The sequence below is a fragment of the Cajanus cajan genome, chromosome 10 (assembly GCF_000230855.2).
Source record: "Cajanus cajan strain Asha chromosome 10, NIPB_CcT2T_4, whole genome shotgun sequence".
NCBI classification, from domain to species: domain Eukaryota; kingdom Viridiplantae; phylum Streptophyta; class Magnoliopsida; order Fabales; family Fabaceae; genus Cajanus; species Cajanus cajan.
Genome location: NC_138526.1, coordinates 45,778,024 through 45,849,962, shown reverse-complemented (window position 1 = coordinate 45,849,962; position 71,939 = coordinate 45,778,024). Strand labels below are relative to the sequence as shown.

At 29.9% G+C, this 71,939-nt stretch overlaps 8 protein-coding genes and 1 long non-coding RNA gene across 9 annotated transcripts; 8 read left to right on the top strand and 1 right to left on the bottom strand.

Annotated features, from left to right (window-relative positions):
* Positions 1-159: 159 nt before the first annotated feature.
* On the top strand, positions 160-3,029 carry LOC109817332 (protein S40-7). The gene is made up of 2 exons (XM_020382562.3): positions 160-973; positions 2,721-3,029. Exons 1-2 carry the CDS (start codon positions 308-310, stop codon positions 2,730-2,732), a joined length of 678 nt encoding a protein of 225 aa, XP_020238151.2. The 5' UTR covers positions 160-307; the 3' UTR covers positions 2,733-3,029.
* A 5,780-nt stretch (positions 3,030-8,809) lies between these two features.
* On the top strand, positions 8,810-12,084 carry LOC109817335 (uncharacterized). The gene is made up of 2 exons (XM_020382566.3): positions 8,810-9,027; positions 11,473-12,084. The coding sequence occupies exons 1-2, from the start codon at positions 8,895-8,897 to the stop codon at positions 11,859-11,861; spliced, it is 522 nt and encodes a 173-aa protein (XP_020238155.1). The 5' UTR covers positions 8,810-8,894; the 3' UTR covers positions 11,862-12,084.
* A 13,675-nt stretch (positions 12,085-25,759) lies between these two features.
* LOC145952711 (uncharacterized) lies at positions 25,760-28,227 on the bottom strand. Its single transcript, XR_014430230.1, has 2 exons — positions 26,994-28,227; positions 25,760-25,961 (listed from the first exon to the last, which is right to left on the bottom strand). It is a non-coding gene; the product is annotated as an uncharacterized LOC145952711 (long non-coding RNA).
* Positions 28,228-28,358: 131 nt separating this feature from the next.
* On the top strand, positions 28,359-29,897 carry LOC109817336 (NAC domain-containing protein 90). The gene is made up of 3 exons (XM_020382567.3): positions 28,359-28,580; positions 28,677-28,969; positions 29,162-29,897. The coding sequence occupies exons 1-3, from the start codon at positions 28,415-28,417 to the stop codon at positions 29,465-29,467; spliced, it is 765 nt and encodes a 254-aa protein (XP_020238156.1). The 5' UTR covers positions 28,359-28,414; the 3' UTR covers positions 29,468-29,897.
* Positions 29,898-34,340: 4,443 nt separating this feature from the next.
* LOC109817329 (capsanthin/capsorubin synthase, chromoplastic) lies at positions 34,341-36,123 on the top strand. The gene has a single exon (XM_020382560.3). It carries the CDS (start codon positions 34,480-34,482, stop codon positions 35,971-35,973), a length of 1,494 nt encoding a protein of 497 aa, XP_020238149.1. The 5' UTR covers positions 34,341-34,479; the 3' UTR covers positions 35,974-36,123.
* Positions 36,124-38,808: 2,685 nt separating this feature from the next.
* Positions 38,809-42,872, top strand: LOC109817318 (mitochondrial fission protein ELM1). The gene is made up of 10 exons (XM_020382539.3): positions 38,809-39,146; positions 39,221-39,432; positions 39,519-39,615; positions 40,369-40,518; positions 40,643-40,769; positions 41,574-41,686; positions 41,782-41,845; positions 41,952-42,045; positions 42,240-42,348; positions 42,485-42,872. Exons 1-10 carry the CDS (start codon positions 38,952-38,954, stop codon positions 42,584-42,586), a joined length of 1,263 nt encoding a protein of 420 aa, XP_020238128.1. The 5' UTR covers positions 38,809-38,951; the 3' UTR covers positions 42,587-42,872.
* Positions 42,873-48,313: 5,441 nt separating this feature from the next.
* LOC109817352 (casparian strip membrane protein 5) lies at positions 48,314-49,862 on the top strand. Its single transcript, XM_020382582.3, has 3 exons — positions 48,314-48,763; positions 49,272-49,395; positions 49,490-49,862. Exons 1-3 carry the CDS (start codon positions 48,354-48,356, stop codon positions 49,703-49,705), a joined length of 750 nt encoding a protein of 249 aa, XP_020238171.1. The 5' UTR covers positions 48,314-48,353; the 3' UTR covers positions 49,706-49,862.
* Positions 49,863-50,327: 465 nt separating this feature from the next.
* On the top strand, positions 50,328-55,255 carry DCP1 (decapping 1). Its single transcript, XM_020382573.3, has 8 exons — positions 50,328-50,635; positions 50,703-50,743; positions 50,856-50,905; positions 51,375-51,519; positions 52,217-52,273; positions 53,286-53,412; positions 54,107-54,565; positions 54,739-55,255. The coding sequence occupies exons 1-8, from the start codon at positions 50,477-50,479 to the stop codon at positions 54,793-54,795; spliced, it is 1,095 nt and encodes a 364-aa protein (XP_020238162.1). The 5' UTR covers positions 50,328-50,476; the 3' UTR covers positions 54,796-55,255.
* Positions 55,256-59,261: 4,006 nt separating this feature from the next.
* Positions 59,262-63,272, top strand: LOC109817350 (Leucine-rich repeat (LRR) family protein). The gene is made up of 10 exons (XM_020382580.3): positions 59,262-59,423; positions 59,516-59,587; positions 59,692-59,784; positions 60,550-60,631; positions 60,781-60,837; positions 61,522-61,586; positions 61,679-61,774; positions 61,938-62,024; positions 62,116-62,196; positions 62,282-63,272. The coding sequence occupies exons 1-10, from the start codon at positions 59,325-59,327 to the stop codon at positions 63,026-63,028; spliced, it is 1,479 nt and encodes a 492-aa protein (XP_020238169.1). The 5' UTR covers positions 59,262-59,324; the 3' UTR covers positions 63,029-63,272.
* The last annotated feature ends 8,667 nt before the right edge of the window (positions 63,273-71,939 follow it).

The following is a 71,939-nucleotide window of genomic DNA, read 5'->3' as shown; positions in this document are numbered from 1 at the left end:
AAAAAATAGTTAATATTTTACATTAATTAATATCATAATGAAAATAAAATAATATGGCAAATAGGCATAGTTTGTTGCATTCGAGTGCTGTGGTTTTTCCACGTTGATCGATTATTTAGCATCCACGCCCAACAATACCCAATAACAATTAACAAGATTCCATTCAACTCAATAATACACACAAGAAAAAAAGAAAAAAGAAAAAAAGAAAAAAAAAAACACAGCCATTATTATTTTTCTGTGTCGAATATCTATCTCCTTCAAAATTCACCTCACACCTTTCTCTAGCTCCGAACCCGAACCTCTAATGGATCTAAACGGCCCGACCCGATTCCGCAAACCCGCCCTCTCCTCCACGGAGCGCTTCCTCGGCGTCCCAACCCACGCGCCGCGCAACCAAAACCCTCCCTACCCCGCCCCCGCCACCGAAGACGACGACGACGACCTAATCGAAGACGACGTCGTTTTCTCCCACAACGACCACGACTCCACCGAACCCTCCTCCTCCTCCTCCTCCTCCTTTTCCATCCCCAACCACCACAACCACCACCACAAGGCCTTCGCGTTCGGTCCTCCCGACGCCTTCGGCATCCTCGCCGCGCTGCCGGAGAACGACCACCTCTCCCCCAACGGCTCGCACCTCTTCCACCACAAACCCTCCGTCTCCGTTTCCCTCTCTTCCTCTTCCTCCTCCTCCTCCTCGCGCCCCATCCCGGCCATCCCCAAGCCTCCGCCGGACCGGACTCCCTCCTCCTCCGTCAAGTTCCACCAGTCCGCGCCGGTGAACGTGCCGGTCATGCCGCAGCGGAGGCGCCGCGACTTCGACGACGACGACGGTGGCGACGCGGTGGAGGATGAGGAGATGCTGCCGCCGCACGAGATTGTGGCGCGGAACGCGGCGCAGAGTCCGATGATGGCGTACTCGGTTCTCGAAGGAGTAGGAAGGACGCTGAAGGGAAGAGACTTGCGTCAGGTTCGCAATGCCGTTTGGCGTCAAATAGGTTTTATTGATTGATTTGATTGATTCAACAATCGCTTTTGGATTTTCGGTTTTTTCATTTTCATTCTTTAGATGTGTTTGTTTACCTTTTAGGATATTTGAAAACCCTAAAACCTCTATTGATTGTAAAGTTGAAGTCCTTATCAATAATGGAATTGCTGAGTACTTGATTATTGGTGTTATACAATAATGAATGTGTTTCCAGTTTTAAATCACCGATCCCTTAAATCATCGGAAGATGTTTTGCTGTTTGCTGATAGTTTTTGGAGTCAATATGAATCAACTGTATCGGATTTTTGGGATGTGTCTTTGTTTGAACCACATTGTTTGCAGACTCCTGTTGAAGCTATGTAGTGTTTGGTAATAAAGGAAAAAGAATAATTGCAGTTAGAACGCTTCTAAACGTCCGGTCAAATAAAAGCAACAACTATTTGCTTCTTATTTTTATGCTTTGGAAAGTGAGAATTCCCTTTTGCATTATACCAGATGATTTTAGTCCTAAAATAATGTATGATTAGTGAAAGTCACAAATACAAATTAGTCCGTAATTATCAATTTTTGATATAGTGTGAATATGTCTATGGACCAAACAAATATACCAGACTGTTTTTCAAACACACACTTGAGCTGGACTGTGCAAGGAATTAGGTAGCTCAGTTTTGGAATGTTGGTCATTCAAACACACAGATTTGTCATCACCTGATTATCTGCTGTGATTGTTTCAAAATAAACTTTGAAAGTTTCTTTGTGGTAAAAGTAGGATGCAGTTATGGTCTTGTTCTAGTGGATTGAGGAGTTATGATAATTACGTTGTTAGTGGTATTTGTTTTTTGGATCTATAGTCTGACAGACTAGAAAGAAACCGGTGGACATGGAGTTAGTGTTGATCTGGTTGTGGAAACTTTAGGGTAAGGAGTGGCGATGAACTGGGGTATTCATTTTGTGCATATTGGGAAATGACAGAGGATGGAAAGGAAGATGATGAGTTGGTTTCTTACCTCAGCAATGCATTGCATGAGGCTTGCCACCTTACTCCTTTAGATGTCTTCTATGATTTTTTTTAAATATCTTGGATGATGCTCCCGTTAATTGGCATAAACCGACAATTCATCCTTTGGGACTGGATGTGATGGATTCTTTGAACCCTCAAATATGTGAGGTCTTGTACTTCTTTTATCTAAATCACTAAAATAAGTTTGACTAACACGTCTTTATTTGTGAAAGTTATGACACATACCCAATGTATGTAACTTATCTACAGTATCTTCTGGTTCTTCTCCTTCCAATCCACTTATTTTAGTTTTTATTGAGTAATGGCTATTTCCATATATGTATTTCATTCATGCATATCCACTACCCTGTGTTTTGATCGATTAAAATAAAAGCATAGTATAAACATCACAATCTTTTGTTATATGGTGGTCAACGCACAAAAGAATTAGTTGTGGAAATAGAGCAGGGCGTTATGCTAGGCAGTATGTATAATCCTAATTGTCTTGCTAGTTGTTAACAGTTGCGGTGTCTGATCAAATTGCTAGGTATTTTGACTTTTGGAGTTGCAGGTGGGACTAGTCGTCTCTTGTTTTTCTAAAGAACAAATATTTAGACTTCTGTCCTTTACTTTATCTTTTTTTTTCAGTACTTGTTCATATTTTACCAAGTCAAATGCATCACAAGGATCTTTGGCTTTCCTTTGTTAATTTTTGATGTTCATATACAGATGATATTTTAGCCAAGTCATATGTTTGTGTGATGAAAAGTACTTGATTAGCCACCATACTATCTTGGAATAAATGAAGTAATATACACAGCAGAGCAATTCGATGGTAGATGATACGTGGGTAGCTTAGCGAAAGATTCAGATTTTATTTAGACTCTGCAAGATGTAATATGGTTGTTGGATTATTTTGTACACGGGTCATTCCCACAAATGAACGAATATATCACTTAATTGTCTTATCTAGAATAGGCAAGACCTTTGTAACTTGTAAGGATATTCATTCCATTTATTTCAAGCAATTTTGGGTTCTATCAGGGTGTTTGGGCAAACGGAACTAAATTAAATACTACCTTCTGTTGGAGCAGAATGGAGTTTCTTGCACTTTGGTCGTCTTTTTCCTCATTTGTCTTTGAGTACGATATTTAAAATTTTCTTTTTACAATTTATGGTTTTGGTAATTTTTCGAGTTTATGTTTATGAAATAACTTTTGCATTTCATTTTTTAAATTTTAACACTTAAATTTTTAGAATATATTGTAAATTTGGTTTTTATCATATAAAAGCTATTGCTATTATGAATTTAATTTTGATGTACTGTTTGTATTCTTAACACATATTTATATTAAAATTAGATTACGTGATTTAAAAAGAAAGTCTCACTTTCTTCAGACATTTTTAATAATATTTTTCTTTTCTTGGGGGATGTACGTCTAAGACCAATGTTTTAAAAACTGGATTCACAATGAAATTGGTGAAAGCACTGATTCACAATTTATTAATTCATAGTTAAACTGGTCAAATTGGTAGTAATTAAATTTGTATTTTAATATTATATAATATCTTGAATGATAAAATAATATAAAATCATGAGAAATTAAGATTTAGAAAAATTTTAAATCAATAAAAATGAGTAAATTCTATGTTTTATTAGATTAAAAATTAATATTACAATTTAATTTAAAACGAAATTATATTTTTATTATAATATAATAGATTCAAATATTTGTTTACATAATTTTAATTATACGAAAAATATTTATCTTAAACAACATATATACAGGTTACTACTTATGTATTTTTCTATTATGAGTTCTGGTGTGTCTTTGAATCAGAAATTTTTATGATGAATGTATTAAATCCTAAATCTTTTGACTCTTGTAGCATCCAAAATCTTTCTCGGCTATGGCTTGCATTCAGCTAAAATTACTTAGCATGAGTCACCCTCTTAAGTCTTAACATTAGCATAAGGTTATGCTTAAGCTTAATGCAACCTTCTTACCTCGTTTTCTGATAGAGAAGAAATCAGTCGGTTTGCATGTGAAGCTCATTGTGTGCCAACTGCCAAATAAAAAGATACAATGTGATGTTTGCATACATTAGAGGTTCCATAAAAAACCAGTGCCTTTACGAGTTAAAAAAGTATACCCCTTTTAAACAATCCACGATGTTATTATATAGATAAAAATGTTCCTAGGGCGCAAAACAATCCATGATGCTAATTCCCTCACTCAAGCCACAACAATGGCGCAACTCAATCGTGCAAATTAATGAGCCTCTTTCCCAATGCTTCATGACTAATATCAACTATTATTTCTTCCGTATCACAATGACCATAATTTAAAAGTTTTTAAACATAAATTAAGAAAATTAATAGTTTAAGATATTTATCAATATTCAAATCCTAATTTTAACATGATATTATATGTACTCATGGTCTCTGATAAAAATTAATAACTAATTTTATGGTCAATTATTTTATAACACAGAAACTATGTTGGACTTTTAAATTAATTATAAAATAATTAATTTTAAAAGTCAAGATTTACAAAATCAACTCTTTTAAAATTTATCAAACAATCAATTTTAAAAATCTTTTTCTCGATAGTATTATGACACGAAAGAAACTAAGAAAATATGATTAAAAGATAAACCAACATTAGAAACATTAATTTAAGAGACTGTATCTCAGTTTGCTAGATGATAAGCATGGCTTCTATACATCCATGCAAGATTGAGCATCTAGTGGTATGGGGCAGGCATTCATTCTGTCACAATCACAACTCCATCTATAGTTAAGTTGCAGGAATTTAATACTTTTTTTTTAATCCAAGTATCTCTTATTCAAGAGGTGAAGACTAATTTATTCAAGTATTAATAAAACTCATTTAAGGCACTGGGTTCTTCTCATAAATATTATTCCATAGACACAATTTAGAAATTGAATTTTCGATCAGGTTACTTAAGATATATAAACAACTTATTATTAGTTTGCCGAACACTTTTAATGACTAAAACCGGGTGATTTTCGTTTTTTCTTTACGGTGCTAAATCTTCTCATCATGCCATGCATATTATAACATTTTGTGTCCCCACTTTACACATTGACATTGCCATATTGAGTGATCCTTTCTTCTCTTAATGCCTCATTCCAATAATTCCTTGATTTGATTACAACAATTCCGTTTGCTTCATTTACTACTTCTGCGGTGGAGTAGCTACCTGCTTCCGTAATACATTTCTAAATAAACACTTTATTCTCTATCTCACGTTCTGCACTTCAAATGCCCTATCATCATCAATGTGCCAACAAACCCTCTTTCTTAGCTTGTTTATATGAAATCCAAAAGTTGCTCCATTCATGAGTTACACAACCCTTCTTAACCATTACAATGAGTTCGCTTCTCTTGAAGCATTGCATGTTTAAGCTAAATATATGTCTTTAATTAAAATGTTTGTTAGAAAATTAATTATCATTATACAAAGTAAGAGGTGCATGCCCACATAAATTTGGATCGTTCCACAAGCAAAATTATTTCTTACAAATAATATATATACATACAAAATGAAAATTTTGATTTATAATCAAATATTGTATTACAAATTAGAAACACTAATGGTTAATGTAACTTTAATTTCCATGAATTGTTCATGCTAAAAAAACTATATTGTAATCTTTTAGAAATAATAGTAGATATATAATTTTCAAGATGGTTATTAATAAATTTAAAAAAGTTATCATGTATGACAAAGTGTGCTTGGATGTCAATATAAAAACATTTCATATAGTGAGGGCGTATACTATTTTCTCTTAATGTACGTAATTGAATATAAAAAAATTATAACACTTATAGAGAAAGTTTAAAGTTAGGAGATCGTAGCTTCCGAATGTTTGATTAAGAAACTGAGGCGTAAAACATTTAATTCTAAAAAAACCTTTTATTTCGTTACACCTTGATTGGTCACGAGTTTATCTTTGGCAATGAACTATATTTTACCAAAAAAAATTACCACTTTTTCGTGCCAAATAGCAACTTTCTCCTTTTCAATAATTGGATCCACAAGAAGTTGTGAGTATAATTGTTGGAGTTTCATATATGCAGTTGAGAGAAACAGCGGAAAAGTGAAAATAACTACTTGTGTAAATGTTGGTGGTGGTAAAGGTGCCCTATAGCCGGCACTCATTTGGTAAATGGAAACAAAATTTTCCACGTGAAAGCATTCAATTAAAATCTCCCAACAAAATTTTAGTTGAATTTCAATGATCAATATCACAAGCGGATAACCAATGAGCTGTAGTTCACTTGGTTGATAGCTAAATTCCTAGACTTGTTAACAAAATTTTGATTTTTTTTATCATACGTACGTATGTAAAAGAGTTTCTTAAAAGAGACAAAACTTGCTTTTATGATCTCTACGATTTGAACAAAATTAGTCTCTAATCATATGTCAGATGATTATTAACATGTTGAATACATACTACATAGAGGCACAAGTGAGAATAATAAAGTGTATAATTGTTAGTATTGTGAGAAATAGGAGAAAGAAACCAATAAGAACCATGGAGGAGGTTGTGAATGAGCATCCTTGGTATGCAGTTATCACACTTCCCCACTCTTGCTGGGAATCACAATGTTTTTTTTTTTTTAATTTCCAGTTGTGTAACGAGAAAAGAAAAACTATTTTTTTTTTTAAATATGGTACTTATAATTTAAATAATCTTTATGATTTATTTATAGGTCTCAATTATTTTTTGTTCAAAATATTTTCCGGTCAAAAATTAAACCCTAAACCCTAAAATCTTGATATTTAAGACTCGTTTAAGAAATTAACTTCTCTTGATAAATAGTAGTAGTATTATCTTATATGAGATCAAACTTCTCAATTTAAAGAGTATAATTATATATACTATGTTAATCTTATTTGGGTGTACATGAAAGAGACGATGATGACCCATAACCAACCAATTATGGTTCATTAATATTTAGGGCAAGATAGTGCACCTGCCATTCTAGAGAACATAAGAACGTTGAAATGAATGCTCTCATGTTGAAGTTCTAAGTTAATTAGTGGCTGTTACTAATTCCTTCTATCAGGAGATTTGTTACAACAAAACCTACTTTATCCTACTTAATAATAGAGCGAGATCGGTGCACTTGAACTAGGCATTAATTATACATATCCTAATTACTTTTTTGTCCCCATTTTTTTTTTATTTAATTAGTTGCAAATATAGTTATTAAAATTGGATTAATTGATCAGTTCAACTGATTGAATTGAGAATCAATCAAATTTGGTACAGACAACCCAAAAAACTGATGGAATAGAAAATCAATCAATTAAATTTGAGAAAAAATAAAAAAAGATAATTAAGAACCTGTATATATAACCCTGCAGTTAAAATTTAATCTTTTCAATTAAAAATGTTAAACCGTAAATATATATAAAATGAATATTTTTATAACATGTTTTATTCTAAAAGAATGTTGATAAATAATAGAAGTTCATTTTATATACTAATCACGGTGTTACCAATAATATATATATATATATATATATATATATATATATATATATATATATATATATGGGAATGCTAATATACTCTTACCTATTTTTTAGTGAGAGTATGTTAGTAATCTACACCAAAATTTTAGGATAAAAAAATCACTCATTTTTTTTATTTGATTAATTCGTACAAATGATATTATAATAATTTAATTTTAAATAAAAATAAAATATTTTCTCTCTTATTAATTTTATTCTCTAGGTCATTTTTCTCTCCTATTAAATTTCTATTTAATAAAAAAAATAAATGAAAGCATTCCCTATATATATATATATAATCTTGAACTACCATCTTTTAATATTAAAAAGTTAATTACTCATTTAACAATATGACACTCATTCAAGAATTGGTCTCGAGATATATTAGTTTTAATATTCAGCATATAGAGGTTTTAAAATATGCTCAGCATAGCCAATATGTTGGTATCGGATAAACCTATATATGCCGACTGTAATTAGAAGCTGAATTAGTCACGGAAAAGCATTATCTGTTTTAAAAATAGTCACCTTTTCCAAAGAGAAAAGTATAATAATTCGTTGCAAAGTTAGACCTAACTCATCAATTTGTATAACACGTGTTCAGCCACTTAAAAATCTAATTTAATTTATTTTTCAAGCAGGTTACTTTATCACGTAGTATCTAGAGAATTATTAGAACCTACAAAAAAACGTGTCTAGATAGGTATCTATTGCTGATCTTATTATATATATACATACACTCATTTAAGAAAGAAAAAAACGATGAATGAACACTTATTTACTGTTAAACGATATGGAAAAAAAAATAGAAATAGAATAAAGATAAAGATAAAAATAAAAAACATGTGATCAAGTTTGGTAATATTCACTAGATAGGCATATTAGGCAAGACTACAAATTAACCTTCAAGTTTGAAAATCTAGATCTCGTTAGAAATAGCAGTTGTAATTAACCATAATCAAAGTTTGTACATAAGCTTTACTACTGAACTAAGAGAATTATATTATTGTTGGTGATTAAATGACAGCATAAAGAGTTTTTAAACTGTATACTCTATTTTCTCTTCTTATGTAGCTATAATCTTGTGTTGTTAAAATAATTATTTGGATATTTTGAAGTAATGCAGACTAAGCAGGACTTCACTCGATAAACCATAAATAACTACACAGTTGGTGATACCAACTACTTTAACAGCTCTAGAACCCCACATTTAATATGTTTGTCTGAAGCTGCCATGCCACTATATATAAGCTTCAAATTATCTTCATCTCTTACAAGTTCTCTAGCTTTTCATATCTGATATTAATATTGCTTGCTTGAATGCTTGTTGCTTCCATATATATATAGGTGATGGCGTTTGGTCAAGTTACGATGTCAGCACTTGTTTTGGCATTAGCTGTAGCCAGAATTAGCCCCTCAGCATGCCAAACGGTAGAGGGCAAAGTCTCTTGCACTGACTGCACTCACCACTACGATTTATCTGGTTTGTACCCATTCTCAACTCTTGTATCCATTATCGAACTTTAGATAAGGATCCTGAAAGTAATGAACACGTATGAAATACTACGAAAAGATATTATTATAAAAAAAGGTTATTATAAATATAATATATGTAAACATAATTTTATTAATATATACTCGAACATAATTTTAATATATTTATTTTAAATAAAATTTAACAACATATATTATATATTATTATAATTTATACTATATTTTTTAACAATTATGAAAATATCACTATTGAAATTACTTTTAGTAACAATTGTTACTATAAAGTGGGGTGTGTATAATTGCAAGACAATTTTTTTTATAGTGATGCTAACTAATTACTTTTTTCAAATTCACCTTTATTAGTTTCCTTGTATTTGTTCAATTCAGACTGTTTGTTTGTTTGCTGTTTCTTTCGCAAAAGAGCACTGTACAATTCATGCAAGAGAACTTTTGTAGGGGTGAGTAGCAGTGTTTGTGTGTCATGTGTGACCTCAAAGTGTTTGAAGAATAAATATTAACTGACAATTCAAATAAACGAGTGAATCACCAAATTTGTCTCTAAAAGTGTGAGTGAATGACAAATTAGTCTATGGAAGAAGGAAAATTACAAAAAGTCTTGGAATTTGCATTTCATTAAACGAGTTAGGGTGTGTTTGTTTCTCCTTTTGAACGCCGTTATGAACTTTTCTCATCCTACAAGGAAAAAAACGTAAAAGGAAGGTGGATGTTGAATTAGTGTTCAGTTGGAAGTAACTGAAAAATAAACATACACTTAATCTACAATTGTTAAAAGGCTCTAGTGACATACCAGATAATGGGTGACACGTTAAGTGCCATGATGTCTACGTCAATAGGATTAAAATCAAATTTTTAGAGGCTTTTTAGGCATTAAAATGATTTTATTTTTATTTTGCGTCAACATCGGTAGAGTCTAACATGAATAATCATTTGTTATTAAATTTAGTGAGAGAGTTTTTTTAGAGCAAATCGAATAATGGTTGATTATTAAATTTTATCATAAATGATCAAGATTAAAACAATCAAGTCATATAAGATTTTTAAAATGTTACTTGACTTTTTAAGTGATCATTTAATATTAAATCTAGATTATTTATATATGGTTGTAGAATTTAAATCTAGTTTTTCAATATATATATATATATATATATATATATATATATATATTTTATATGGAGAGATGCATATATTTTGTATCTATTAATTTTTTTAATACATAAAAAATAATAAAGTGGGTAATTTTTGAAAAGTGGAAGAAATTTTTTGATCGCTTTAGAGTTTTTAAAAAATTATAAGAAATGAGATGATAGTGTTATTAGAATAGTGTGAAAAAATTATTAATCATATGAGAGAATACATTATTTATTAATTGGAAAAAAAAAAACCTCTTAATTACTACTTTTCCTAAGTATTTGAAGGATATAATATTTCAATTGAAAGTAAAAATTAAAAATAGTTATAAAGAGGGATATCACATTTATATAATTAATGGTATATATATAGAGAGAGAAAAAGAAAGAAAGAAAAAGAGAGAAAATCAAATGACATTAATATAATTTTTATTAATTATTACACCACTTAATAATTTTAATTAAATAATTATTTTAAAAAATTTGTTAGATTAAAAAATTTTCACTCCTAAATCATATATATCAAAGTATATTAAAATATAAATAATTTAATTATTTTTAAATTATTGTTTAATTTTAACAAAAATTGATATAAATATATAAGATAATATAAAATTATAATTCAACAATTAAATCAACAAAATTCATATCTAATATAAAATTATTAAATAATATAATAATTGATAAAAAAATTATATCGGTATCATTTAAATAATATATATATATATATATATATATATATATATATATAATAAATTACTCTTCTTAATGTGATAAAATGACAAAGAACAAAACCTTTACATTCGTAATAAGGATTGTTTTGTAGTCCTCGAATTTGAATCAATTTATTTTTTCACAAATTTAAAATTAGTCTTTATATATAATTTTTTAAATAAATATTTTAGTTCCTAAAAATTACATACAGCAAACTAATTAGCACATATTAAGTCAAATTGTGTAACATTGTCTAATTAATTGTTATCACTAATAAAGATATTACGTGAATTTATGTTATAAGAATAAGCATGTTTTATTAAGTGAGATTCACGTACTAATAACGTTTGAATAGAAAAATATTAAAGTATTTTTTTTTTCACATTATAGAAAGAAAAAAAATTAAAATTTGAGGATTAAAACAAATTTATCTTCATACTATATATAATTTTATTTATAAAAAAAAGCCAGAAAATTATAAATTTAAATTTTTATTAATAGCTCTAATAATTATTCTGAAACATGGGAATAAGATACATACGCTTGATTGTGCAAGTGTTTGATGTTTTCAGGCATGAAGGTCTCAGTGAAGTGTGAAGGTGTGAAAAAGGTGGCTGTGGCGACCACAGAAGATAACGGCTTCTTCAAAGTGAAACTTCCCTCAGACCAAACAAACCCTCCCTCTTCGAACTGCTTTGCTAAACTTGTTGGAGGGCCAGATCAGGTTTATGCCTCTAACAAAGACCAACTCTCCCAAATTGTAAAGGGAAATGACAAGAACACTTACACCATCTCCACTCCTCTTACTTTCTTCACATCCTGTCCTCAAAACACAGAATGCAATAAGGATGCCAACGTCTTCGCTTCATCCAAAACCTTTGATCTTCCTCTGCCTCCGGAATGGGGTTTGCCACCAAGTAGCTACTATGTTCCTTTCTTCCCCATCATCGGAATACCTTAGTTTCTTCTACAGTAACATAATCCCTAGGAATGAACAAAAATATATACTGTTGTATGGTTTGGTATTTTAGGTGTCCATATGCGTCATGTCATGTGTGTAATAAATAACATGAAAGTTGCATATGCAGTTGTGGTAGCACTATGTTATGATATTCATATGAAAGCACTATATTCTCGGTATATGTAATCACTTTAATGAAAAACCGCATTGCTTGCTCTTGTTAGTTTCTGGTCCAAACAAACATAATCTTTCCGTGTGGGCCTTTATGGGCTCACATCCTCCTCTGTCTTTTGGGTGATGATATATACACCTCCTATTTTTTATAAATATATTTCTAATCTCTTTTTTTAAAATAAAATTTTTAAAATATTCTTCTAACTAAATATGATTATGTTGATAGAAACGTTAATTTTAGCATTTCGGAAAGTATTTTTCGGAATAGTAAAATTATTGTTCCGGAAAGCATTTTCCAGAAATGTATTTCTTATATAATTCCGGAAAGTTCTTTCTGGAACATTAAATTTAGTATTCTGGAAAATATTTTTCAGAATTATGTAACAAGCACACTTTCGGAAAATACTTTCCAGAATAAAAAATTTACTATTTCTAAATATACTTTCCGGAACAAAAGCTTTATTATTTTGGAAAACACTTTTCAGAACAAATAATGAGAAGAATTACTTGAAAGAAAAAATGCATATGGTTTGACACATTTCCCTTCGATACTGAACCCGCTTACAACTTATAACAAAACTAAAAAGGGAAGAGAATAATGCAGAAATTGAAAAGGGAAGAAGGGGAGGTATGGAGGTGCGAAGAAAAAAGTAAAGAAGAAGAAACGGGATGCACAAAGAAGAAAGAAGAACAGTGAGAAGAGAGGTGTGAATCTGAAAAATTATAAATTAGAAAAATAATAAATCCGGAAGTGTGCTTGTTACATAATTCCGGAAAATATTTTTCGGAATACTTAATTTAATGTTCCGGAAAGAACTTTCCGGAATTATATAAGAACCACACATCCGGAAAACGCTTTCCGGAATAATAATTTTACTATTCCGGAAAATACTTTCCAGAATGCTAAAATTAACGTTTCCATCAACATAAATCATATTTAGTTAGAAGGATATTTTAGAAATTTTATTTTAAAAAAAGAGATTGGAGGTGTATTTATAAAAAATAGGAGGTGTATATATCATCACCCGTGTCTTTTTCTACTCATGATATATACGTCTCCTTTTTTTTATAAATACACATCTTTTTTTTTTTTTTAAAAAAGTTAACTAAAATTTTAAAATATCATTAATTTTTATAATTTTTAATTTTTTAAGTTTACATTTACAACATTTAATTTAAATTTTTTTTCACACATCTCCTTCCCTTGTATTTGCACACATCTCCATACCTTTCCTCCTAGGTCTTCCACCTATTTCGATAGATAATTTTAATTCTTTTAGTTTTACATTATTCTCTTCTTTTTTTCTCTTTCAATTTTCTCACTATTATCTTTTACCACTTTTAATTTTCATACACACCTAAAACATAGAACTAGTTTTTAACAACATTAAAGGCACATATATATGGCTTTCTCGACAGTGTCAAAAGTATCGAGTCAAATGTGCATTTTTTCTTCAAGCACTTCTCTGATTTACACGTCTAAAACACAACATCAAATAATTTTAGTATTTCAGAAAGTGGTTTTTAGAATAATAATTTTATCGAAAGCATGTTTCAAAATTAAGTTTTTAACATACTTCCAGAAAGTAATATTTGGAATACTAAATTATTGTTCTAGAAAGTAATTTCTAGAATAATGTAAAACAACATACTTCCAAAAAGTACTTTTTGAAATATTAAAATTAATGTTTTAGAAAGTTAATGTTTCAAAAAATACATTTCAAAAGTATGTTATTTCACATTATTCCAAAATAATAAAATTCAATATTTCGAAAAGTACTTTCCAGAATTATGTAAAATAACACACTTTTAAAAAGTACTTTTCGAAACATTAACTTTACTATTTCAAAAAATACTTTTTGAAAGTATAATTTTACTTACTTCCGAAAAATACTTTTTGAAACACGAAAATTTTTTGTTCTGAAAAGTACTTTTAGGAAGTATGCAAAATAACACATTTCCAATGGTTATTTCCGAAACATTAATTTCCCTATCCCGCACAGTACTTCGAAATAATGAAAATGTCTTTTTCATAACACTAAACTAAATGTTAAGGTTTTTGGAGGGGGTGAAAGGAAATAAAGTGTTGGAAGAAAAAAATATATGTTTAGTTCAGTAGAAATTGTCGAGGAAGTTGTACGTACTCACGATGTTGTCGCGTACCAGTTCTACGATTTGGGTGGATGTGAAAAAGTGAAAGAGGTGAGAAAATAAGAAAGTAATGTAAAAATCGAGAGAACTAAAACTACACATTAAAATAGGTAGAAAATTGAAGAAGACAAAAGGATGCATGTGAAAACTGAAAGAGAGAAGAAAAGAGATGCGTGAAAAAAAAGTAGTAATTAAATTGAAAATTGGAGGTATAAAAATAAAAAATTAAAAAATATATATGAATATTTTTGGATTTTTAAAAATAAAATAAAAGATGTGTAATTATTATAAAAAAAAATGTATATATCATGAGCCATCCTTTTTTACCGCATGTAGCTTGTACCCATAATTAGGAATATGAATTTTATGGTAAAAATGAAAAGGTATTATTAGTAAACGACCAAACAAAACTTTTTTGTTTTCTCAAAAAAATATGGAATATAAATCTAAATCACGTCACTTTAAAAATCATTTTTTTTAAGAGAAATTCTACCTTTCAATTTCTAAATTAATAATTGTTCCAGTAAAAGGATAGTAGTCAAAGAACCCCTAATGACATGAACTCTAAGAGAACTTAGTCGTTGTTTTGACCTAGAATATTCGATGAGTGTAACCTTTTTTTAGTAAAAACTCTTTTTCCTTTATATATATGTGTGTCATATTAAGGATATAAATATTTTTCTTTGATCCTAATCCCTTGAAATAAGCCTTGATTTTATTTCTCATAATGAGCCTATAAATTAAATTTATAATCATAATCAAATATGTGCAAGATCATGAAAATTACTGTCTTAATTAATCTTAAAAAATTTATGAGTGACCCTGAATTCTGCTTACTCAGTCGGATATTAACAGTGCAAAGAGTTTATACTCAATCCATTCAGTCAATTAGAAATCTAGAGGGTATAATAATAATTAATTTTTTATTTATTTTTTTGTCAGTTATAATTTTGTACTTGTGTTAGGTAGTTGATTAGAAATATTGTGGACATTTGAAACTGGTGAATAAACAAAATAGAAATTAGATCTCTCACCTTTTGTTAGATCAAATTAATATTATAAATATTTTTTCACTCCACATTTTATAGGTCTTAAAATTGTATTTTTACACTTCTATTAAATAATTAATATGATACAAGAAAGTAGTTAAAATATGAAGAGAAAATTATATTACCAAATTATTTAATACTTTGTTTCATTAATTTAAATTAACAGATAATTATAAAATCATTTTATATGTTGGTTTTAATTAATGAAACAAAGTATTAATTGATTTTTATTTTCATTTTTAAATTTGCTAACTTGATCTATAGAATAAAAATTTTAAATTCAACGGTTAAATTATCAAAATTTGATGTAAAACATAAATTATTAAATGAAATAAGTTTAGATTGATTTATTTCTAGAATAAAAAAATCTTTCTCTTTATATATATATAGTTTTATTTTATTGCAGGAGGAGATAGTGAAATGGGAACATAGTAAAGTTGTCCCTAAATAAACCAACATGTTTACGATGTGGGTAGTAAAAAAGCAGCAGACACGAGGGCTACACGGGTCGTAGAATATGCATCTTACTCATCAAACTTCAACCTTGACTTCTAGTCAATCTTCTCATTCTCTTCTACCCACCATTCCCTCAATCAACTTACTCGTTAATCTCACACCACCAAAAGACAAATTCAAAAGCAAACCACCCTATCTAACATAATTACCTGTTCATTTTTTACGTGAATTTAAATGCTTACGTGTGTTTCACAGTTGTTTCAAACATACACTTCTACGTTCAAATCAAGTTGGACATAAATTTGGAACACCTTAACGCAGGTCCAAATATGCATTAAGATTTATCATTTATGCCAAAATCAATCCTAAATACAATATTGTCCACTCATGATATGCATTCTTTGCAAGCTTTTTTTATTATTAAATACCACTGTTCAATATTTTTTTCAGAGAACTATTAAATATTATAATATTAAAAATAAATTTACTTATTTGTTATTCAGTTAATAAATATTCTTCTATTTCGCACACATATATATTACCTTCGTTCCTCCATAAAAGATCTAATTACCCGATTCACCAAAATTTAGAAAAATAATTAATTTAATTGATAATAATAAATTTTTCTTATTTATATATATTTTTAAAATTATCTTTATACTATTTATCTTTCTTTATTATTATTCATATATATATATATATATGACCAATTAAAGTGCATGTTTTATATCATTTATTTTTCTTAATTAATATTTATCTTTTTCCTAATTTAACTTGAGTGCATACTCTTTACAGAATTTATAACTAATGGCTTTTACCAAATTAAGAGAACCTACTTTAATTAGAAATATTTTAGTCTAAAATAATTAATATGAGACAATATAAAATGAATTTTATTACACATACAGATATGTAGGAGTAGGAAAATCATTATCATCAAGCCAAAAATTAAAAATAATAATATTTTTCATATACTTAGTGGACTTTCAAACCCAAAATTTGTTTTCTTAGATCACTATTTATTATATAATTTTTCTAAAATAAATATTGGTAAACTCTCTTAATTTATTTTTGTTGTTGTGTGGCAGGACTTAGATTGGTACAGTGACCACTCAAGCAATACACAACCCCACTTTTGGAATGCGGGAGCGCAAAGAATCTAGTGGTGATGATTCTCAATAATTGTTGACCCACTCCTAACTTGATGCTCTGATGACTTTAATGGTACATTCTGTTACGTATGTATGACATCATTATTTTATACATTATTCATTTTTTTCACTCGTTTTTTCGTCGTACCTCATAGCACTCCAAAACGGGACGTGCCTTTGTCATTTTCCAAATTAAGAGGAATGGAAGTCCACAATCATGATTTTTGCAGTGATATCCAATTTGATCGCGTATCTCTTCCTCTAATCTGTTGTAGTTGATAATGCAATTGCTTGGAAGAGGATATAATAGTTTGGATTAATAGAGGGGTCAAGAAAAGTTCGAACATATATATATATATATATAATATTATTAAACCTTAATCTGATGCCGTGGTTAGAGGGGGCTCCGACGCGGAAAGAATCCAGTGACAGTGAATGATTTTACGTAACAAAAATCCGCACTTATTATGGTTGTCCCATGCCAACACACAAGAAGCCAAAAACACACTTCAAAATTCAAATACACTCACGCATGTCTCTCTGTACCACAGCCTTTCACTTTCCTTCTTCACAATTTAGATCCGGTCGTCACCACGTTACATTCTTTTTTGGTTTTAACTATAATTTCTGAGTTTTCATAAGAGTAAAGTAATTTTTCTAGTCTCATTTCGTACATCCAAAATGAAGATTAAACATCAATTTTCAATTGAGAGAAATACAAGTATATAATTTAGCTAAAGACGTTTTGGTACCACGTTATATAATGAGCAAGTGATGAAAAATATGATGTTTACTTCTTTACTCTACTATAGACTTATATATAACGTCACTTTTGGATTTTATATAGGACTCGTGCGTTTACTAAGTTCTATATGTGGAGAAAATTAACCATGGCTACTCATTCTTGACGTTTTCTTTACTTATTAACAACATCAAAGATGGTGTCCATAAAACAACATCAAAGATGTGTTTAAATTGATGGTATGAAGTAGAATATGAAATGGGATGAATGGAATTGGATAAATTGTTCCCTTAAACCTAAAAGGATAAATTGTTTCGAGAGTAAGAATGGAACAAAAATAAAAAGGATGGATAGTGAGACATTACTTAAACCTAATTTTCTATCCCCATAAATAAAATGTTTTTAGACTATAAAATCAATATTTTATCTTATTAATCAAGAGTATTTTAAGGATGTTATATTTAAAATAAGGAGAATAATATATTATAATTAAAAGTTACAATTAATTTTGTTTATCTTTTTCAAACAATGAAATAACTTTTTTGTTCTATTTTATTAAATATTCAAAACAATAAAATGGCATTTTTATTTTATTTCGTTCTAATTCATTTTATTTTATTATATTCTAATTCATTCTATTATATTCTCTACCAAGATGTTGATTACGCCAATATTGCTATATACTTTACGTAATGAACTAATAAGTTACTAATTTATAGCTAGTACATAATAAATAAATATCAAGTTTAACTTTAATTCGTAAAATATTACTAATGAATGGGTGTATCAATAGAATGTTTTGGCTTTGTAAAGAGAAATTACACCAAGAGAAAGGAAGAATAAAAGACTGAAATTGATTTATTATTATTAAGTCAATGAAATATAAGAAGATGAGAGTATTTAAAGGGTTATAATATTATAACCATAGTTTTAAAAAACCGGACTGGTCATCGAACCGGTTAAGGTATTGGGTCAGTGGGTCAAAGGTTAAACCGGTGGGTCACTGGTTGAACCGCATGACTCGATTTTTATTTATTTTTATTAAAAAATATTCATATTAAATATATTTATACTTATAAGTTTTAATAAATTCATATCTTATTTTGAATTTAAATTTTTCTATCTTATTTAAAATTATTTTTATTTTTATTTTGTAAAAAAATACATAAAAAAATTACATGTTAAAAGGTATATTAATACAAATTAAAAATATAAATAATATGTACATATATAATATGCTTGCAATTAATATCACAAAATAATATATGTAATATTTACATAGATATTGAATTATTAAATATATAATTTAAAATTAATAATATACTATAAAAGTTATTTAAGTTGTATATATTGCAAACAAATATATTAGAACAAGTAGTCATTGTTATATTTAATAAGACTCCTTACTTTTTCATTAAGAGATTCAATTTTCATTATTATTTTTGTGATTTATTGTCCCTTAAAATTTAAAAAAAAAAAAAAAAAAAAGTGGTTGAACCGGTTTGACCCACCGGTTCACCGGTTGAACCGGAAAATTGACCGGTTCAGTCCGGTTTGAAACGGGTCGACTGTATAACCGATCCAACTTCAGATTCGGACTGGCTGGACCACCGGTTACTGGTCCAACCGGTCCGACCGGCCGGGTCGGTCCGGGTTTTAAAATACTGATTATAACTAATTGAAACATATATCTCCTAAAATATATCGGTGAGAGAATCCTGCTTTTGTACTACTTCGGGATGTCACCTTTTGTTTCTTAGCTTGCCATGAAATAATGTTGATTCAAGACTGGCTTGGAATAGTGGATTTAAGCCTAACTCAACCATTTAAAATCGGTTTATAAAGTGAGGATTATTTTTCACCTATATACTATTTAATTACCTAATCTTTAGTCGGTGTGGGACTTAATTTTTTTTTCAATATACCCCCTCAGGTCCAGCATTATTGGAGCTTGGTACATAGATAAATGGTGGGCGACCCTTTTTAATAATTTAGGATTGACGGGACTTAAATTTTTCTCAATACACTATCTCATGCTCATGATGCATGTATCAATAGTGGATGATTCATTTTGAGTAGATCTTGATAACTTTGCTACCATGTAAAGAGAAATTATAGCAAGAGAAAAGAAGAATAAGACTGAAATCATATCATTATTATTAAATCAATGAAATACAAGAGGATGAGAGTATTTAAAGGACTATAATATTACAACTAACTGAAACACATATATCTCCTAAAATATATGGGTAAAAAAATTAACTCTTAATTCATATTTGATTTCCTTATAGACTTTGTTAATAGTTTTAAATTCAAGTTCTTGTATTAAATATTTATAAGAAAAAAATTATTATCTATAATAATTTTACTCAATTCAAAGAATTATTTCCTATAAAAGATATAAGATATAAGATGTTTAACATTATAAGATACAATAAATATATATATATATATATATATATATATATATATATATATATAAAAGATATTTAATATGAAATAACATTAAAAAAAATTGTATTCCACCAACTTTAATCATTTAATGATTAGTGTATTCAAAAATTATATATTAAAGTATATTTTTTACCCAATTATATTTTTTTACTATAATATAAATGACAAGTTACTAATTGTTCTACTCACATTTTTAATTTTTTACAATAGTAAAAATAAAAACCTTATAATATTACAAATACCAGTAGAGATCAAAGTTATCAGAGGTGATGGGGGAAAAAATCAAGAGGACGTAAATACGTAATGAGAAAAAGAAGGAAAGGGGAGTCTATCTCAAAAAAGAACAAAATAAAAGAGGGGGAAGTGAAAGAAAATGACGTAATCTATACTAATATATAAATAAAAGGATACTTCTTTTATTATAATTATTCTCCATGTACGATACATTATTATATTTTTTATTATTAAAAATAATATTTTTAAAAAATTTAAAATTCAAACTCAATATTGTATAAGAACGAATCACAATATCAATTATACCAATAAACATTAATTATTTAATTAATTGTTTTTATTATTTAATAGAAGTATAAAATGTCTCGAGAGTAATCTATAATAACAAGATTACATGATACAAACGATGACCTGAATACTTGAATTACTAGTCAACTATACATTAGGCGAGACTTTAAGAGAATCAAGTCTCAAATTATATAAATTTATATTTAGAAATTAAAAACATAACTTTCAGATTTAAAAACATTTATTTAATAACGTAACGATAAATAGGATAAGTACATAATTATATTTAAAGCATTGACTATATTTGCCTTGACAGCATTAATTTTTGAAAACCATGTAATTTAGTGGTAGTGCTAAATGTAATTTAGAATTGTTGTCTTCATCGATCTGGCATCACCGTACGTTGTTATATTTTGTTGATTTAGTCGCCAAAAATCTAAAATGAATGTGTACGAGGGTTCCATGTTATGTTCACTAGTCTTACTTTCACATGGCACGTGCGCGCATCACTTTGAATTTTCAGTCCTAACCAATATGATTATGTTGTACTCAATGAATTTAATTCAAATACAACAATATTGTAAATGTCTTACATTAACATTTAATTATTAATTATTAAAAATTATTAACTTTTATTTTTTAAATCATATAAAAATTATTTCTATTTTAATTTATTATATAAAAAATACATTATCAAATGTATTAAAATTAAACTATTACTATTTTTTGGGTCATTGAATTAAACTCATACTAAATAATATTACGAAACGTAATGTAGAATTAATTGATTATTATTTTTTATAACTATTTTTTTTTATCTTTCTACATCATACTATCAATTTCGTATTACTTGCTTTTGTTCTTATGTTTTTTTCTTTAACATTTTTTATACAAATACAATTTCTCGATTTTTTTACAATAGCTTGTGATTAAGTAGTTCATTTTTCAAATAAAATAATATGAAAATAAAAATAAAAAACTAAAATCTATATTTAACAACATAAAATCTCTGTAAGAAAAATAGCGTATAAACTCATTCTTTCTTAATTATTCGTTTGCTTTAATGTTTAATAGAAATAATTTTAAATCGTTTAATATAAAATAGATGAATTCCTAAATTAGTTTCCATCATTAATTAACACTTGTATATTAAATACAAAAAAAAATATATTGTGGAAGAGTATTTTAGGGACAATTATTTGGTGGGAGTGTTTTTTTATAATTTTTTTTTTACTTTTTATAAAATTCAAATTTTTACTCAATATATTTATTTGAATTAAAATATAATATTTTAAAAAATAATTAATAATTAAAAGTATGATGACTTCTCATGGTCCATATGTTTAATGATTCACCTATTTACATGAAAGTTAGAGATATTTCTCTCTCCTCACATTTAGCATCACTAAGTTAGAGACATTTTTCTTTTCTCACGCTAAATGACAATGTGATCAAGTTAGAAGTGTTTCTATTTCCTCAGGCTTGACGTTATCGGCCCCACGTCCTACGTGATTAAAGTGGAGAATTCTTGATTCAAGTCATGTGCAACACTATTAAGGTGTGTCCAACATGATAGTAAAATATGCACTTGGTAAAATCATAAAATCTGTCGATCTACTTGAAACTCAAAAGATTTCAAGCATGCATAACAACAATTCACATTTGCTCTTCACCAACAACTGATTTCACACCTAAATAACGACATGCAACATTAATTAAGATAAAATCACCAACATTCACCTTTACAACCTCAAAGACCCCAAAACTCAACATGCACTAAGTCCCATCATAGATTCATCAATATAGCCATGAATTTAAAGAAATCTAGGAACATACAACTCAATAATTCAACTAATATTCAAGTTTTAGCTTTCCTTACCTCAAAATTGAAGAGAAACAAGAATGAGGAAAGAAAAATAAATCTACCAAGGCAACTCCACACCATGATCCTCAAAACTCGATTTTAGGTTCTCCAACACATTGATTCCAAACACAGTCAATCAGCCACACTCCAAGGAATAATTTATTGGTCAAAGAGGTCAATAGGATAAAGAGAAATCAGACTATCTCTATACTATTTCTCTCTAGTTTATTTTTCTAAGATTTTTGATAAATGAACTTGTGAAGAAATCTTAAAAGAAACTTTATATACCTTTTTCCTCTATGTTAATATGAATTTCTACTTAAATAAATCCCAAAACATATAAAATTTACGAGAATTCCTAAAATATAAGAGTTTCAATAACAAGTCACAAATCACTACAACATACAATTATTGATAAAATTAATAATAATTAATGAAAACGTACAACATTATAAAAAGGATTTTTTTTTCCACGATATAAGTTATTTATATTAAATAAAAAATATAATTTATATCTTTAAAATATCTATTTATTCAAATTTTAAATATAATTTATATATTAAAATATAATATTTATTTAAATATATAATCAACTCTTCCATCTAAAACACAAATGACTATTTTGCACAAGAGCATTTTTAAGAGTTTTTTTTTTAATTTTTTTTACAATAGAATTTTTAAGAATTCTTTTAGCTTTATGTCCAATTCAACTTTTATTTATTATAATTATTTATATTAAATTTTAATATTTTTAAATAAATTATCAATAAATATAATATTAAAAAATATAAAATATAATCATACTATAATATAAATTTTTTATCATAAATCTGAAATATAAATTATATGTTTAAAAAACTCATTAATTTAAATTTTAGATATAATTTATAAGCTCAAACATAATATTTATTTATATATAAATTATTTTAAATTTTAGTAATATAATAAATATTTAAATTATATATTATACTTAATAAAATATTAATTTATTATAAAATTTATTTATAGATAATAAAATTTTGACCTGTAAAATATGCATACTAAAATACTACTAAATATTAAAACGTGGATGTTTTATTAGAAGTATAACTGTATAAGCATCATATTCTAATACTGAAAAGAATCAATTTCTAATATTAAACTAAAAACATATTTTTTTAGTTAAGTAAAAAGAAATAACAGATAAATGTTTCATGAGTGAAAAACAAAAAGGACACATTTAATTAATATGTAAGGTCAATGTAAAGATTTGTTTACGTGGTTTAATCATAAATTATTATATATGACATATTTTTATTAATTTTATAAAAATAATAATTTTAAAATTATATATGAAATAATTTTAATACTATTTATTGATTAATAGTATAAAAATTATACATGAAAATGTAACTAAAAAAACAATAATTGCTTGCTTCACAACAACAAAAATGGTAACATATTATTTTCTTTTGTTGGTCACGTCAGTACAGCTGTATCCGAGTACAAGACTTTTAGCCACTTTTAGTTTATTTTTGACAATGGTTTGGTGAGCCAAAACCCTTTTGCAACTTTGTTCAATAGAATTTGACATAAGAGAGAAAGAGAAAAAAATTGTTGTGGTGGAAAAAAAAAACATATCTTTACGATAATTGAGAAGAAAATGGAGAAAAGAGAGATAAAAAATGTGTAATTTACTTGAAATTATAATTTTAATATATTTTTTTTCTTTGTCTAGCAAAATTTATAAACATTAACGTTAAATATATTTTTTTTCTTAAAAAAATTATCATCCCAACACTTCTTTTCCCATACTTATTGAGATGACATTTTTTTTTTCCAACAACATATACGTATACTTAATTCTATTAACTAATTATATAATTTTGGTGATCACTTTTTTCCTAGTTACATGACCATAATAATGTATATGAAGTTAGTTTTAAAAAATTGAATTAGATTTATAGTTTATTTTTAAGATAAAAATAAAATTATATTTAATTTAAATTATTTATTATAATTTTAAAAATAATTTAAATATTTAAAAATATTTATTTATTATAAATTTTAATTATGATGTCAGCACAAATTAGAAAGCGAAAACTTCACTCTCTTAATTAAATATCTACTCTTATCTTATAAATTAGAAACGGCAACTTAGAGATGGAGACTTTCACTCTTTTCAAATAGATTTTCAATATCTTCACTTGTCTTCTTTTGAACTGCATTTCACCCATTAATCTTGTAAATTAGTCAATTTTTTTCTTACATCGTCTCAAACTACTTTCATTTTATTACAGTTTGTATAATTGATCTTCTTAATCGTCTTAAACTACTTTCATTTTATCATTGTTTGTATAATTGATCTTCTTAATCATTTATCCTTTTTATTTTATACTCTTTTATCTCTATTTCTAAATTGAATTTCAAAGTTTTTCTTTATATTTTTCGATAATTAAAAATAATTTATATAACAACTTGAATTATTCATTATACATATAAAATATAATTTACATATTCAAAGATTTTATATTATATTTTAATTTTCATATAATTTACTTATTAAAAATATTTATTTAATTTAAATTTAAAATGTATAAAAATAAAAATTTTCTTATAAAAATAAAATAAAATATTTTAAAATTAATATTTATTCTCCTCTATTTTTCTTAATTTAAACTTATTTAGTATTAATTGATTTTCTTAAGTGTCTATCTCTTTCATTTTACACATTTTTAATACCCACCTTTAAATTAAATTTAAAATATTTTTAAAATTAATTATCAATAGTTTAAAAAAATTATATCAGAATTTAAATTATTCATTATATATTTAAATTTTTATTTATTATAACTTTTAACTGGAACATAATTTATATATTATAAATGTTTTTCAATATAAATTTTAATTAGGCTCAGGTTCATTTCGTATCCCTAGTTTTCAATCATACAAATTAGGTTTTTCAAATTTTACAAGTTTGCGATTTTGGTTTCTTCACCGGTATTAAATTTATTAAATATATTTAATTAATTTTATTGACATGACTTTGGATGATGATGTTTCATTGATCTGGCAATTGACACATTTCTTATATAACTTATTGACATGATTTAATTAAGTTAACAAATGTGTTATAACACATTAATTTTCACATCATTAAAATGAGTTGAGTATTTATCCAAAGATTAATGCAAACATCAAAATTATATAATTATATAATATCTGAAACACTCAATTTGTGCAATTAAAACTCAAGATCAAACTTACTTAATGTGATGCATGTGACACCCTTACTACCCCAACACATATATTGTAATAAATCTATCAATTACAGTAAAAGGGTTCACATGAGAAACTTCGAACAACCACGTTAGCAGAAATATAACACATAACACACAAGAGTTTTTACAAATTGTTTTCAAAATAATATTACAGTACCAAATTCACACGAATATTTCGCTCCTAAAAATCCTTTGCCCCGATGTCACAATATCAGAGCATTTCCCAAAATAAAACTGTTGGCATCCTATATGCCACTTGCAGCCGGATCTTCTCCACCTAAAATATCCACAATTTATACGGTGAGAAAAGAAGATATCTATATGCAAAGTACATCCAAACACACCATGTTAAAATCTCATCATATTTTCTTTATTTAATAAAATATTTACGAGCATGTATCATAATTTATCAATCCATCACAATCCATTTAAATTTTATAATTAACACTATCATTTTTACCTTTCCTCATTCACATCAATATAACAATTATCTCAACATCTATAATTCATGCCAATTTCACAATTAACACTATGCCAAGACCTCACCATATCTGACACAAGTGATACAGGTTAATTGCCTCACTCAACCCACACCAGACCAGGGTCATGCCCTCCCTGTAGCATCACTTACCCAGGGGCCATGCCATCCCTAGTCTTTTGGTGTGAGGAAACACAATCACATTACAATCAATACAATCTCTTGCAATTAACCCCATGTCAGGGCTGCCATAAACGACATAAGTGGTGTGTGTTAATTGTCTTACTCATCCCACACCATGCTAGGGTCACGCCCTCCCTGTAGCACCACATACCCAGGGGTCGTGCCATCCCTAGTCATCGACGTGAGGCACCACAATCACAATCAAAATCACATTCATACATCATCTCATCTTATAACTCAAATTCATATCACGTACGCAATTCCATATCACATACATAACAAATAAGTTCAATAGAATAGGGTTTACATACCCCTCAAGCAATTCACATCAATATCATTAATTCTTAACAAGTAATATAGCAATAACTTTCATTAATATAATAATCAATAGAATAATTAATATAAACAGTAAAACCCCTCATTATTCCAAAATCTAGCTCACCGCATTTTCCTTACAATTCATTCTTCTTCACAGATCATCATTCCTACACTTAGGCATATTTATAAACCTCAACACAGATAATTTTAATAGAACCAATAATTCTCCAAATCAAATAATTGTAAAATCAATCATAATCCTAAGGAATTCTTCCTCTACCCAATTCCCTCATGTACTATACATATAAATAATCCCCTTTTCCCCCGTACCTGAATAGATAGGAACTTGGGCAGAACCTCCTCCTCTCTTTCCTTAGATAGTAACTGGAACTAGGGCAGAACCTCCACTTCTCTCCTTAAACAATAACCGGAACTAGGGCAGAACCTCCACTTCTCTCCTTAAACAATAACTGGAACTATGACAGAATCTCCTCCTCAAGATTCCTCTTTCTCTCCCTCCTCTTTCTCTCTCTCTCTCTCTCTCTCTAAATTTTTTCACCCTTCACAGTTATAATTTTTCACCCCCCCATGCCTCCTATTTATAGGCAATCTGGGTTACCCGGAACGGCCCGTACCGATTTCGGAACGGCCCGTTCTGGAACCTTCGAATCTGTGCAAAATTTTCAACTGGAACGGCCCGTTCTAAAATTGGAACGGCCCGTTTCCAAAAAGTAGAACGGCCCGTTCTAAAACCAGAACGGCCCGTTCTCACTCTCAGCAGAACGGCCCGTTCTCCCTCCGGAACGGCCCGTTCTCCTTCCGGAACGGCCCGTTCTGGGCCCGTTCCCAACTTAAAATTTCAGTATCCTTTTATTGCTTGGAACGGCCCGTTCCAACTTTGGAACAGCCCGTTCCAAGTTACCCATTTACCCCTCAAACTTTAATAAAACTGCAAAAATGCAATTAATATTTACAAAAATACCCCTAAAACTTAATAAATTTACGAAAAGACTCAATAATAATATTAAAATAATAGGGTGTTACAATGCATGAGGGAACTAAAATTGTAATTATATATTTTATTTTTATATAAAAAAAGTAAAAAAAAAACATTTATCCTACATAATACATAAGATAAAATAATTGTTAATTTAATATAAAGGATTACAATAAACAAAGTATCTGGCAATACAGAAGAACCAAGAACCTAAAGTATTGATTGGATTTGGTGATATGAATTTTTAGGAGAGTGCATATCTCCGATGACATCATCAAAATATGCCCCAAAAGAAATAAACAAGTAAAACTAAAACAAGACACGAAAATTAAGACTTGTTCCACTGACACACAAGAGCCTGGCCCAGCTGATAAGCAAAAGGGATTTAAGACGTAGGCATGGAGAAATTACAAATTACAAAAAATTACAACTGGGTTGGGCTAACAACTAACAAGAAGAGAGAGATGACCAATTCAAAGGGACAAAACCATAATGATCATAAGTTCATAACATATACCAAAAGTTGAGAACACATTGGAAGGGCACAAAGACGTTTTCTTGGCCTTGCAACCGCGTGGAAGTTTCCAACCAATCCCTACTCAATAACTTTTCCCCTTTCACTCGGCGAATCACCCTACCCCACTCATCTCTACACATGTCACCTTCATCTTCTCTTATATATATTATCCCACCTTATTATTCGAAAATATGCAAACGGTAACTTACCTCAAAAATAACAAAACCAAGTACTAGGATGTCACACAACATGGAGGATCTCCCACCTGGTTTTCGCTTCTACCCAACAGAAGAAGAGTTACTTGCCTTCTATCTTCACAACCAGCTCCAAGGACAAAGACATGACATGAGTAGAGTTATTCCGGTCGTTGACATCCACGGCGTAGAGCCATGGACCCTCCCAAGTAATTCTATTAATTCACTCATCATTCTATACTATGTTTCTAATTCAAACACAAATGAGTTTGCTAAAATGGTTTTGCCTGACTGCCTGTGATCAGGCCTTGCAGGGGAGCTTTGTCGTGGAGACACTGAGCAATGGTTTTTCTTTTCCCCAAGACAAGAGAGAGAGGCCAGAGGAGGCAGACCCAACAGAACCACCGCCAGTGGCTATTGGAAGGCCACGGGCACTCCTGCCCATGTTTACTCTTCTCATAACAAAGTCATTGGCATGAAGAAAACCATGGTGTTTTACAAAGGGAAAGCTCCCACGGGGAGAAAAACCAAATGGAAGATGCATGAGTATAAAGCCATTGAACACCCCCCTGACCAATCCAACACTACCCCTCCAAAGGTATACATATACATATATATCATTATTATTACTAGCAAAAACAAGAGAGCTAGTTTTAACAATCATGCACTATCACCACTCACCAGCATAAAACACTTTTATACTTTCAATCAAATTGATGCTGCTTTCACATTTCGTATACATTCTGATGCTACTATAGTGTTTTTTGTTGTTGTTGTGTCATGTGTATAGTTGAGGCACGAATTCAGCTTGTGTAGAGTTTATGTGATATCGGGAAGCTTTCGGTCGTTTGATCGACGGCCACTAGAGGGATATTCAAGAGCTGTTGATGGGGACAGAGGTGGTGCTTCAACAAGTGCTCAACAGAGAGCACCCGTGGTGGATGGATCAAGCTCTTCTGAAACTTCCCATTCTGGAGGAGGAGGTGCTGCTCTTACCTCAGAGGCTGTGGCAGGGTCAAGTGGAACAAATTGGAATCAAAGTAATAATAGCGTTGAAGAACCATTTTGGGAATGGGAACAGCTAAATTGGCCATGACCCTTAGGCCTTAAGTCAAGAACATGCATAGACCTCTTCATTGAAGTAACAAATCAGGGCCAGAAATTAATCATCTAAATTGTAGGCGTAGTTTGGTAGGGGGCGTTATGTGACATAATCATTAATATTTGTTGTTTAGCATAAGATTGGTTTTCCCGGGAAAAATAAGATCCAAGCTGTCAATCTCCTTTGAACCTTTCTTTCTTAGTTACAAGTTAAGATGAAATTAATTGACATGTGGCAATTTCCTATTCCATGATGTCTACACAAGTGTTTCTTTCCTTCAAATTGTATCTAGTTCATTCACATGTGTTGTGAAAAATAGTTAGACCACTTCAAGTCTTGAATTAGGATCAGAACTTCGAAATTACTGCTGTCTGTTCAATCGATTCAAATAATATAAACTTTTAATAAGATTTTCAAATAGCATGCTTGAGCGGGTTAAGATAATTTAAGTGGAGTACAGGTAAGAGTCAACTGAGATTACGTTTTTATATTCATGTATTGAAAATCTGGTCAAATTCTGGGTGTTTTTCCTGCAGCTGGGAAAGGGATAGAAAGAGAAATGCATTCTTTCTGGCAGAAATTTTCAAATGCATGTTCTGTTGTTCATATTAGGATCATTACTATTTAAAAACTACATATCGTTTATATGATTTTATAAAATAACATGTGTAATGGATTTAATCACCTACTAAATTATCTAAGAATGTGCGTAAGAATTGAGAGTTGGTTGCGAACAAGAATAACGATGTTATATCTAACAATTATTTTCCTTTTTAATAATAATTTCCCGTCGATGTCAAAGTTGGTAACTTCGCGTGAAACGAATTCCCATAAGGATTAATTAACGACTAACATAAATCCGTCATTCCGTAAGAAATAAAAATATCACTATTTATTTTTACTAAGTAAGCCTTTGAACTCATACTCTCTAAGTAAATTTCTTATCATTATACCATTTAAATTAATGTTATTTTTTTAATTTTACTGATTAATAAATTCCTAAGCTATCTCATTTTTATTGCTATTATAATATATATATATATATATATATATATATATTTATTTATTTATATTTACAGCTTTCCTATTATATATTTAAAACTCTTATTTTTGGAATATAATTTCCTTAGTTGCATAACTGATCAAATGACTGGATTACCCTTGTATCAAACTGGAAAATTACTTCAAACTATCCCACCTTACTTTTATAAAAATTAAGATTTTTTTTGTATAGTTGTATAAATTAAGATTAACATTTACTATTTAACTCATTTAATACATAATAATAGTTATTAATTTGTAATTAAAAAATAAAAGAAATTTAAATAAGAATTAACGTTAGTTCTTTTAATTTATTTATTTTTAATTGTATGAATTAATCATTTATAAAGTTATCTTAATTTTATATTTAGAACCTTATTCAAATAATCTCTCTATTTCACAGTGATTTTAACATTTGGAAAATATCATAAAAATAAATTATGTTCACTCTTTTCAATGTAACATTAATTAATTTTTCTTAATTTGTCTTTCTTAAATTATTCCATCACCATAATTAAAAATAATGTGTTTATTGAGAGAATGAACTATTTTATTAAAATTGTATTAAAAAAAAGTGATACATTTATTGTTATTTATGTGCAAAAATTTTAAATTGTAGTCATTACGGAAGTGTTTGAACAAATTTATACAATGTGTTATCTAAATTATATACATATATAAACACTATATTTTAACATATAACTCATATTTAAAATTTATATAAATAAATATTTTTAAGCATAAAAAATATATTTTAGATTTATGATAAATAATTTATATTGTGATACAAATTTATTTTTATTTATTGATAATTTATTTTAAAATATTAAATTTTAATTCATAAATAATTATGTTAAATAAAAAATAGATAAAAATTTAAAAGAATTTCAAAAAACTCTCTTATAAAAAAAAAGTTCTAAAAACAATCTCACACAAAAAAAAGGTTTATGTTTAATATATATAAATTGATTACTTAACCTATGTGATAACTTACTAGAAAATACCTATGTTTGAATCTTATCATTAATGTAATAGTTTATTTTCTTCATTATTTCATTGAAACTAGTTTTATGTTATTCTTCATTGCCCCTTTAGAAGTTTTTGCTTCTCTTTCTAAATTTTTTTTGTTATTATTCTTTATTTTTTCATTTCCCTTAAAGAAAAATTTACCTCTTGCACCCAAATTTCATTTTCCCCATCATAAAAAAAATACTCATAACTTTTTTTTTCTTCTAAAATTCCACATCTATCTTAATGAAAATTTCTTTGTCAAAGGTATGCAGCATCTGCTTTATTTTTGGTTTCGATACTATTTTTGATTCTATAGGTATTTTTTGTACAAAATTTTAAATCATAACATTATTGATTACAACTAACTAATTTAAATATGAATTAAGTAATTTTTTTTTCTTATATACAAGAACGAAATTGCATACAAATTTATTAAATAAAAATTTAATTAACTTATTTATCTAAACAATCAATGAGATTAAGACTTTTTAGATACCTGCCATTAACTTATTTAATACGTGATATTAATCATTAATGTGCCATTAAAATAATAAAAGAATATTTAAATACAAATTGATCTCAATCTCTTTAATTTAATTTTTTAATTCTACTGATTACGGTAGTTATTTTTTTTAATTTAATAAGGGGCTTAAAAATCCGACAAAAAAACTAGAATTCACGAGGGAAAAAACAACAAACCTATCAATTAGCAATAAAAAAATGTACTCAATTTAGCGAAGAGTTAAAACAATGTACTCCCTCAAGGAGAGTTAATCCTAACTTAGCAAAATTATCAGTTACTTGGTTTGTTTCTCGGAAGTCATGAACACAATCTAATTCAAAAAAATCTCTTGACATCCTGACAATCTAGTTGAAAAGAGAGTAACATGGACGTATTCGGGACACCCATTATTTAAAAATTGAACAACAATAGAGGAATCAGATTCTATTATAATGTGAGAATGTAATAATAAAAGAATCTTTAACTACAAATTGAGCTTAATTGACTGAGTCAACTCAAACAACTTCAAATAGAGTTAGGTTGAATTTGAAAAATGGTGATCTAAATGAAAGTGAGACTTTTCGACTCAAGTTGATAAACCAAATGGACTCAAGTCAAGCTAATCTAACATAGGGATGACAATGAGACCCCGTGGGACGGATAGTAGGATACTTGTGAATTATTTAAAAAACTTTAAGGTTATATTTGATGTTAAGTATATTAAAGATAAATAATTAATATTAATTTTTAAACTTGTAATTAATGATAATTTTTTTGAAACATTAAAATAAATAAAAAAATACAAGATAAAAATATGAATATTTAAACAATATTATTTAGTAGGTACCCGTAGGTATGGATACTACCATTTCCGTCCTGATCTTATTTATAAACAAATAAAAAAATATCCATACACGTTACCCGCATATATCTATTTAGCCTACCAATTTATTATTTGTGATGGGTTTTATTTGCACATATTCGTGAGCATAAATATTTTTGTCATCCCTAATCTAATAAGTTTTGGATGGCTTTGATGACTAATATGATATATAATGTTCTAAAAAATAATTATAATATTTATAATTTGAAATAGTTATAAAAGAAACAAAACACGTGAAATTTAAAGTTTTGTCTTAAACCATCGGAAATAATTATTTAGTAAATAACTAATTTTGTATATATATTATTAATAAAAAGTATTTATCAATTTTGTTAGTGATTAATAATCTATGTTGAAGAATAAAGTTGGCCACCTTTAATGCATCTCCTCTTCCAATCGTTTTTTTTCTAGACACAAAACTTTAACTTTAGACTATATTTAAAGAGATTAAATCTAATACCACTTAGACCAACAACTTATTAGTAAATAACTAAATTAATAATATATAAAGAAGAAATTACTTTTATTTTTATTAATACTATATTATAAATAATAAATACAATAATTGATAATATATAAGAAATAACTCTTCTCATTTATATTTTTATAAATTTTTCACTAATAAGATTAAATAGTACATTAATTTTTGTGTCTTTGCCTGTTTTGATTTAATAATTTATTTTGAATATATATAGATTCATATGAAAAATTAATGCATTTAATAATTATATTAATAAATTTTACTTTATAAATATTATATTATAATTAATAAATATATTAAACAATATTTTGTAAGGAAATAATCAGCTTATTAATATATTTAGATTTTTTCATTAATAACATCAATGTTATACTAATTTTGTGGTTTTATTCGTATATTTAAAAAATATTGCTTTAATGACTAAATATTTTATTAATATTTGTGCCTATTTTGCACTTAATTTTTTAAAAAAAAAAATTGGCCCATTAAAATATATTTGATGAATAATAAGAATTAAAGAATAAAGGAAAATGCAAACCAAAAGTCGTAAGTTCAAATAGTTCAACACTTAAACTCTTTAATTAAGGACTGAAGTTCAATTTCGTCTTGAATATGAAATTATGAGTGAAGGTATTACTTTACCTTTATAGCAAACACTAACTTGATGAAAAAATAATCATATTATCTATGTCTTTATATATAAGACTTTTTTCCCCTTTTTTTTTGCTTGTTTCTCGTTGTAAAATCACATTCTATTTGTTAGTTACATAAATAATATCCTCTTTAAAATAACTTTATTTAATAAACAATTATTTTAAATAAAATATAATAAATACTTCAAATTAATTAAATAAAAACTCTCTATTACTTATTAGGACCGGAGAAGATAATAAACAAAATAGATACATAGACACCTCTCTTCCAAATATTATTTTTAAGGAAAGGAAAAGCATCATGTTGGGCATGTTACTTGACGATTCCTATTTGTCTGCATGTAATTAATTGCTAAACTCTTTTAATAAAACACAACAACAAATCACCTTCCTCCATTCTGCACAATTTCCCTTCTACTTTTCTACACCGAAAATATGGCCACTCGCTTCATGTTATTCTCCGCACCGCCTCCGACCAAGCCTCACCAACCCCTCCACTCACCTACCCCTCTTCCCCAAACACACCACACACCATCAACAAAACGCAGAGCCACCAGGATCCACAGCACCAGCAAGTTTGGAAACTTCCTTCAGTTAAAGCCTCAGCACCAACCTCAAGCCTTGGATTTCGACCTTCCATGGTGCCACCCTTCTGATCGCGCCACTTTCGACGTCATCATCATCGGTGCTGGCCCTGCCGGCACAAGGCTCGCGGAGCAAGTGTCTCTCTATGGAGTCAAGGTTTGTTGTGTTGACCCTGATCCTCTACTTATGTGGCCTAACAACTATGGTGTGTGGGTCGATGAGTTCGAGAGCCTTGGTCTTGAGGATTGCCTTGACAAAACTTGGCCTATGGCGTGTGTTTATCTTAGTGACACCAAGACCAAGTACTTGGATCGTTCTTATGGAAGGGTTGGTAGGAGGAAGCTGAAGGAGAAATTGATTCAACGCTGTGTCTCCAATGGGGTTAGGTTCCACAAGGCAAAGGCATGGGAAATTCAGCACAAGGAGTTTGAGTCCACTGTTTTGTGTGATGATGGGGTAGAGCTGAAGGGGAGTTTGGTTGTGGATGCAAGTGGATTCGCTAGTACTTTTACAGCACTTGATGAGGTGAAAAGGAAAAACCGTGGCTTTCAGATTGCTCATGGTGTTTTGGTTGAAGTGGATGATCACCCTTTTGATTTGGACAAGATGGTTTTGATGGATTGGAGGGATTCTCATCTGGGGAATGAACCTTACTTGAGGGCTAGCAATTCAAGATTTCCTACTTTCCTCTATGCAATGCCGTTTAGTTCCAATTTGATATTTCTTGAAGAGACTTCACTTGTTAGCCGTCCAGTGTTGTCATACACGGAAGTGAAGATGAGGATGGTTGCAAGGCTGAGAAACTTGGGGATTAGAGTGAGGAGTGTGTTGGAGGATGAGAAGTGTTTGATTCCAATGGGAGGGCCTCTCCCAAGGAACCCTCAAGAAGTGATGGCTATTGGTGGAACTTCTGGGGTGGTGCACCCCTCCACTGGCTACATGGTGGCTAGAACAATGGCTGTGGCTCCTATTGTGGCTGCTGCTATAGCTGAGTGCCTTGGCTCCACCAGAATGATAAGAGGGAAACCACTTTATTCTAAGGTTTGGAACAGCATGTGGCCAATTGAGGAGAAGTTGGCGAGGGAGTTTTACTCTTTTGGAATGGAGACTCTCTTGAAGCTTGACTTGGATGGAACAAGGAGTTTCTTTGATGCCTTTTTTAACTTGAAGCCTTATTACTGGCAAGGGTTCCTCTCTTCTAGGTTGACTTTCAAGGAGCTTCTGTGGCTAAGCATAACACTCTTCGGACGTGCCTCCAATCCTTCTAGGCTTGATATTGTCACAAAGTGTCCATTGCCATTGGCTAAAATGATGGGCAATATCTCTTTGGAATGCATTGGATGATGGAGAGTGTTTGTCAAGTGTATGCTGGTTTTTGAACTTGCTTTTTGATTTGTCGAGTTTTCATTGATCTGATAATTTTGCTCCTGATTTAAAATCGTATCTGTTCAGTTGAATGTGAAATAGACATCCACATCTAATGCTCTTTTGGTATTTGTCTCCTCTGCCTTTATAGTTTTAGGCTGATCTCGAAGTCACTATTCCACTACTTATGCACTTTTGTCATTTGTTTATGTCTAATGAGTGAGGCAATATATCTAATTTGACTTAGTTTTATGAAAATAAAATTGTCCAAAATTAAAATTGGGTTTTTACTGGTATTTTAAACTAACTTTAAATTGATTTTTAGGTAAAAATAAATAAATTAAACCGACTCTGAATTCTCTGCAATCCCAGCCTCTCCAGCAAAATATTAACTTTTTATAATTTATTATAAAAACAGTTATTTTAATATTCTCACTTTTAACAACCATCAGAAGAAAATCTAATGGTCAATTTCTCTGCTGCAGAGACAGGACCGCCACACAATCCAAATTATAAAACATAAGCTGCTTTAACAGACAGAGAGAGCAAGTTATAATATTGAGCTAGCTGTGAGAGGTGCGTATAAGAAAGCTATGTATATAAACAATATGATTATGCAAATTCAATGAATTACACTATCAGAAATGCTCTGAGATAAAAATAAAATAAAATCAAACATAACATAAATATTCTAATATGAGATTTAAATTACAATACCCTTTCTGTGATTTAAAAATTACAATTTGTTTTTCAAGTAAAAGTATGATACACATATTATTATAGAGATAATATTTTAAAGAAATTTTCATTTTATGCAATTCTAAACATCACATTGTGTACTCTTTTTTTTTTTTTTTTTTTTTTTTTCTTTCCATATTATAAACAGCACAATAGTCTATGAAATTATAAATTATCAATAATTTTAATTCTCGAAAACATAATAATAGATCAAATTAACTTGTATACCGGTTGAACCATTCAATAACTTCAAAGGATAGATGAATCTTCAAACATTGGAACCAGCACTTGCACATCTAGAATGAATTCATATTGGGTATTCTTTTACCTAAAAATATGTAGTAAGGGTTCGGTCCACCATCATTTAGACAGGCCTTGATGCCTATCGAATACAAGTCCTCTTGCTTGTTGAAGTCCAAACAGTTGGTATATGAAACCATGTTGACGATGGATTACGAGTTGTTATAGTAAGAGAAGTAAGAAGTCACTTTTCCATGAACCCATTCATATCCTAGCACGATTACAGACCCATAATGCCTTCTTCAACCTTTACCACGCTTGCGCAATGACTGACCTGCTGAATGATGGCTCGCCCTATGCACCACCCCTTCAATTAGAGCCAATCACCACTTCCTCTTCTATGATGATAACCTCGGTCTCCTAATCCACCTCATTGGTGAAGACGAGTCATTGGACACGTTCCCCAATATAGACAAACTTACTATACCCTCCACTCCAAGTGGGTAACATCAAACGTACGATGTGACATCAGCATCGAGTCACCTCGTCACATTGGCTAAAAATTAGATCATTCTCTAACCGACAAGATAAAGAGATAAATAACCGATTTTATCTTAACTAATAAAAATATCAACATAAGTGAAAAAATCCTAAATCACATCGATGTACACGCATTATATATATGAGATACTCATATCTATAAAAATCAACTTAAGTATCATAGTCTCTTTTGTAATTATTACCTTCATCTTGGAATGACTAACTTGCAAAACAGAGGAGGTTCACCAATTTCATCAAAAAAGTTGTCCCTAAACCAACATCAGATGAGAACACCTACCAAGACTCTTCAGTTGAAGATCGATCAAATAACTCAACCATATCTAATGAAATAAAACATGCAACTTTAGCAAATAGCAACGAACTTGAATTGAAAAGTCTACACACAATTGCAACTCATTCTGTCTCAAGTGAAGCAACAACAATGGCAAAGTGAACTCCATTACTTACCTTATTTATAATATCTCAGTAACAATAAATGAAGCAACACACCCTTTGATAACCATTAGATCAAAAGCGATCTAGTGATTAGCTACACGTGACTTTAAACTTCCCAACTGTTGTAACCATCCCCATGAAGTGTAAAAGACACAACATCGTTCCCAATATGCCTTTGAATAACATTGCGTTAACCTTGTTCATCTCTCTCTCTCTCTCAATCTTTTAAGGCTGGGGGCATGTATACAAGATGGACCATTCAACTACTTGGAATTGATAGTGCATGTTCGGCAACCTCGAACATCGAGGCATCCTCACGAGTCTAAGTACACTTGATTGACAACATCAAACATTGAGGCACCCTTGTGAGTCTAAGTGCACTCGATTAGTAGCCTCAACACCAAGGCACCTTTGCGAGACCAACTACACACAATTGGCAGGTCTTTTTCTTCTCATTTTTAAAATTTAATGTCTTTAAAATTTTACTATTAGATTATTGCTTTCTACTTCTAAAATTTTACAATTCTATCCTTAAAATACAATCAAACCATGGTAAAAATGTTAAAAGTGGAGTTTGAAGCTTAATCTCATCCACCAAATCGTGTAATTTGTTTAGTTTGTATATAAAAATGTATTATATATTGATATATACAATTACATTATTTGTTAATTACATTTTTCTAAATATTTATACAAAATTATTAAAAATTGATAAAAAAAAAACTTATTATTAAAAAATTTATCATAATTAATAAACATGTTTACACATTTTATTTCTTAATTAATTTTTCTTGAAAATGATGGGTCCATTTAAAAATGTACCAAAAAGTTTTGCATCAGCGCCATCGAGTTACGAAAATACGACTAACCGGGGTGAAAGTGAAAACCGGAAAGTGTCGAGAAGAAGAGAGTTGGGCGAAACTGCAACTTGCGTGTCTCCTTTTTCTTTGTTCTTCCATGGATCCTTGATCCAATTCCAAACCATGCCAATGAAGCCAATTCAGCTACCGGAGCCGCCCAGCCCCACGCCGCCCAGAGGCACTCCGGACATCTTCGAATCCGGCGTCCACACCATCGTCCGCCGCGCCGTCGTTATCGGCAACGGCTTCCCCTCCTCCGAGAATCACAGCATCGGTTTGCTCCGCGCCCTTGGCCTCTCCCACAACCACCTCCTATACGTACGTTTTTCTTTTTCATTCTCAATCTTCTAACCAACTCTCTCTCTCTATTCTCATTCTTCTCTTTGTCGCAGCGCGTTACGAGGCCAAAAGGTGGAATCGACGCTTGGCTCCAATGGCTTCCCCTCTCTCTCCATAAAAAATTTCACTATCTATTTTCCGTGTTCCGCGCCTTCTCCTCCAAATCTCACTACCTGCCTATCACTTCGCACCCTAGCGGCTTGTCCGCTATTCTCGAAGCTGATGCCAAACACATCGTCAATTTGGCTCGCGAGACTTACGAAAAGTGAATTTATGTTCTACTTCTTTTAATTCTGATTTGATGCGTTGGAAATAATGAATGTGATTGATATTTTCATTTGGTTTTGCCAGGGAGGGACCGTTGTTGGTGGTTGCATCTGGAAGGGACACAATCTCCGTTGCTAGTTCTATAAAACGTTTGGCTCCTGATCTTGTTTTTGTTGTTCAGGTTTGCGCTCACGTTTCGTGTCGATTTTGTTCATACAACTTCGATGTGATATCTTGTAAAGTCTCAGTGGTGGTGTTTTTGTTCAGATAAGCAATGTGATTCAATTCAAACTGTGGTATATATGTATTTACTTACACTAGGTTTTGCTTCTTTGTTAAAACTTAAAAGCGTAACTGCTGTATTTTAGTTGTTTTTTCTTTGCTTTGAAACTGCAAGGTGAAGTAATGAAGTAGGTTAAATGCCTTAAAATCCAACATATGGTTGACAAATGTTGGTGTTGCATTCTGACATAGGACTAGCAACTAGCAACCTACTTTTTTTGGCATGGCAATTTTCTATTTTAGCTTTCAGCTGTTATGCCAGTTTAGCTCTATGATGCCATGGCATGTCTTGAGTCTTACAGGAGACCGAGAAGACTCTTCACTTCTTCAATACTCTCTTTCGTGTCTAGAGCTTGTCTTTCTTTTGCTTTATTTTATTTGCATGGTACTATTTGTCTTAATGTCTAACTGATGTTTTTGGCCAAATAGTTTTAAGATGCTAAGCTGAGTCAGATGTTTTGAACTCTCAATTTATCCAATGAAAATAAATAATTTGTGCTTATTCTTAAGAAATATGAAATTGTCTATTAATGGGTCTCAATTTGCACTGTATGTGGTGGTGACTAATTGCACTTTGATATTTCTGTGCCGTTCATTGCTTCATTTAAGCATTGGTTTTGATTTGTAACTGATTTTTTCCCCATCTGGACAGATACAACATCCAAGGTCTCATTTGGATAGGTTTGACATGGTGATTACACCTCATCATGATTATTATCCTTTGACTCCAGAAGCACAGAGTCAGGTTCCTAAGTTTCTTAGAAGTTGGATAACTCCACGTGAGCCTCCAGATAGTCATGTGGTATGTGTAATGTGCTGCATATGATGTGATTGCGATTAGATTTTACTATACTGGAGATAATGAAATTACTTTGATGTTACTATTGTCTATCGCTGAGGATTTTATATGTGATAATTTACATTAGGTTCTGACCTTGGGAGCCTTACACCGAATAGATTTTGCTTCACTTCGCAGTGCTGCTCTTACATGGCAAGATGTGTTTGCACATGTTCCAAGGCCATTGCTCGTGGTCAACATTGGAGGACCAACAAGTAATTTCTATTATCCTTATCCTACTAATGTGTCCTAATTATTTCTTGCAGTTTTTCTGTGCTTAAATTCGAATATCTTCTTATTTGGGATAAATCTTTATATCATTGTAAGTGAAATGCTGGGGTGCATTAAAATTGTTAAGTTTGTGAAAAAAGAAGGAATAAGTAATAATATACCCCCAAAAGGAAAAAGAAAAATTGTTGGGATCCAATTGCAAGCTATGGGACTTGTGTCCATATTAGAAGTATGGCTTTTCTAATGTGGGGCTCATATCATATTATCACAAGGCCTTGTGCTCTCCAATTACAATGGCTAACTTTTGTGTGTGATTCTCCCAAGGTTCTTATAAAAAATCCTAGGGAATTAGGGGAATCAACAGAGGAAAGATGTTGTACATGAGTAGAAACCATATGAGGACTTTGCAGACAATTGGCAGTTGTTGTTTTGCTATATTGAAATTTACATTTTACAGTAGTACTGTAGTGATGGTTTAAAAGAAGACTGAACTTCTTGTAGAGTAACAACCCTAGGTCAGAATTGCAGTACAAATGATTTTTTTTTTCTATACATAAACCTTCTCATGAATTTAATAATTAGAAATTTTAGTGGTAGAGCTAGCTTTTCCTACCATGCATGCACATGCGGGGAGGATGGGATTGGGGGGCAGTGGGGACAAGAAAAATTTGAAGTTTTATCCGGTCTAATTGTCTAAAGGCTACAGGGATAAGGATTTGTGTTTACTGTTTAATAACTTCAGTGGCCAAAAGGTATATTAGTTTACCTAATATCCATTATATGTACAGAAAACTGTCGATATGGTGTTGATCTTGCAAAGCAGTTAGCAACATCTTTGCTCAGCGTTCTTGGTAGTTGTGGGAGTGTAAGAATATCCTTTTCAGAGAGGACTCCACAAAAGGTATAGTCATACCACGAGGTTCCTTACAAGCAGGTATCATTGAGCAATTTTTTTCATCTCTGACACACGTTTTGTTTCCTTTGTCTTTTAAACAGGTATCCAATATTATAGTGAAAGAACTTGGGAATAATCCAAAAGTTTATATTTGGGATGGGCAAGGTAAATATTTATTCAGGTTTAGATTAAATTATATATTTAATCCGATTTTTGAAATTTGTTGTAACATATAGAAATGTTTAATTCCTGTTGCTAACACAATTTTCAGAACCAAACCCCCATATGGGGCATCTGGCTTGGGCTGATGCATTTGTTGTCACAGCAGATTCAGTTAGCATGATTAGTGAAGCTTGCAGCACCGGGTATGTTTGTCAAAAGAATTTCTATGATTAGATTTCCCAACTTGGATCTCTAAATGATTTTACTGAGAATTTAGCTTTTAGAGAGTCCATTGGTGCCTATCCCCAAAGACTGTTGTTGTTATTGTTGTAAATTGATGCATGTATTTTAATTTCTGATATTTGTCTTTAAGAAATCAGTTTTGTTTCTCCCACAGGAAGCCTGTGTATATTATGGGAGCTGAGCGATGCAGATGGAAGTTCACAGAATTCCACAAATCATTGAGACAACGGGGAGTTGTTAGGCCTTTTACAGGGTCTGAGGATGTAAGTTGGAGCCTTACTTACTCATCAAGAACATGAATTAAAATTAATATGTGGAAGGATGTTTGTCTTGGAATTGTATATCTTGTGTTGTCAAATATTCATGTTTTAATAGGTATATATTTCCTTAATTTTTCAGATGTCGGAAAATTGGAGTTATCCACCCCTTGATGACAATGCTGAAGCAGCTAAACGGGTTCATGAAGCGCTTGCTGCCCGAGGGTGGAAACTGAAGATATAGAACACAATTATTTGTTCACACAATACTAATTTTTATTATGTTTTGTTAAAGGCCTTAGCCATTTGTTACTTGGAAGATAGTTTCCTAAATATCAAATTTCTTTGATAGCACGAATAGAAAATGCGGATCGGATGTTCGTTATTCTTTCCACCATAACAATATTCAAGGATGTAATATAATATAAGGTTAATTGTACCATTGCGGCTTGCAAACTTGACATTTTTGTGCCGATTGGCACATTTTTAATAAATGAGGTGAATAAAAAATTGTTTGTGCTGTAAACAAACTGTACTGTTCTTTTTTACCCCTCCCCTTTCCTTTAATCTGCTCCTTTATCTTGTGATCATTTAGCTTCGTGTCTACTGATAAAGTATGAGTTTAATATTTTTTAATTTCTTTAAATTTAAGATAAATTTACTTTTTGTTCTCAAATTTAAAATTAATTTTTAGTCTGTGATTTAAAAAATAATTAATTTCTAAGTTCTTCAAGACAACATGTACATTACTTGCAAAAACATATAAAATTAGATATGTAATATTAGTTGAATTTTGATGTGATATTTAGGATTTATGATTTAGAATTTTGTGCAGCTACTGTGAGACCCTTTTTTGACTTTTTCCTTTCTTCCACAAGACCTCATCCTCTCCCTCTCATTTTTGAACTGAAGCCTCTTTCCTTCAATCCTCTAAAACTCTTTTCTCTCCTTATTTGAACTCAAGGTGGTGGTGCTGAGTTGTGAGGTGTGCTAGCTGGTGTTGGGATCCCCTCTCCTTTCTCTTGCATTCGAAGCTCATTAGTTCTCTTTTCTCCTCCGTTCAAAGCTTCCCGGAACTCGGAATCTTCACCCGAGGTAAGGGAAGCTAGTATTTTTGTTCTTTTTCGCTATTTTTGGTTGTGGACGAGTTCTAGAAACTCGTTGGATGCTTGTAGATGGTTGATTCGTGGCTGGATTAAGAGAAACTTGTTGTTTTTGGGGTTTCGGGGTGTTGAGGAATTTTGGGGAATAGCCTTGATTGTTGTTGCATGTTGGAAAAGGCAGTACTTTTGGACTCTTGGATGAAAATGTAGTGTTTTGAACCTATTGCATGTGAAGTTTTTGGTCTTTTCGCAGGTTTTTGATGAAATTTTTCGAAAAAGGTTGGCTGCTACTGAGCTTCGCGCTGAGCGGGGTTCTTCGCGCCTGGGCGCGCGGCCATCAAGAGACCCCATTTGGTCAAGCTCGCCGAGCGCCATGATGAGTGCGCTGCGCGCACTTGAGATTGTGGGTCTCTGGCTGGCCCGCGCTGAGCGTGACTTGGACCGCGTTGGGCGCGATACCAGTTGTGGCAGGTTTTGTGATCCTTCCTTTGGGCGCTGGGCGCGCCCCCTTGTCTCGCTGGGCACGAGACTCCTTAGGAGTCTCTGCCTTGTGGGCGCTGGGCGCAATTTGAATTGCGCTGGGCGCGAGACCAAGGGAGGTCTCTACCTCCCCCGCGCTGTGCGCGTGGTTCGGTGCGCCGGGCGCATGAGACTCCTTGAGTCTCTGCCTGGCCAGCGCTGGGTGCAATGGCGATTGCGCCAAGCGCGAGAGGGCCTTGGGTTCTCTAGGTGAGTCCCGTCGGGCGCGGGTACACCTGCGCTGGGGCGCGTTGGCCCCTGGTGCTCTCTGGTTGCGCCGCGCTGGGCGCAACCACGTGTGCGCCGGGCGCGGAGATGAAATTATTGAATATGATGCTTATGTTGAGTTGAATTGAATTGGAAAGTTATGACATGACGTCTAGTAGATAACGTTGAAGTTGATATTAAATTGTTCTGGTGAATGGACTAAAAAGTAGTTTTATATTATAGATGATATGTTGAACCGTGAAATTGATGTGTTGTCGGTATAGTTGTGTTGTACTGTGTGTTGCTATTGTTTGTTGTAGGCCGAAAGGCTGAAGTGTTGTAGGCCGAAAGGCTGAGGTGTTGTAGGTCGAAAGGCTGAGGTGTTGTAGGCCGAAAGGCTGAGGAGTTGTAGGCCGAAAGGCTGAGGTGTTGTAGGAGATCTCCGAGGTGATATGCGTGACGACGCATCTTGTGTGTGTTGGTGAATCTGTGTGGAAATAACTGACTGGATGCTAATTGACGATTCGTTGGTGGTTGTAATTGCTGTTATTGTTAAAAATTTTCCATATGTTGTTCCTTTTTATGCTAGCTTACCCTTTGTGTTTCCATGTGGTTGGACTGCTATGATCGTACTGTGTACGGGAGCAGAGCAGGGATAGGCGGTAGATAGTGATGAATCGGCAGCTGATAGATGGAGCTGACTCCTATGGATGCTTTGTTTTGGTTTGGTCATTTGGCATAGTGACTTTTGATGTAATCCTTATATATTGCATACTCTAACTCTAGTCGGATTTGGAACATATGTATATATTTATATTCTAGACACTATATCTATATACTCGTTCTATTCTGTCTAGTGTTTCCGGTGTGCTATAATTGTGAGTGTTGCGGCCTGCCGGGTCGTTACAGCTACAATATTTGAGTACAGAGAATGAGATAATTTTTTTTTTCTCTTTAAATTAGAAGGATTAAAAGATTAATTTTAAGTTTGAGAGAAAAAAAATAATCTCATTGAAGATACATAACAACATATTCAAGTATGAAATATGAAGTAAAAAAAATGTTTAAATTTTTTGAACTAAAATGTAAGAAAATTTTAATTAAATCAGTTTTATTTAATGGATCTTAAACCAAAAATATCTATAAGACAATAAACGTGAGTACTATCTATTACAATATAGGTGTAGTTAAAGATATTTTAGCAAATATAATGTTTATTTTATGTAAATTCATGAAAATTAAATACTTTTAATTAACTTTCTTAATATATACATGGGAAATTGATATTTTTTGCTCATATATATTATTAAAAGTAGAACCGTCTATTAACAAAATTTTCTGTTCAACACTATATAGTCCTAACCCACTTTTTCTAGAAATTTTAAGCCTTCAAAATTCAAATATTTTATATTAATTGTAAAATAAATTTATTAGCATTTATTAAATTTAATGATGTTAATGTCAATTAAAGACACTAACTTATATCAACTTTGTTACAAATTTTCTCAACTTTATATTATTCAATTCTCATTTTGCACTTATGTCAAGAAGATGGAAGATGTATTTTCTTATCACATATGTATTTAGGAAATTTGAAGCAATATTGAAGGAAAAGTGAGAAGTTGATAAAAACTTTGTGTTGAGCATGAATTTTAATAATTTGTTAATGCAAAATAATTAATTTTGCAAGTAAAGGAATAGAAGAATATTTATTAATATTTAATTGAATGTATTGATATATTTCGTCATTAACACTTGAATGCCTTATTTATTATTTTTTTTTATAGAATTGTACTTGAGATATTTTTCATCATTTTTTTTCTTATTGTTTCTCTATTTTTCTTTTCTTTATTATTTTTTATTTTTCTCACATACATCATAGTAATTTAATTTGAATTTCTTTAATTAATTATTTTTTGACAGAACGAATTAAAGATTGAATTTTTTTAGTAGCTAAAATCCAATCATTTTTTTTATATAAAATTATAATTGTTATAGAGTATGTTTAATACAATTATTTTTAAGTATTAATAATTATGATAAATTATAAATTATATAATATTGTTACAATTAGTATTGACTAATAATTTGAAATCGTAATATATTAGTACTTATATATATATATATATTTTGTTATATTAACTAATAACTTGATTAAAAAGTCAGTTAAAAAAATAGTAAATACAGCATGATTATTATTAATTATAAGGAGAAAAATATTTTTAAACACAATTATAAAGTTGCTGAAAAATTAGTACTGAAGAGATCGTACCTACTCATGTAATAATCGAGGTTGTGATAATATTTTTTGACAACTATAGTTTATTTTTTTAAATTAAGTAATAGAAAAAATGCACATTCTTACACTATTAAATTTTTACTGTATATCAAATTATTATAGTAGAATAATTGACATTGATAATTTAAAATTATATTTAACTATTATATATATATATTATTAATTTTATAATGAGATTAAATTTCATTAAATTATTGTTTAAAAAATAACAAATAATATAATAATAATTATTAATTTATAAATAACAATAAATTGATATTAATATTAATTGTAAGATAAAGTAATTGATAATTAAAAATTACATTTAATTAATATTTTTATATATTAATCATTACATTAATTAAGAGATTGGATTTGATTAAATTTTAATTATAAAAATAATTAATTATAAGAAATTAATTGTTTGACAAAACTATAATATTGCTACAATCAGTATAGAGGAGTTGATAATTTGAAATTATATTTAGTATATATATATATATATATAAGAATATAATATTATAATATTTAAAAGAAATAATATATTTTTTAAAAGATAAAATAAGATTTTATTATAATTTATTTGTATATGTGATTGCTAAAAGATGGTAATAAATAATATACTTCTTTTTTTTTAGGGGAAATAATATACTTCTGTATCTAATTTGTAGTGTTATAAAGACAATATAATAATTTTAGCAATTCAGTTGCTATAAAACAATATATAAAGACAAATATAAAAAATAAATTTAAATTATAATTATAGTTAAATGTAAAAATGAATTTAAGTTCAAAGTTACACAACATATAAAATGATGAAACTATTCAATTATAATGTCTTTATATTTAATGGAGTATGGAACTTGAATCTATTAAATAATGAAGATAAATATTTGTAACTTTAAATGCAAAATTAATCTTAGTTAGAAACTAATATATTTGTTTATGTAATAAAATTTTATAATTTATAGTTTTTTCATCGATTAAATTTATATTTTTATATTAAGATTGTAATTAATAATTAATGTAATATATTAATTATTATTATTTTAAAATATAATAACTTATACATATATAATTTTTCAAATGTAGTGTATATTAAATATTCTTAAATAATTAAATCTTTCATATTCATCCTAACACTATTTATTAAATTTAAATATATTAAATTTTAGAAAAACAAAATGATAAGATTTTTATTGCAAATGTTACCCTACATGCATGTAGCCTTTCATTTAATTGAATTTTTTAAGATTGTTGTTGGAGTTTTTTTTTTTTTTTCAACAAATTTATGAGTTGGTTAAACATCAAAAATAGTATTTTCATTATTACATATAGGTGTTGAAGAATAAAATATAAACTTTATATTACACATTATGATGTAAGAATTAATTCATATCTACAAGTATGCGAATGAACTAATTTTTTGTTATCTCACACACAAACATGTACTAGTATCTCCGAGGAGAATACAATTTATTTGAATTGACACTGCCAACAGCTTTTCATTTTGAGTTAATGTAATGCTAAAACTCACGATTGAATAATTTTATGTATGGCCCAAAAATGACTCAATCTGTGTGGGTGTCTAACCAAATCCCTTCGTATGTACTTGTGTTTGTGGAGTTTGTTTTTGGCTCGAGTCCCTCATGTATTGTTTTCGTTTGTAATGATATATATGATACCCAAATATTCAATAGTATACTTAATTATTGGTCTTACCATCATTCGTTAGTTTAGTTGGTGATTTTGTCATATTCGTGGTAGGAACGTCACATTACATAATCAAGGAAAAATGCTTTTGGTACGATGTGGAGCAAGTAAGTTCTTAACAACTCCTTCATTACAAACCGTATCAGAATCAGACTTGAAAGAAACATGGAGAATCTTGACTAACCAACTTTATGCATTCTCTATATATACTCAAGCAACACTGGAAGATTACCATATATATATCATATCCTTCAAAAGAGCACCTGCAATATCCGATTGTGATGGACTCAGGGAAAGAAGAGGGTGTGGCAGTAGCAGCAGCTACCAGCCCGGAATCGAAGAGGACCAGGAGCAATGGCAAAGGGAAAGGCATTCTTAATGCTGCTCCTCCTTCTGCTACTGTGGTTTCCACAAAAGCTACCCCACTCCCAAGAGGTGGATGGAAAAAGGGTGTTGCAATCCTGGATTTCATCCTTAGGCTCGGAGCCATCGGTTCTGCTCTAGGTGCTGCTGCCATCATGGGGAACAATGAACAGATTCTTCCATTCTTCACGCAGTTCTTTGAGTTTCATGCTCAATGGAGTAATTTTCCACAGTTCCAGTAAGTTTATGTTCCATATTAAACATGGTGTGTCCAATTTTGGATATCACATAACAATAACATTTTCTCTCCTTTAATTCAAGTACAGATTCTATTCATGGAGTTCACACATGCTTAAATTTTCATGGCAAATGAAATCATAAAAAGACGTAAATCTAGAAGTTATTATTATGTTATGAGTCTACTTAGACTCTGAATACAAATTTAAAAGAATTTTTGAGAAATTCTCTTCTGAATAGAGTCTGATTGGATATATGTGTAGAAGAAATTTTGAGAATTTCTTCGCTCTCAAAAACTCTATGTTAAGAAGACAAGCTTTCAAAAGTTATTCTAACTTGTATTAAAACAGGTTTTACAATTCTGTTCTTTGTGTTCTTAAATACCATGAGATTCATGATTTATGGTCTAATCAATACTACTAACACACATGCATCATAAATGAGCTGACAAATAGTTACACTAATGAGATTTAAATGCCATTCTTTTAATTGGATCTTTTAAAATGCAGGTTTTTTGTGTTTGCAAATGGAATGGCAGGTGGATTCCTCGTCCTTTCCTTGCCATTTTCGATAGTCTGCATTGTTCGTCCTTTTGCAGTAGGGCCAAGGCTTCTACTAGTGATCGTAGACATAGTAAGCTTGAAAAATTCAATATGAGTATAGATAATGCATTGATCAAATGAGCATGGGTTTGTTCTAAAATATTTGACTACAATTAATGTTGCAGTTGGTGATGGCTTTAGTGATGGCAACTGCTTCGTCTGCTGCAGCTGTTGTGTACTTAGCTCACAATGGAAGCCAAGATGCCAATTGGATTGCCATTTGTCAACAATTCACTGACTTCTGCCAGGCTGGCAGTGAGTCTGTGGTGGCTTCTTTCGTTGCTGCGCTTTTCTTAATTTGCTTGATTCTGGTGTCCGCTGTGGCTCTCAAAAGAGGTTGAAAGGAGAAATTAATTGAATGTAAATTGCTAAATGGTGCTGCTTCAGCTTCACAGAAGTCGCTCTTATATAATTATTATTGTCAACTTGTATGAGTTTGTGGTGTCACTCATGTTTACTACATTAAAATGAAATATATCATGTTCAAGGTTTCTGCTTCCTACAAATCCAGCGTTGTATATCCCAGCACAAGGCTAAAAGCCCCATAATTCCCTTCCATTTCTAATTGTACGTAGTTATTAAAAAAATTATAATTATTTAACTTTTTTATTAATTGAAGAGTATAATAGTACATTAAATAAATAAAAAGTTATCCTTTTATAAACTATGTATGGATAATAAAACTAAAGGAATATACATTCAAATACACTTTATTTACTAATTTAACAAATATGCTATATACTATAAAAATTACTTCAAAACTATACGTATCATAATTTATAATTGGTTTATATTAATAGAAAGTAATTTTACAATTTGTTTTTTGTTAACAGAGTTATTTGATACTTTTTTTTCCAAAAGAAAAAATAATTTAATTTAAATGACCTCAGATGAAATTAGAGGAGATAATTTATATTTGAAAAGCGAATAAATGGAATCCTTAGATTATAAATAAAGGGAGATGGCATGGTTAGATGGATGTTTGTTTGGGTGATTTAGTTTTCTTTGGGAAGAAGCTGAGTCTGATTCTGAAAGACTGAAACTCAACCAAAACCAAAGGCAAAGCGAAAAGCTGCTTCTCTTCTCTTGTCCCCAATTTCTAGGGTTCCAAAATGTCTCAGAACGGGAAGCTCATGCCGAATCTAGACCAGCACAGCACAAAGCTTCTCAACCTCACTGTTCTCCAACGCATCGACCCTTTCGTCGAGGAAATTCTCATCACCGCCGCACACGTCACCTTCTACGAGTTCAACATCGACCTCAGCCAATGGGTTTGTTTCTTTCCCCTTTCCCTTTCTTTTCCTTCTTCCCTCCCTCATCGTCCGCAATTGCCTGCAGAGCCGCAAGGACGTTGAAGGATCTCTCTTCGTTGTCAAGAGGTTCGCTTCTTCCCTCTTCCTCGCTGCGTTTTCTTTATCTATTGCGCGATTCATGCGATCCACGTCTCTCGATTCGAGGCTTATCGTATTCTATTGCTTTGTTTAATTTCAGGAACACACAACCGCGATTTCAGTTTATTGTGATGAACCGTCGCAATACTGGTGAGTCACTCCCTCTGCCTGTTTTTCTTCTCGTTTTAGTTTTTTCAAAAATGGAAAAAAAAAATTGTGCCGGTATTGATCTTCCTTTATAGTATGTATCTACGATACTTGATAATGTGGTTTTTGGATTTGTTTTTGAAAACTTCTCGTTTTGCTTGCTAGTTATTCTATTCTATTCTATTCCTCTGTATATGATTGTGAGGTACAATATAATAATATGGTTTTAGTTAGTTGGTGTGTTTTTAACCTTACAATTATAGGATTGGGGCTTGGGTGTTGGCTATTGGCACTTCACACTCAGCATCTTGCATTTAATATTGTGAGTATTGCGAATTAGTGAACGCGTAAACTGTAAATGTTTTTAAACCTTGCTTTAAGGATGAAATAGATATTGTGTTAATACTTGACTTGGTGGTGAAGAACGTGCATGTAACTTGCATTTTTCCCTTTTTGGTGTTGGCATGAGCAGAAAATTTGGTGGAGAATCTCTTGGGGGATTTCGAGTATGAAGTTCAGGTTCCATATCTACTGTATAGAAACGCTGCCCAAGAAGTGAATGGTATCTGGTTCTATAATGCACGTGAATGTGAAGAGGTTGCCAATCTTTTTAGCAGGTATTGCTCTTCCTATAGATTGAATTATGGAAATATTAGGTATTGAATAAGTCAGCTCTCCCATGCCAGCTCCTAATGGATTTTAATTCAACTTAAAGGGCTCCTCACCAAAATATGGTGTGTTTTGTATGACAGTCAAATTCAATTTTCAAGCATTAGTTTAAGCCTTGAAGGAATCCTGGAATTAGTTGATGATATACCATAGGTAACATATAAGCTATGTGCAACAATTAGCTTTGGTCCTCGAACATTTTCCTATGTACTTAGACATAAAAGTATAGCAACACTAAAAATGGGGAAACTTGGATTAAACAATAATGATACTCTATTTTGTGTATGATTTATCTCATAAAATCAGCAACAAAATTTTCTAAATATGGACATATACAAGGAACGGAAATACATAGATTTAAGTAGCTGTTCCATCCATTACAATTATTTCCCAGTAATGTGTCTGAGAAACTGTAGTGTAGATCTTACATCTGGTGAATAAGGGTTGTTGAGAAAGAAAATATTCAAAGAAGTCTCCCTGTTTCTCTCTCGTTTTCTTATTGTTATAGAAATGGTTTGCAAGACAAGTTTGTTAATGATGATTTCAGTTGCTGTTGTTATCATAGACATCTAGATTTGTTTGGAATTTGTAAAATAAAGAAAATCATGTATCCATGTGTTTAATGTATATTTGGTTAATTTTCAGGATCCTTAATGCATATGCCAAGGTTCCTCCAAAGTCAAAGGTTTCTTCTACAAAGAGGTAATAATATGCTTCTAACTGGTTTAAATGACTCCGTGAGAACATCTGCTTGCTCCCCCATGAATGGTTTTTTAGTGCAGAATAGTCTAGATGAGGATCAAACCCAAGTTGTTATGCATTTATCCCAACTCCCACCACTACTAGGTTGATCCTAATGGATTGATGGGACGGTTTAATTTATGTATTTTTATTTTTAATTCTAATCCAACTATTATGAATTCATATGCGTGCTCCTGACAATGCCATGGATTTTAAGTGATCTTGATGGATATGTTTTCTCTATCTAGGATTTCTGTTGCATGCTGTCTTGTCTCTATCTCATCTGCATCCACTTCCGTTGGCTACTGCCTTTCTTTCCAAATCACCATCATGGATCATTCTGTCCCTCTTTTAGTGGAGATCACCACTTTTAGCTATTTGGAACCCATATTTTGGGGAGATCAGACCCTGTATTCCTAGTTTACTGCTTGGATTTATATGGAATACAATGAGTATATTTATACCGTACATGTTGATATATAATGACTATGCAACTTACACCTAGTCATGTTATTATATAATTGTATTATTATTTTGGTTGGGAAAGGGGCTAAGTTTTCCTATTTGCTTATTATTGTTTTGTTTTTTTTTTTATAAAATTGTATATATTGCTATTGCACAGGATGATTTTTTGCCTTTTTTTTGCTGTTCTACCAATGCCTGTTTCAAAGGCATTTGCATTGTTCCTTTTTTTTTTATGCAAAAATATTGGGCACTATTTTTGCTTTCATAGTTTTCTTTTTCTTTTGTTTTTTTCTCTTTATGTTTTGAAAGTTTGGAGAATTTTTGACCCTCATAGTAGTACTCATTCTCTCTCTTAAAAAAGGGCAATTTTCTTGTGCCTTACCAATAAGTGATTATTATATAGCTGACAGCTTTAGCTAGCATATCTCAAGACATTAGCCATTTATTTTTGGACATTATATTATGCTTTGAATTTGAGTAAATGAAGTTCTGCTTACACTTATTGCAGTGAGTTTGAGGAACTAGAAGCAGTGCCAACTATGGCAGTTATGGATGGTCCTCTTGAGCCGCCATCATCCACTAATTCCAATGTGGCTGATGTTCCTGATGATCCTTCCTTTATAAATTTCTTCAGTGTATGTAACATTGTGAACAATGTTATTTGCTTCTGATAATTTGTTATTGCAATTTTTTCAACCATTCATTTATATCTAAACTCTCTTGACAAATAATGTGATGACAATCATACAGTGGAGATGAATAGTTGCATATATTCTTAGTTTGGTTGTGTGCTTTGGTTACTGGTACTTGGGTGCTTCTTTTTTAATCATTTAACATTGTTGATATATAACAGTTTAAGCTATATGCTAATAGTCTTTCTTGCTGATTTCTATGGGAGAAGACAGGAACTGAATTTAATTTTCAATGACGTACTGGAGAAAACTATAAAACTATGGCTTATTCCATCTAATCTTTTGAATCCTTTCACTGCGTGCTCCAATTTTAGTATCTCAGATATTACAAGAGACTCATTTTTGCATGTTGTGAATTCAAACTTCACTTGGTTGTCCATTTTTTTGGATTTTTTTTTTTGCTAGGCTAGTTTAACAATATGAACTTCAATTGGTTGTCAATTTTTTCAGCTTTTTTATTTGCTGAACTGTAGGACCCACTGACAACTTTGGTTTTCACTTATGATCATTTTTATAATTATATGTAATTTTTATCAAATGGATATTACAAATATTGCTTTTCATGACAAGTTAAATGTTTGTAATTTGTAAATGGGTTCTGATGAGGTTGACTTTTCCTGATACTTTATTATTGCAGGCAGCCATGGCTATTGGGAATACTTCAAATGCTCCAATTACTGGACAACCTTATCAGTCTTCTGCTACAATTCCTTCATCTCCAGTGCCAACTCATGCTGCTACGTCCATTGTGCCAACCTTACAGATACCCTCTCTTTCGGCACCTACTACTCTAATACCCCAGCATGATGCTCCTGAATCCATCAGCAGCAGTAACCGAACCACAAAACTTGTGAAGCCTTCTTTTTTCGTCCCTCCCCCTTCTTCACCAATGATAATACCCCCTGTATCTTCATCCACACCTACAGCCCCTCCACTTCATCCTGCTGTTAATGTACAACGCCCATATGGTGCTCCACTGCTACAGCCATTTCCACCGCCAAATCCACCTCCTTCACTTGCTCCTGCTCCCTCTTCGAACTATGGTCCAGTTATTTCCAGAGAAAAGGTTCGAGATGCTCTTCTGGTGCTTGTTCAGGTTAGTCTACTTGCTTGGTGCTTGCATATTATATTCTGTGTGGGGAATACAATGATCTTAAATGTCTGGGCAAATAATGTGTCATTGTATTTCCTAATCGGGACAGATTACTACTACTACGACTACGAATATCATTATTATTATTCTCATTTCGTTTTTTTGCTGTTTGGTAGGACAATCAATTCATTGATATGGTCTATAGAGCGCTGCTGAATGCTCATCAATCATAACTTTCAAGAGGGGTTTAATTTTCACCTCGCAGGATGAATTGTTTTTTGGGCTGAATTACATTTGGTATAATTTTTAGGCCAGGCTTTAATATGTCCTAAAACTTTGAAATGTTTCAGTCATTTTCAATTTGTAAAATTGGTTGTGCTTTGTGGTGACCATTTTGATCTAGCTAGTTTCCTGTCACCGTTTTTAGACAAGACATTGCAATTTTAACTGCCATATCAATTGTAGTAGTGACGTGACATGGCAGGAAATGGTGAGGTCCAGATGCATGGGTAGCCATTCGGAACTGATTTCACAAATTATGTTGATCGACTGAAACAAATATCCAAATTATAGGGGGTGCATAGGTGGTTATTGAGCCTTGTTTATTGTGTATTTTATTAATTTGTTATGTCAAGAAGACTTTGTATAGCACCATTGGTCAGTGTTTCAAAGAAAATCGTCTGTGCTGCATAATGCAAGTATATAATCACCCCTATCTTTTTAATGGATTACGAGTAGCTGATGAAAAATCAGTTCCTGTTTCCTCGCGATATTGTAATATTTGCACGTTAACCAACCAGAAAGTAGCGCGAGACTTTAACTAGAAAATGAATATTAACTTGATCATTTAATTTAAGTAGTAAAGTTGTAACTCGTTTAGGTGTTTTATGATTTATACTAATTCAATCTAAAGTAATTAACATTGTGTTTTTATACTATGCACTGAACATATGTTTACATTTCAAATATTCGATGTAGGGAAGACCGTTTGGTGGAAACAAATATATATTTTAGTCACATGAGCCATCCATGTTTTCTTTTCGTTGTCTCTATATACTTGCACTAGAACGGGAGCCTTGTAGACAAACATCCCAAGCATGGCAGGTACAAGCTGTGGTGAACAAGAGAAACATAAATGACCAATGTGTTATATTAGAGTTGTGTAATAAATATTTGTAGTTCAAACTTAATAACGTACAGAAGACAGCTTCCGAGTGTTACTTGGAAGTCAAAGAAATTGTTGGTAAAATGCTGATGCGATAGAACCCAAAGTTCAAAATTTGTTGTTGGAATCACAAGCCTAGGAAATTAAAGTGACATACTGCAGTAAATATTCAAAAAAGCAGGAAAATTTACATTTTCTTTTTTCCTCATCTTCCTAGTTGGTTGGTTTATTATTTTGTTTGGTACTGGATTCAATCCCGGGGAGCAACATATGAAGGGGCACCAACTTCAAAGCAATCCAATTCACTTTGCTTCTCAGAAGACACAGCATTTCATAAAATTTAGTTGAAAAATAACAATCTCCTTTGAAGTGATATTTTGAAAAGTTTTACTTTCACAAGCCAACACATCATATCCAGTGAATAAGTAAGATCACTACTCACTAGTGGCCACTTATGCTTATCAATCATTATTTTAGTAAAACAAATCCAAGGCAAACCTGAAGACGACTCCAATCCAATCGCATAACTTATATCAGCCTGCACATTAAAAGGACAGAAATTAGTCACAGCACGGTGAACTCAGAAGAGTTATAGTTACATAATTCAATTAGGATTGTTGGAGAATTTATGTGACTTCGGATTAGCCTCTAGCTTATGAGACCTTTTTCAATTGAAATAACCATTGAATCCAAACATACAAAATGCTCTTATAAGTATATTGGTGTTTATGCAGAATTTCATGGGAGCGCTTACGCATAAAGTCTGAATTATTTTATCTTCTTAATTCATTTTATTTATTTTTTCTTTTATAAGTCATTGCTGAGAAACTTATAAAGTCATGAAAGGAATTATCTTTTCCTTTTCTTTTTTCTAAAGATTCAAATTATCAATAACACCAAATGCCCCAAACTGTTTATTTTATAGAGAAAGAAAATAACATGCTACCAACTTGTTTTCACATGAAGTAACTAATTTGGAACTTTCATGTAGTAAGGGTTAAGGTTAAATCATTACGGGAAAGGACCTTGGCATGCGTCCAAAGTTAGTTTTACTGTGACCAAAATTGACATGATTGAATTATTAGAAGTAGGTTGGCCCGGTTATCAACTATAATAAGTTAGTGAGACTGTTTTACAAAGCATTGTGCAAAGCAATAAAGGGAAAGTCTATCCGCGCATTGACAATGCTATCAAACAATATCCACTATAAGCCAGTCCAATACCCACGGATACAAGCAATATTTCCCTCTTGAGCTACAATAACAAAATAATAATGAATCAGCAACTTTGACAACAATTGAACAACAATAATTAATCAAAGTCTACACATATTGGGGTAAGAAAACACTGATGTATTTGAGCTAACAAAGAGCCTAATGAGTTTCAAGATAAGTATCATACATTCATATCTGAGAATGTTCAGTTTCTTCTGTCTTGCACTGATGTCTTGCAACATTTGTAATATATGAATATGAAAGCAAGCATCAAACAGTATTGGAAATGAATAAATAATTATTCACTGATTAAAGAAGCTGCATTCAAAAAACATTTTAACAAAACAAAATATGTATTGAAAATTGGACATAACTCAAATTCATTTCCAGTTTTCCACTTATGTGCCACGGGATGATGGTCTAAATGTAATAAAGAAGCAAAATTATAGTCCTTACATCTTTAAAATAAAATAAAATCAGAAACATACCTTAGCAGTCACTTTCTGATTTAATGGAGCAGACTTGTCACCTAATACCCACTCTTGGGTTCTTGAAAGTTTCAACAGACATCCATCACTATCACTCTGTATGATCTACAAATATAAAAGCATCCCATATACCGTTTCTTGAGATGCAAGTAAAATCTTATATCATTCAAACAAGAGAAAAGAGCCTAACTAGATTTTATGGGTCACCATCGGATATATTCGTTCATTAATAGCTTTCACTTTGCAAATGGGGGGTTAAACCATTACCCTTTGTTTAAAAGGAAGATTGATGGAATGTATACAAAGTTTCATATTGTTTAAACAAGAAAATACATATGTCTCCAATGTTAAGAGGTCTTTTAAGTGATATTCAAAGCAAAACTATGAGAGTTTAAGTTTAAAATAAACAATGTGGAGACAATCTATGTGGAAATCCCAAGTATATAACAAGTGGTATCAAGGTCCTTTATTTGAGGGAAAGATTGCTGTTTTAAGCGCAAAGCAGACATCAAAATCAACAGAACTGGTGAACTTTCTATGCCATACTATATCAGAAGCTCTTGATATAAAACATGCGAAAAAGGAGACAATGCGTAAGTGTTGGGGAAGTAAAGGTTGTAAGAAAGGGGGAGGAATCTAATCCTTGAAAGGGTATCCATAAAATGAAACTGTCCAAGTTCCTTCATCACTCCTTTGCTCAATTGTTCATCACAGTTCAAGTAACATAAAGCAAAAATTCAGTTTAGCAGATTCGTGTATGCGACTGCTATTCAACTCAGTTGTCACTTGTCACTTAGGAAACCAGCATTATCTGGTTTAAGAAAATTTACTATATATTTACTTGTGATTATTTTAAAATATTATATCTTTTTAATTATAAGATAAATCTTAAAATAAATTAATCTAGTAAATTAATATTAATAAAATTATTAGAATATTTTTTGGTATACTACAATTTTGATGTAATATATATTAATATACTTTTAAAAAATAATAAATATATAATATAAGTATTAAGTATCTAATTTGTATATTTTAATGAATTAATCACTTATACACTGTCAGTATAAAATTTTTTTACACTAGCAACCAATCATATCTCTTAATAGTACTACGTTAGTTGCTTATTTAATGAAATAAAAATAAAATAAAATAATTTAAAAGATCTGATTGGTTGTCGGTGTAAAAAAACTTTATATTGGCAGTGTATTGGTAATTAACTCTATTTTAATTACTAAAACTTATATTTGTATCATATATTTTCAATTTTATCATATATTTTTGAAAGGATTATATCATATATTTCTAATATATTTATATCATATATGATATTTTTTTCTTTAAAAGTATATTAATATGTATTGATTTATATTTATTAAATTATTAATTTACCTAGAAATATTCAATAATATTATTAATATTAACGATATATTTAAATTTTATTTATTTAGTAATAATAAAATATATTATTTAGTTGATGAATGGAATTTATAATGTATATAATTTAAATAAGTAAAAAATTATATAATTTTAAATATAATAATAATATATTAACATACTAATCATATTTTCAGTATTAATTTATTAATATTACTAATATATAATATAATATTTAATTTAATAATAATAAGTGTATCTATAATTTTAATTTCTATTATATATTATAATTTTTACTTATATATTTAAGAAATTCATTAATTTAGTATTTATTATTGAACTCGCAAGTAAGGTTGGGTTTAAATCTCATCTTTCATATTTTAACATTTTTTAATCTTACTGAAAATTTCACCAAAATTGTTAAATAAACCTTAAAAAAAAAAAGGGGGTGATGAAAGGTAGGGTTTTAAGATGTTATAGAAAGAGGCTTAGCAGTTTCAATTTGAGAGAGAGAGGCAATGACTCGGCTGAGCTCGGAGCAGGTGTTGAAGGACAACAATACCGCCGACCCAACTTCCGTTCTCACTCTTCACCTCACTCACAAAGCTCTTTCCGATGTCAGATATTTCAAACCCCTTTTCTTTTCTGTTCTCCATTCCACTTATAACCACCAAAAATCTTATCTTTTTTAACTTTGGAAATTACCCAGATAACGTGCTTGGCCAACTTCATCAACTTGGAGAAGCTTGACCTCAAGCTCAACAATCTCACTTCACTTGAGGTACTTTATTTTTACCTTTTCTTTTTGTTTTTTATTTTTATACCCTTTTGTATTTTAAATGGATTATTGCCATTCTAATTGATTTGTTGTGCATGCTACACCAGGGGTTGAGATCATGTGTTAATTTAAAGTGGTTATCCGTTGTAGAAAACAAATTAGAAAGCTTGGAAGGAATTCGAGGACTTGCTAAGCTCACTGTAAGCAGCTCCGGGTTTTATTTTGTTACTCTTTAGTTTATCTCATATCCTAGGAATGTATGTTTTTGTAGTTTATTTTTTAGTGGCTTAGTTAAGTAGTTAATAAATTTAGTTGATACTTGAATGTTGTATTGTTGTTAATAGCTTCTTTGGTGCTCTTACTGGTGTGTTAGTTGTGAGAACAGTGGTGTTACATCTCTTTTTCTTTCTAGTATTCAATGTTTTAGACATCTTGGCTCTCCCTAGGACCAGTTTGTTCAAATTGGAAAAACAATGCTGTAGGAATAGCGTCACGAAGAGTCTTCTTATCTTGAGATCGATATGATTTTAACCTCAACTCCCAAGAATCATGACTCCGCCCTTGATGCTTATTATGCTAGAATTATAGATACAGAATTGTTTAATTTGAGATGAACAAGTCATGTCCTTATGTCAGTCATGTTACTTGGTTGTATTTCATGTGCATCTTGTATTTGTGTTATTTGCAATCTTTTATTTCACAGGGAATGTGTGATTAAGTATATTGATCTCAGAATGAGATTACTATCGTTAAAGCTTTTAGAAAGAGTGATGTTTTGTTGAGTTTCTGAAACCATGATTCTTCTGTCATTTCCTTGATGTGCTTGTTTTGTTTGTGCATGCATATGTCCAAATTAATGAATTTATTTCTTGTCAAATAATCTGCCTAGGCTTTAATTCTTCTGTTAAAATTCATTGAATTGCATGAGGATTTAGGAGTCACTTTTATATGCATATGTGAACCAGGTGCTGAATGCAGGAAAAAATAAGCTTAAATCTATCGATCCGGTCATGTCACTTGTTAGCCTCCGAGCACTTATTTTGAATGGTGAGACTCCTTACATGCTAATTTCATCTATTTTGAAGGTTCAAATTAGAACAATGTGAAAAGCATGAGAACTGATTCTACAGAATCTTTTTATTTATTCATAGCTTTCTCTTTTTCTGTACTATCACTTTTCTTTTTGGTTTTGACAGAAAATGAAATTTCCTCTATTTGCAAACTTGATCAGCTGAAAGACTTGAACACACTTGGTATGACTTATACCTCATATTTTTCTATTATGAAGTTAAAAGTTTTGATGCTTTATGTCCCTACCTAGTATAGGATAAAACTTGGTTGTTGTCTATCAATTTTAGTGACTGATATGACTTGGATGTTGTGCTTCCATCACAGATTCACAATAGGCTAAATTTTATTTTTGATTAGTTTTATAATTATTATCTACTGATTCTTGAAGAGAAGTTTACATGAAAGCAACTGTATAGCCTACAAGTAATCAGGATGAAACGAATTATGAATTGGAAAGTACTTTCTTGATAGATCCCAATACATTGGTTTTTGAGGGGTTTAGCAGCACACTTTTCATGTTGAAAACATGGTCCAGAACTGCAATTGTGGATACATTAGTCACAATTTTCTGCAATATCAAGGATCACGTTGAAACTGCAACAGCAACTACAATTTAAATCAATCTATCTATCTATCTATTGCTTGATCAAAATAGTTCATTTGTCACAATTTTTGTTGTATATTTCTATATATAGAAACCAATACTGTTCTACTTCTTGTGCTACTGTATGTCTGTTGTATGTTTGAAATGCATAATTATTTTTGCCAATTAATATCTCATGGTTTGAACTGAATATGTATGCAATAAGTGTTCATAAATGTACCAAAAGCCTTGAGTAATCTTCAAATATCTCTAACTTCTGCAGTTCTGTCCAAAAATCCTATTAGTAAAATTGGTGAGGCTCTGATGAAGGTGAAATCTGTCACAAAGGTAAAAGGTGCCCCAACATGTTGTGCTCCTTTGGTGCTTATTTCAGTACTTTATTCCTATTGCTCATGATTTGATACCTCTCCTGGTTCCAGCTTTCCCTTTCTTATTGCCAGCTTCAGGATATTGGCATTTCACTCAAGTCATGTGTTGAGTTGAGTGAGCTCCGCCTTGCTCACAATGAGATTAAGGTGTGCTTTAATTATGTGACTTTCTGTTTTGATTCCACCTCCCTTGACAATTTGTCTTTGAATCCATACACTGTTCATATTCTTTTAATGACTTTATTGCTTGAGACTTTTTTGTTTTATATTGTCTATACCCTGTAACATCTTACTAAATTTTGTACTTCAGTCTCTCCCAGATGAATTAAAGCTCAATTCAAAGCTACGGAATTTAGATTTGGGGAATAATGTGATCACGAGGTGGTCAGAAGTTAAGGTTGTCCATACATATATGGACTTTTGCTTTTTCCAACATTTGATAATTGTTGATATCTCCCTTTACCATGTATTTTCTTCATTTATTATAGGTGCTCAAATCGCTCACAAATCTGAAAAATCTTAATCTCCAAGGAAATCCTGTTTCCACAATTGATAAAATTACAAGAAAGGTGGCCCCAATGTGCTTTTTATATTCGTACGTGAATTCATACTTGATTATTAAATGTCATCCTTACTGTGGGTGTAATGGTGCAGATTAAGAAAGCACTGCCAAGACTACAGATATTCAATGCTAGACCAGTAGATAAAGATACTGAGAATAAGAAAGGTGGCGTAGTTGATGGAACTGATGATTTTTCAGTAGATGAGGCAATTCAAAATTTGAGAGACAGCACAAAAGAAAAGAAGAGTGCAAGATTTCAGCCAACAGGTCAAAATGAGGATGATCATCTTGAAGCTGCTGATGATATCGACTCGGAGAGAAAATCAAGTAAGAAAAGGAAGAAAACTGTTGATGTATCCAAGATGGAAGTCGGAGTTCTCAAGGAGGAAAATAAAGGCCATAAAAAGGACAAGGCAGATAGAAAGAAAGAAAGTCTTATAGTTATTGTTGATCCTGACATAGAGAATAAACCAACTAAGAAAAAGATAAAAAAGGATGACAAGCCCTTTGACAAGGGTGTGGCACTTGAGGAGAATATTAGTAATGTTGAAAAGAAACTGAAGAAAAAAAGGAAGAATGAGGAACAAAGTGAACTTGATGTTATTGATGATGGAGAAGCTTCATTTGCAGAACTTTTTAAAATCAATGATGCAGAAACTCTGAATCGTGATGATGAAATTAAAGCACAGGTTAAAGTGGCCAAGGATGTGAAATTGGTGGGTAGCACAGTAGGCTCATTTGCCGAAGGTAAGAATGCTAAGATGCAGAATATGGAGTCTCTATCATCTTCAGTGGCAGAAATAGGAATGGGAGGGCCATCAACATGGGGTGATGACTGATAATATCTGGACATATGTTGATGCATCAAATCTTGACTAAAAGGAGTTGAGAACTAATTTTGAGTCTGAATACTGTCAGATTTCTCATTGCATTCACCTGTATTCAAGCTGAGCTCCTCAGCTATTTACTGTTTCAGAATTCCAGGGTAATTTTGTTATGTTTTAAGCTGTTTCCATTCACATTTTTTTTATGGAGTTGTTGAAACCAGTTAAAATAATTTTATTGATCTGCTATTATGTTTTACACACCTTCCCTTCTCCTGTTGTGAGCGACTAATGCGACCATGCAGTTAGCAATTGTTAGTTCTTTACCTTTTAAAGGGAGCTGTATGTTTGATTTGCTTGTAGATTTTGATGGAATTATTCATTATACCATGAACAGAAAATTATGGTTGGTGTCTGATATATAGTTAGCATTTTTTTTATTTATCAGTATACTAGTACGGTACCAGTGTCTTCACTCGGTATATAATTAGCAAATATTGAAAACAATATAAGGTATTGTTGGATTCTCTTTCCATTTTGTTATTTTAAAAACTGTTTTGTTAAAGAATTTTAACTACTCATTTATCATTTTCTTATCCAAAATTTTTAAGTTTTGAAAATTATTTTTAAACAAGTGTTAAAAACAAAAATAATTAGGAGATGTGCTTTTCTTTTCTGTTTTTCATCTTCTTCAATTTCTTCTTTAATACTACACTTTACTCCATGTCTTGAATCATATTTCAACTTTGTTCAACTGTATTTTAAGAATTAGAATTTTTTTTCAAATAAAAGTCTAATACATTCAAAGTATTCTTGTAGTTATACTTTCCGTTCAAAATATTTTTTTGGTAAGTGCAATAATATCTTGATATCCATGTGTGTGTGAAAGATATTTTTGGTGCTTTAAAGTTGTACCTTTTGTTATAGTCAAGTTAAATCATATTTTTCTCTCTTTTGTTTAATTGACTTAATTTGGCCCTTTTATTAGTAAAATGTTCAATTTAGATCTTTAACTTTTTAGAAAGGTCTGTAAAAAAAATTAGAAAAGATTCAATGATGTTCTTTCTATTGAATTGTATCGAGAGCTGTGTTAATTGTATGTACACATGACGCTGAACAATAGCATGTGCTTGTAACTTGTATAAATAGCTAATGTCATTTTCCTGAGTTGTTGGAAAGCTCATTACATAATTTTTATAAAAAAAATTAAAAGACAAAATTAAATATTTTAATAATAAAAGAATCAGAACTAAAAGATATAAACTATAAATTTAATATAAATATTTATTTGTCTTACACACTCGAGCTATTTAAAGTGGGATTGTGTCCTCGTCCAATTTGAAGATGGTATCGAAAAATCTAGATATCTGTTATTGTCAGAAGTAACACTGACCTGGAGTACCAACACGTGTTCGGGGGTTGGATTCTTATATTATGAAAGTTTATTTATTAGATATATTTTTTTAAATTATTTTATGTAATTTTTTTAAAGTTTAATCATTTATTATTATTTTGAAATTTTAGTATATTAATGTTATTACTTAAATTGAATTTTTTTATTTAGTTTTAGACTAATATATTTGACAGGTTATATATTTAGATATTTATTTAAAATTTCCTTAATTTCACATACTGACGTAATAATTTTATATGTTTTTAAAGATTAGAATGATAATTTATTCGAATTTGCCAAGAAAGAATACACCCTGAAATACATCTTTTTTTTTCTTGGTTTAGAGATAAACTGATTAAAATTAAAAGGAAGTTCAGACGGAGAATTTCTGCTTCCATTCAAAGTGCAGTGTTGAATTAACTTCTTTTCTCGCATAGATGCCAAGTCAACGTTCAGAGAAAAAATCCATCGCAAAAGTAATGACATGACGTTTTCTTTTGCCAGTGCATCATGGCTTCTTGGATCCTTGACTCTTTTTTTTTTTTTTTTTTTTTTTTTTTTTTTTTAATAAAGACAACATATAAACAATTTTATTTGAGTGATATGACTATTATGAATGATAAGGTTTTTTAAAATATTTAATATAATTGTATAATTAAGACTTGAATTTGAGATAATTGATTTAAGTATGTGTTAATTGATTCATATGTTCGGTGGTATTCATTACTGTTTTTTAAATTAATTTAATTGCAAATTACCGTGTAAATTAAGTGATCCTTAGTCTTTAGTTAATTAAAAACGGGATTTGCTATTTTACTCCCATTAGCTTTTAAGGAGTCTAAGAGCATTTATAATGGGGTTGCTTATAAGCAACCTCCATTGTAGATGCTCTAACACACCTTTTCTCGTAAATAAAAACCCACTTCTTTCTTTTAAAGAATAATTATTACGTAATCATGCAATTGTTAAAATATTTTTTATATTATTTTATTTTATTTTTTAGTAGTTTAAAATATATTTTTTAATTTCTATATTTATCTTTTTCAATCATTTTTAGTTTCTATAGTTTAAATTTTTAGTTTTTATACTTTCAATTTTTTTAAAATTTTTTGTGATTATTTTTTTATAACATTATCTTTTTTTGTGAGATCTTCAATTTTGTGAAGATAAAAAAAAATATTTCAACAATGAGTATCGTAAGTAAAGATAAAAAAAAATGAAATGTTAAGAGATCTAATTTAGATTAATTTTAACAAAAATAAATTTAGCATACAACATACAAAGTTGAATTAATTTATCTATTACATTACAAGAATAATTAATGATAGAGATTAAAAATTATAATATAGACTAAAATATATTAAAAAAGATAAATATATGAATTAAAAATATTTGTTTTAAATTATATAAACTAAACAGTTAAATAAATGAAATTATAAGAAGTAAAAAGATTAAAAAAATTTATTTATTCTTTCTCTTTCTTTAAATAGCCAAGTTGTTGTGGTAAAAAGTCAATATCTTTATTGATTATATTACATATGTGTAGAATAGTAGCACGAGTATATATTAATTTATTAAGATTAGTCTGGTTAAATTTAATCTTAACCATATCTTTGGATTATATAATCAAAATTAACTTATATCGTGATTTTGTACATGATATGCCTTTTGTTAATAAAATATCCATTGTTTTAACACACTATTATAAGAGCACGCATAGTTTCTAATTGAAAAATAAATAAATTAAACATCATAGTGTGAACAAAAAAGTACTTGCAAGTAAATAGAGATTAGAGATTGGAGAATGTGGGTGAACATGCAAATTGAAGGATTTAGTTGCAAGTCTATTTTGTGGCATTAAATTTGAAAAGCGATAGGCAAGCATGGCAACCTTATCTTAATTTTGTACCCAACTTGCACCACAATGCTTTGTCTGATTCTAGTGCCGTACATAACATATCTTGAAAAGCAAATAGGCATAGCGTGTTTAACAACAAATTTTCAATGCATCTAATTTAATTAGGTTTCTTCTTATTTTTAAGAAATACGAAGAACAAATCAAAATTAACCATGCATACAATGTATCATGAATTTAATTAAAGGAACACGATTTGTTTAAGTAATAATTTGATTTTATGTGTTGCGTATAAATAAAATTTTGTTGGTTGAAAAAAATTCAAGTTTAATGATCTTTAGTGTTTGACTAATAAAAGAGACATGCAAATGAAAATTGAAGAGTTGACAAAGGAGTATGAACACCATAATGAGGCAACAGTGTAAGTGTTGAATCGAATGCAAGTACGAATTGAGTATATGAGCAACGTGTGTTGCTATCACTTTAGTTCTAACCTTAATAGTGACATAGTAAGTGACGCAACAATTAGTTCTAGTTGCATTCTATCAACTCTACAATTCACAAAACCACACATTTAATCAATTTCTTAATAAATCTTCATATAAAAGTTAAATTAAATAAATTAAATTAATATAAATACTTATAGGAAATACAATAAAAATAAAATACATTATGTTGTTTCATTTAAAATTAACTTTTTTTTTCAGAACTTAAAAACATCTTAATGAGATGATGCCATGATGTATGATGATGCAATGTTCATTCGATAGCTGTTTTTGATGAAAACATATTTTATATACTAACTAATAATTCCATTATCAATAATCTAAATTTTAAAAACTGTTTAAATGTTTTCCATATATTTTATGTGTTTAAAAATGTTTATTATATAATGATGAGGTTTTTTTTTAAAAAAATATATTAAATTTCTATCTTTTGTAATTTATCATTTTAATATTTATTTTTAAATTAAATTTTAATATTTTTCAAAGAAACTATTAGTAATTAAATAAAATTACAATATAAATTATAATCACAAAATAAAAATATAAATTTATGAAAAAAAATATTTATTTATTACATTGATGGGAGTATATAGGCATTTTACTTCAACGAAAAGATTTGTAAAGATTTTTATAACTTTTTATCTGATTTAATTTTTATTTATCATATTTATTTATGAATTTAATTTAAATATTTTTAACTAAAGTATCAATAATTAAAAATAATCATGTATTATAATATAAATTATTTATCATAAATATAAAATATAATTTATTTTTTTAAATATTTATTTATACAAATTTAAAATATAACTAGTATTTTAGCTAATGCATTCCATAAAATAAATGTGTTTTCATCAACGTATGAAGTATATGTTGTTGGAAGTATTACCTACTTTTTATAAGAGATCATAAGCATACACAAAATTGATATTCCCTTCTTCACATACATTGTTCCATATCCAAGATTAGGATTTAAAATTTGTACAACTTGATTAAGAGATAAAGTAACTATGACCTGTGTCAACTAGTAGTAATATAGGTTAAATATTTATTATATATAAATAAATTTTATAATAAATTATACATACAAATAAATATTATATTTGAATGTATAACTTTATTTAAAATTTATATAAATGAATATTTTTAAACATATAAATTATATTTTTATTTAAGATAAATAGTTTATATTGCAACATAAAATTATTTATAATTGTTAATAATTTTTTTTAAAAAAAATTTAACCCATAATATAAATATGATAAATAAAAAATAAAATTTGATATGAAGTTAAAAAAATTCTTAAAATGACTCCCATCAACGAATAATTTTTATAAATATTTTTACACAAAATAGTCATTCTCGTTTAATATATAAATATTCATTTATATATTCTATTATAATTTATTATAAATTTTAGTTATATATAATAAAATTTTAGTTTATTTAATAAAAAAATTAAAATACAGTATATTAATTATATTGTAATTAGAATTTGGTATATGCAAATATTTTTTATCATAGTTTATACTTATGATAAGTAAATTATTTTTTATACAAGATCATTTTAGTCATTGGTAATTTTATTTAAAAATATTAAAATTTAATTTAAAATTAAACATAAAAATGACATATTAGAACTTAGCAGAGATAATAAAATATTTTAAAAATGTTATTATTAAAAAAAGTTTAAAAAAATAGTTTCTAAAAATACTTTGATATTTATTCTAGTGCAAAGAATAACTAATCAAAAAATTCAATACCATAATTAATAATTAACGATCATCCATTTCCTAGTTAGGCACTAGTTTATTAATTAGACACTAATTACAACTAAAAAATTTAATTAATTACACTTAATGTAAAAAATTAATCATTAATTTCAGTCCGTCCAATTTTTAATTAGTAGAATATTTTTTTTTCTTATTTTTAATATTTTTAAGTTATTATTCAAGTAAAAAAGAATTAATCTGAAGCAATTTATTAATATAATGCAAAATATTATATTAAGATTTTTATTTAATTATATCTAATAAAATATATTTTTAAAAATTCTCTTAATTAATATTTACAAACTTATAATTAATATTAAAATGTTGGCATGTGGCAAATGAAGATATCCATGGTAATTTTTAATTAATTCATTTAATTGGCAATGTCAAATTCTTTTACACTAACGATGCATAAAAAAATTATTTTTAAATAATTAATTTCTATATATAATGCATGACTTTTTTCGTTTTTACATTATCATATAATTACAAATTGTTATCTATAATATCTTTAAATTTTATAATTACTTTAAAATTCATAATAATAATAATAATAATAATAATAATAATAATAATTTATAATCACTTAATAGTATTATATTTTCTCATTCATCATATAAAATTAAACTTAAACTCTATATTTAGATATATTGAGAAGAAAAGGTGCATTATTAAATAGTGAAAAATTTTAGGAAGTGAGAGGATAATGACAGCCTTTATTGACCTATTATCTAGAAGGATCTTGCAAATCCCATTGTTTGAAGAACGATAGACAAACCCCATTTGGTGTAAAGCAAATTAGCAAAATCTCATGGCTTAATTAACTTAACGATGGAGACACTTCAAATTAATTGAAAAATCCATGGATGTCTATTTTCATTTAATATCTTCATCCAAATACCAAACTCCAAATTGGAAATATGTAATCTTAGTTACAAGTTCCATACAGATGAGAATAGGTTAGTACGGATGAAATTCTAAATATATTGATGAGTCTGTTTTATAAAATTAAATTTTAATATTTTTTTATTTATTTATAAATTCTATTTAATCTTTTTAGAATTTGACTTGATTTAATAATCTATTTAAAAATAAATTATATTAATAATGTTAATAAGGTTAATAAATTTAATTTTTTTAAAAATTAATAAATTTATTTTTAAAAAAATCATTGAAATTTATTTTTTAATTTATGTAATAAAATATAATTTACTCAATATTATTAAAATTAAAATTTTGAAATACATATAATGTCACATAGGAAAAAAAGTAAATTATTTTCTCTTAAAGAGACAATTCATGCACAATTATATACGTTGATGTACATCCACATACAAATTGTAAGCCTATAAATCAATAATGAAAAAAGATTATTGTATAAAATAATATTTTAAATATTTCCTATATTTAATTTGGTATATTTTAAATAACAAGTTAAAATATTTATAATAACAATTTACAAAACTAAAAAAATATTATACATGAGGTGATCGCAAGATATTGAGTATATATACAATATAACAAAGATGAAATTATTTTCTTTCAAAAGGACAGTTCACGTGCATCCATACACTTATGCATAGACTATGATGAAAGAGAGTAATCTTATTCAAATAATATCAATATATTAATTTTTTTTTATTTTATTATATATATAGATCAATAGGTTGATTTATTATACATAATATACTTTTTTATAAGTCTAAGTTCAATCTTTTTAAATAAAAAAACTTAAACCTAACCTTTTTATTAAATATGTCAAGTTAGACCAGACTTTGAAAAAATCAAACCACAAACCTCTTTTAAAATCTGATCTATTTTCATCCCTTAAAGGGCAACTTCTTTATACCATTTTCATGGTTTATTTTGCTTTTACTTCTTGAAAACCTTCATTATTTTTATTATATAGTATTTGTATTTTTCATGTGAAATAATTTTTTTTAAATGGAATAAAAAAAATTTCTAATCATGCCAAATATTTTTTACCCAGTTGGATCAGAAATTATCTTGCTCAATTAAGAAATTAGGAAATTAACTAGGTACTTCTAAAATCGATTATTATTATTAGTGTGTGAAATATACATCTAAATCATTAGTTCATTTATCTCTATTTTAATATCCAATGTCTGTGTTAGGTGAGTGTTTAGAAATTTAATTTTGACTTAAATTGATTTGTAAAATTAATTTTACTCAAAATTGACTTTTATTCAAAGCATTTTATACTTGAAATTTTTACGCTAAAAGCAAGTTTCATGTAAAATTTAGTATATATTTTTCAACCAAAAATAACAACTACTTTCTATTATTTATAATGAAACTGAAGTTTGGAAGTAAAATCTATTTTAAATTTCCTAATAAAAAATTGTCTTTACTAAAATCACGTTTGAGAAGAGATAAATACTATGTTTAGATCATGTGCCATGACACATCTATGTTAAAATCAAGTCAAAAGAAACTTAAGAGCAATTAAAAGTTGTTTTTGGAGACGTACGTCCCATAAACTCATCATGGATCCAAACATATATAAAATTAATTTTAATTCTTCGCTATGTGAAACCATAGGCACCATAAATGACGAGCACAAATAATAACAAGAAAATATCTAATCACAATGGCAATACCGATACAATGAGCATGTGAATATATTAATAAAGAGTTATATCTATATTTTAAATAAAAATAATTTTTTAGTGATAATTAGATTATTCCTTTTAGTGGAGGCATATTAATGAGAAAGAAAAATGATTAAAGTGAAAAACTACAACAAGGCGTTGAGAAACATTTCGTTTAGTTAGAATTGTTTGAAGCGTAACCTACACGACTCCACACCACACACAACGGTTTTTTGCACTCCACACCACACACAACGGTTTTTTGCACTACCATGGCACATACAACCGTTTTCTGTTTACACACAATGTTTTTTGCACTACCATGTTCTGTTTACACACAACGTTTTTTGCACTATATATGTCCCTCTCCTTCAATCACTCTGCACTGCCCCTACTCGCCTAAATGGACCGTCACCGTAAACCATCGTTCGTAACTATGCCGGCACGCTCCAACTCCCGCCGCCTCCGCCTGTCCACCAGTTTTGTGGACAGGAGCCCTGTCCCAAGGGCGCCCATATCCCTCGAGGGACTGGAGGAAGAGCAAGCCGAGGTTTCTCCTGTGGAACTCGAGGGACTCGAGGAAGAGCAAGCCGAGGTTTCTCCTGTGGAACTCGAGGGACTCGAGGAAGAGCAAGCCGAGGTTTCTCCTGTCCACAGTTTTCTCGCTGCCGCCGTCATCGGCGCCGCCCTCTCACACGCCCTTGACAAGAAGCGCCGTGAACTCACGGTACCGTTTACGCTTCCGTATTATGCACTATCTCTTTTAATGCTTTTGGTGTGGATTTTAG

What these genes read in the sequence shown, in the direction of transcription:
- DCP1 (XM_020382573.3), top strand. Translation starts at nt 50,477, where the DNA reads ATGTCTCAGAACGGGAAGCTCATGCCGAATCTAGACCAGCACAGCACA. An exon ending in ACATCGACCTCAGCCAATGG is followed by an intron (nt 50,636 to 50,702) that starts GTTTGTTTCTTT and finishes AATTGCCTGCAG; the next exon opens with AGCCGCAAGGACGTTGAAGG. An exon ending in CCTTTATAAATTTCTTCAGT is followed by an intron (nt 53,413 to 54,106) that starts GTATGTAACATT and finishes TTATTATTGCAG; the next exon opens with GCAGCCATGGCTATTGGGAA.
- LOC109817318 (XM_020382539.3), top strand. Translation starts at nt 38,952, where the DNA reads ATGCCAATGAAGCCAATTCAGCTACCGGAGCCGCCCAGCCCCACGCCG. An exon ending in CCCACAACCACCTCCTATAC is followed by an intron (nt 39,147 to 39,220) that starts GTACGTTTTTCT and finishes TCTTTGTCGCAG; the next exon opens with CGCGTTACGAGGCCAAAAGG. An exon ending in CAGAGAGGACTCCACAAAAG is followed by an intron (nt 41,687 to 41,781) that starts GTATAGTCATAC and finishes TCTTTTAAACAG; the next exon opens with GTATCCAATATTATAGTGAA.
- LOC109817329 (XM_020382560.3), top strand. Translation starts at nt 34,480, where the DNA reads ATGGCCACTCGCTTCATGTTATTCTCCGCACCGCCTCCGACCAAGCCT.
- LOC109817332 (XM_020382562.3), top strand. Translation starts at nt 308, where the DNA reads ATGGATCTAAACGGCCCGACCCGATTCCGCAAACCCGCCCTCTCCTCC.
- LOC109817336 (XM_020382567.3), top strand. Translation starts at nt 28,415, where the DNA reads ATGTCACACAACATGGAGGATCTCCCACCTGGTTTTCGCTTCTACCCA. An exon ending in AGAGCCATGGACCCTCCCAA is followed by an intron (nt 28,581 to 28,676) that starts GTAATTCTATTA and finishes GCCTGTGATCAG; the next exon opens with GCCTTGCAGGGGAGCTTTGT. An exon ending in CCAACACTACCCCTCCAAAG is followed by an intron (nt 28,970 to 29,161) that starts GTATACATATAC and finishes TCATGTGTATAG; the next exon opens with TTGAGGCACGAATTCAGCTT.
- LOC109817352 (XM_020382582.3), top strand. Translation starts at nt 48,354, where the DNA reads ATGCATTCTCTATATATACTCAAGCAACACTGGAAGATTACCATATAT. An exon ending in AGTAATTTTCCACAGTTCCA is followed by an intron (nt 48,764 to 49,271) that starts GTAAGTTTATGT and finishes TTTAAAATGCAG; the next exon opens with GTTTTTTGTGTTTGCAAATG. An exon ending in TACTAGTGATCGTAGACATA is followed by an intron (nt 49,396 to 49,489) that starts GTAAGCTTGAAA and finishes TTAATGTTGCAG; the next exon opens with TTGGTGATGGCTTTAGTGAT.
- LOC109817350 (XM_020382580.3), top strand. Translation starts at nt 59,325, where the DNA reads ATGACTCGGCTGAGCTCGGAGCAGGTGTTGAAGGACAACAATACCGCC. An exon ending in CTCACAAAGCTCTTTCCGAT is followed by an intron (nt 59,424 to 59,515) that starts GTCAGATATTTC and finishes GAAATTACCCAG; the next exon opens with ATAACGTGCTTGGCCAACTT. An exon ending in GAAAGACTTGAACACACTTG is followed by an intron (nt 60,838 to 61,521) that starts GTATGACTTATA and finishes TAACTTCTGCAG; the next exon opens with TTCTGTCCAAAAATCCTATT.
- LOC109817335 (XM_020382566.3), top strand. Translation starts at nt 8,895, where the DNA reads ATGGCGTTTGGTCAAGTTACGATGTCAGCACTTGTTTTGGCATTAGCT. An exon ending in TCACCACTACGATTTATCTG is followed by an intron (nt 9,028 to 11,472) that starts GTTTGTACCCAT and finishes TGATGTTTTCAG; the next exon opens with GCATGAAGGTCTCAGTGAAG.